Source organism: Trichomycterus rosablanca, chromosome 18 (genome assembly GCF_030014385.1).
Source record: "Trichomycterus rosablanca isolate fTriRos1 chromosome 18, fTriRos1.hap1, whole genome shotgun sequence".
Classification (NCBI taxonomy): Eukaryota; Metazoa; Chordata; class Actinopteri; order Siluriformes; family Trichomycteridae; genus Trichomycterus; species Trichomycterus rosablanca.
In genome coordinates this window covers 27,347,214-27,418,702 of record NC_086005.1, presented here as the reverse complement: position 1 = coordinate 27,418,702, position 71,489 = coordinate 27,347,214, and the positions used below count along the sequence as shown (strand labels likewise).

At 40.9% G+C, this 71,489-nt stretch overlaps 3 protein-coding genes across 8 annotated transcripts in view; all 3 read left to right on the top strand.

Annotated features, from left to right (window-relative positions):
- Window positions 1-19,577, top strand: part of postna (periostin, osteoblast specific factor a) — a 25,313-nt gene extending 5,736 nt beyond the window's left edge. Inside the window, exons 3-25 of one of the 2 annotated variants that reach the window (XM_063013692.1) lie at window positions 865-929; window positions 2,832-2,989; window positions 3,215-3,379; window positions 3,692-3,838; window positions 4,128-4,272; window positions 7,385-7,597; window positions 7,704-7,838; window positions 9,020-9,168; window positions 10,529-10,665; window positions 10,793-10,923; window positions 11,029-11,159; window positions 12,521-12,623; window positions 12,746-12,813; window positions 13,806-13,851; window positions 14,284-14,316; window positions 16,633-16,884; window positions 17,430-17,501; window positions 17,941-18,018; window positions 18,334-18,393; window positions 18,486-18,563; window positions 18,759-18,800; window positions 18,896-18,972; window positions 19,203-19,577. In XM_063013692.1, the coding sequence (XP_062869762.1) occupies window positions 865-929; window positions 2,832-2,989; window positions 3,215-3,379; window positions 3,692-3,838; window positions 4,128-4,272; window positions 7,385-7,597; window positions 7,704-7,838; window positions 9,020-9,168; window positions 10,529-10,665; window positions 10,793-10,923; window positions 11,029-11,159; window positions 12,521-12,623; window positions 12,746-12,813; window positions 13,806-13,851; window positions 14,284-14,316; window positions 16,633-16,884; window positions 17,430-17,501; window positions 17,941-18,018; window positions 18,334-18,393; window positions 18,486-18,563; window positions 18,759-18,800; window positions 18,896-18,963 (2,476 nt within the window). In that variant the 3' untranslated portion in view covers window positions 18,964-18,972; window positions 19,203-19,577. Of the gene's footprint in view, window positions 1-864; window positions 930-2,831; window positions 2,990-3,214; window positions 3,380-3,691; window positions 3,839-4,127; window positions 4,273-7,384; window positions 7,598-7,703; window positions 7,839-9,019; window positions 9,169-10,528; window positions 10,666-10,792; window positions 10,924-11,028; window positions 11,160-12,520; window positions 12,624-12,745; window positions 12,814-13,805; window positions 13,852-14,283; window positions 14,317-16,632; window positions 16,885-17,429; window positions 17,502-17,940; window positions 18,019-18,333; window positions 18,394-18,485; window positions 18,564-18,758; window positions 18,801-18,895 lie in introns of both variants that reach the window. The other variant, XM_063013691.1, reaches the window with a different exon arrangement.
- Window positions 19,578-39,473: 19,896 nt separating this feature from the next.
- scaf4a (SR-related CTD-associated factor 4a) lies at window positions 39,474-54,976 on the top strand. Of its 5 annotated transcripts, none has more exons than XM_063013889.1 (20): window positions 39,474-39,602; window positions 42,884-42,967; window positions 43,160-43,204; window positions 43,287-43,448; window positions 44,244-44,382; window positions 44,500-44,669; window positions 44,754-44,930; window positions 45,011-45,099; window positions 45,783-45,897; window positions 46,751-46,891; window positions 47,303-47,367; window positions 47,472-47,662; window positions 47,772-47,872; window positions 49,394-49,507; window positions 50,168-50,324; window positions 50,510-50,616; window positions 50,865-51,027; window positions 51,976-52,056; window positions 52,168-52,260; window positions 52,703-54,976. In XM_063013889.1, exons 1-20 carry the CDS (start codon window positions 39,573-39,575, stop codon window positions 53,434-53,436), a joined length of 2,958 nt encoding a protein of 985 aa, XP_062869959.1. In that variant the 5' UTR covers window positions 39,474-39,572; the 3' UTR covers window positions 53,437-54,976. The 5 variants fall into 5 exon arrangements, with proteins under 5 accessions (XP_062869959.1, XP_062869957.1, XP_062869958.1 ...); XM_063013887.1 differs by having other exon boundaries at window positions 52,165-52,260; XM_063013888.1 differs by having other exon boundaries at window positions 46,748-46,891.
- A 1,402-nt stretch (window positions 54,977-56,378) lies between these two features.
- Window positions 56,379-61,303, top strand: sod1 (superoxide dismutase 1, soluble). The gene is made up of 5 exons (XM_063013666.1): window positions 56,379-56,506; window positions 58,880-58,976; window positions 59,073-59,142; window positions 60,150-60,267; window positions 60,907-61,303. Exons 1-5 carry the CDS (start codon window positions 56,435-56,437, stop codon window positions 61,012-61,014), a joined length of 465 nt encoding a protein of 154 aa, XP_062869736.1. The 5' UTR covers window positions 56,379-56,434; the 3' UTR covers window positions 61,015-61,303.
- The last annotated feature ends 10,186 nt before the right edge of the window (window positions 61,304-71,489 follow it).

The following is a 71,489-nucleotide window of genomic DNA, read 5'->3' as shown; positions in this document are numbered from 1 at the left end:
AAAATAACCCAAATCCAAACCCCACTAAAAACATGGGTAACACTGTCCACAGTTAAGCAAGCTTTACATTGCCTCGTGTTTAAAGGCTGCACCTTAGCACCTTAAATTTTGGAGCTTCAAATTAAGACTTCTGTCTAGTACAGCAACCTTAAAGATGATGCCTAAATAAAGATGGGATGACTGTGGTCAAGGTTGTCCCACCTTTTTAGTGGTTTGGGGGTTAATATGACCATCACAAGCTTCCTTTCCTTTTGGGTTTTTTAATGGGTGCATTGAAACTAGCCATATTTATATAGACACAGAGAAGTTACCTGTTTTAGTCAATTGTAATTAAACGAGAAAGAAATCATCGAGAACCACAAAGTTAAGACATGACAGGACTTTTTACAGCAATAAATAGAATAAATCATCTGTAAGCGAAAGCACATTAAACTTGAATAAACTCAACATTTCCTGCATGTTTTGGTCAGTCTAAATGTTTGAAGGATTAATTTATGAATTCATTGATTTTGTAAGTACTGTATTGATCCTTATTACATTAAGGTTTGGAAGCATAGTGGTGCAGGTGCTGCATAGTTCCAGGGTCCTGGCTGCCAGGGTTCGAACCCTTATTGTCTTTGCAGAGTTTATCTTGTCTTCATATGTTAGCATCAGCATGGGTTTCCTAAGGGTCCTAAGTTCCTAAGTTTTCACCCACATTCCAAAACATGCCAATAGGTTACCTGGCCACTCTAGTCCTTAGCTGTGAGAAAGGGAGTGAATGGATGGATGACTGACTGTTTAGGGTTTGATTCTGCCTTTATAAAGCAGTTACTGATGGATTAATAAGTAAATGAATGAATGAAGTTGTGTCTCATTTTGCAGGACGGTGTTATACGAGTGCTGTCCCGGGTACAGGGACCTGAAAGGAATGCAGGGTTGCCCCGCAGGTTGGTATCGGTCCATAAGGTCGAGCTCCAGGAATGTTTATGACGGCTTTATTACACTGTGATCCTTCATGCTGTCCCACACAGTCCCCCCTCAGAGCTATTCATTCATTCATCTGTATTTATACATGTCATAGTGATATTTACACTATATAGTAGGGTCTGTCACCTAGTTTACACACCGTTATGCTACAGCGCTCATGAGGAATTGCTTTTATTAAAAAGGAATTCTGTTTTTAAAAATCGGCCTTTTGTTAAAAGTTATATATTACATTAAGGCTGGAATTTGGGAGTTCAGGTTTACACTCAGGCCACACTGATTCATTTTAGAGTCACTCATTAGCTAAACGTGCATTTTACCAGCCTGATAGTAGTTTATATTAAATACATTTACACTGATAAGGCATAACATTATGACCACCTTCCTAATATTGTGTTGGTCCCCATTTTGCTGCCAAAACAGCCCTGAAACTGTGATGCTCTGTGTATTCTGACACCTTTTCAGCAGAACCAGCATGAACTTCTTCAGCAGTTTGAGCTACAGTAGCTCGTCTGTTGGATCGGACCACATGGGCCAGCCTTCAGTGAGCCTTGGCTGCCCATGACCCTGTCGCCGGTTTACCACTGTTCCTTCCTTGGACCACTTTTGACAGATAGTGACCACTGCAGACCGGGAACACCCCACAAGAGCTGCAGTTTTGGAGATGCTCTGACCCAGTCGTCTAGCCATCACAATTTGGCTCTCGTCAAACTCGCTCAGATCCTCTCGCTCGCCCATTTTTCCTGCTTCTAACATCAACTTTGAGGATAAAATGTTCACTTGATGCCTAATATATCCCCCCACTAACAGGTGCCGTGATGAAGAGATAATCAGTGTTATTCACTTCACCTGTCAGTGCTCAAATTGTTATGCCTGCTCGGTGTATATAACAGCAATATGAAATATTAATATTTTTATAATCATAGATTTAATGTGGGCTGATGAGTTCTCCAAAAGTCAAATGTTCTGAATAACGAGTTTTGAAGATTTGAAGTGCTGGTTATACAAATAGCTTGTGTTATAAAATCAAACTTAATTTTGTTTAATAAAGATTTGTTGGTATAAATTATAGCTGTGAGTGTCCTGCAACAATTCCACCAGGAGCACAACATGTACCCTGCAGAAATGTTTAGAAGTTCTAAATGTTAAGCTTAGTTAACGTCCTAAAGCAAAACACTGAACATAAATAGTTCTAAGGCTTTTAAAAACCCGGCATCATTATACTTGTGTAAGTGTTAAATGTGTGTACATGTTTACTACTAGGAGGACTAATGGGAACCAAACGAATAAAGTCAAAGTGCTTTGGGATACCAGGGCGGTCCTGTCTCCACTTAGGAGCCGACACCACATTAAAATCTCCAGATTATTCACTGAACATCACGCTAAAAACAGGATGTTATGTGAGGAAATGCCCTCATACAAAGACATTTGGTGGGACACATCCTCTTCTAGGTTCCAATCTAAGTTCCTAAAAGATCTCTGGTTCACAGAAACTGGCACCAGCACTCTGTTGGTGGAAAAAAAGGTAACAGATAAATTGAAGTTCATGAAACCCAAATAGGAACTTGCTTTAATTGCATCTTGTTTGGAAGACTTTCTAGAACTGTTAATAATTAAGATGTGGTTTCCTATGGTACATTGACATCCAATTTTGGATGTTTTGAATAATTTTTAACTATCTTTAATATCTCTGAAATACAAAGCTGTCTTGTATGACAAAATAAATCAAGTAAGTTGGTTAAGTACCACTGAAACACCAGCGCATTCCACTATAAGGCAGATTTAAGTAAAGCATATAGAATGAAGTAGTGCACAGCAGCACAGCTGGAATATTTCTACTCTAATTCTGCACTATTCTACTTTAGCGATCCCCATCGACACGGTCTATGGAACGCTGGGCCTGCTGAACGCCGATATCACCCAGCAGTATTCGGACCTGGCTGAGATCAGCACGGATCTTCAGGGAGCTGGATCCTACACCATGTTCGCTCCCAGTGATGATGCCTGGGAACAATTAGAGGCTGTATGTATTAAATCTTCTTTCTTTATGGAATGATGGCTTGCATGTGCAGCACTGTACACGCTGTATAAACAGCATATTGTTTACAATAAAATTGTTTACCCTGTTTGCAGTTTATATTTTTGTAGTTTATTGCGTATTGTATTTTGTATTTACTTAACATTTTACATTGGGAGCTATGACTTGAAACCTTTTAGTATTTGTATTAACGTCTCTTTTGTTACACAGACTGCAAGAAACGCACTTGTGAACAACAAGAAGACGGAGCTGCGCGACGCTCTGCACTACCACATGGTCAACAAGCGTCTTCTTACCAAAGACCTGAAGAATGAAATTACCCTGCAGTCCATGTACAACAAACAAGGACTGTACGTCAACCACTACTCCAACGGGGTACGTAACAAACAGCTCAGACCTGTATTCCACCTCCAAATCACAGGTTCACGACCAGAGCAGTTGGTCTGGAACTAGCAAACCTCTACCAAGTGTCCACATCCACATACGTAATCACAGGTTACTAACCTAAAGACCTAAGAGACCCAAAAGAGAAGTAAAAATTAATTTGTCCATTTGCACATTACAGGGTTTAATACGGACACTTGTGATCTCTTGTGACTCCTAAATGAGTAAATCCTGTTTGTACAGGCAGCGCTAAACCTTCCACTGATTCAGGGTTTTTGTTTTCTCTTGCTTTGTTCTCTGCAGGTCGTGACCGTTAACTGCGCCAGGATCATTCATGCCAACCAGGTGGCCACAAACGGGGTGGTTCATGTCATCGACCGGGTCATCAGCGCGGTGGGAAACAGCATCAAAGATGTGATCAAAACGCACGAGGATCTCAGTTCATTCAGTGTATGTAGTGTGACTTTAAACATATGTACCACATAAGCCACATATGTACCTCAAAAGTCAAAATTTACTTTGATTTACTGCAAGCTAGATACATTTATTAGGTTTATTGTTTCTTACAGCCTTGGTGTGTGTTTATGCTTATGTTTATTACAGCTGCTCTGTATGTGACTTCAATACACATCAAAATATTCCTCTTATTCATCAGTTTATGATAAATAATCAAGAAATGTTGGTGCGGAGAGTATGTTCTTTTTAAATATCATCAAATATCATCGTCCTGTCTGTGCAGACTGCAGCCAACATTGAATCAAGCTTGTTAGAAAGACTTGGCGAGCCTGGACACTACACCCTCTTTGCTCCGACCAACAAAGCCTTTGAAAAGGTGGACACAAAAGTCATCGAACGAGTGCTAAGTGACAAGACTGCGCTCCAAGGTAAGCGCTCATCATCCGTATATATCTAAAATGTAAAAAAAAAAGGAATAACTCATGATCACGATGATGAAATGATGATTTTCTCAGGTTGTATACGTAACACAAAGTCTCCTGAAGCCTAAAACAGCACTGTTGATTTTATTCGTCACTCCTGAGGCATGTTTGACAAGCAAAGAAAACAGCGTGGTATCATTCCTAATAGACTTTAACTTTATGGCTGCTTTTAATAGACCCTAAAACTTTATGGCTGCAGTTTCAAAGTAAATAACTCAAAACTCAAAAGAAGCTTTATTGGCATGACAAATAAGGACATTTGTATTGCCAAAGCTCAGTTACAGAGAAAACTAAAATATATATACAAAACAGTTAAAGGTGCAAAAAATAAAATAGAATAAAATAATAATATAAACAGTGCAAATAATAACAAGTTATGAGGTAGTAATAAATGTTTGTTGTGTGTGTATGTGAGACATGGTCACCCACTGTCCCTCACCTGGTGTCAGGTGTGTGATAGAGTGCTGCCAGTCTGCAGCTCTCTCTGTGCTCTGGGAGGGAGTTGAAGTCGGGGATGACGGTGTTAAATTTAGGGAAGAATTGGGAGCGGACGTGGTGGTACCTGGTACACCGGGTGAGGAAGTGCAGCTCTGTCTCTACTGTACTGAGAGTGCAGTGCTGGCACAGCCTCTCCTCCCGGGGCAGCCAGGACCGGGTGTGTCGCCCCGTCTCCACGGCCAGGTCGTGTGCGCTCAGTCTGTACCTCGTCAGGGTGTTTCTTAATTTAGCGTCGGATACTGTGCTCAGGTAATCTGCTGTATTGTAGTGTCTGTTTAGGGCCAAATAACAAATAACTGCATTTTACTCTGGACTTTTGTTTCAGTTTCCCAATAATTCAGATATTTAGTTCTGAGTTTTTGTTTAATTTGGTTTATTCTAATTGGGTTTGCAGAGTCTTTGTGGTGTTAGTGTGTGTTAGTAACGTGTCTGTGTGTGTTAGTGGAGTGTTGGTGCAATGAATGTAAAGCACTGGAAACTGCTGTAGGTTCTCAGGCGGTAGACAAACAAAAGTTAAAACCACAGTCAGCGAGCCATCCAAATTCAAGACATTCTGATTGTATTTGCTGCTCCTTGAACAGTGTTTTTGTGGTTTGGAAACCATGGTATATGTATATAATTATGGTCCAAACGTTCAGATACTTGTGAAGAACAAGTGCAGTACATATTTATCAAAAAATAACCACTGATTTCTTCATTTATCTACAGTATAACATGGTGAATGCAACAAAGATCTGAAGGACTTTAATAACTGTTTTGGCCAGACATTCAGGTTGAAGTGTTTTTGTAACTGCAAGAAGTGCTCACTGGTGATCTAATAAGGGAAAAGCCAGAATCCACCTACAAGTTGTTGGGCGACCAATATTCATTGATGCCTTGGGCATGAAGGCTATGACGTCGGCACATATTTAGGAATAATAACCCATAAAATAAGCATATGAGCCTCAGATTCATGTATCACTGGCTGGAACAGGACACAGATTAGGATTCCTGCCTTAGCTGAGGCTAATTTACTTCATTCAATGCTTCTAGAGTCGCTGCGGTGCAGAGAAAGATATCGGATACACACCCACACATGCTAACACAGACGTACAGACCCTGAGAATTAACAGATCGGACTAAGCTCCTGGGAAAGTGATAAAGCGAATACAGTAGTTTCTGGGAATGTCCAGACAGCCTTTGCACAGGAAGGATGGAGGGGGTGTTTGCAGCCACTTGGTCTGATTTAATATCCGTCCAGGTCAGGGCAGTGATTTAGTGTGTGAAGAATTCAGAATAATTCAGTAATATTTTAAACAAACAGCTGAAGCATCTTACCCTGTATTACCCTGTATTACCATGTATTATTGGAATGTACATTATGACAGTGCCAGGAAAATCCTGATCATAATCTAATTATTGTTTCAACTTAAAGTGCTCTGAGGAAAATCCTTTGTGTGCCCAGAACATTTCACTTTTCAATCTTCAGAATTTACATCACATTTGTTGGCTGGTTTACCCTCAGCAAATAATATTTACATGTATTAACATTCTCAAAAAATGCAGTCTAAGAAACAAAACACTTATTATATTTATTATTATTATTATTATTATTATCATAATATTTTTTATATTTATTATATTATTTTATATTTTATAATTTTATTTAATATAATTTTTTATTATTTAATATTTTATTTTATATGTTATATATTAAACAGGATTATTATTATTATTTTATATTTTTTTATTTTATATTGAAAGGAATTATTATTATTATTTTATATTATTTTATTTCATATTAAAAGGGATTATTATTTATTATTTTGTTTTATATATTTTTTTATTATTTATTATTTTATTTTATATTTTATAAAAAAAATTATATTAAAAGAGATTATTATTATTATTTTATTTTATATTAAAAGGGATTATTATTATTTTATATTATTTTATTTTATATTAAAAGGGATTATTATTTATTGTTTTGTTTTGTTTTGTATATATATATTTTTTATTTTTTTTATTTTATATTTTATAAATTTTTTGTATTAAAAGGGATTATTATTATTATTTTATTTTATTTTATATTAAAAGGGATTCTTATTATTATTTTAAATTATTTTATTTTATATTTAAAGGGATTATTATTATTATTATTTTATATTAAAAGGGATCATTATTATTATTTTATATTATTTTATTTTATATTAAAATATTATTATTATTTCGGTGGTTCACTTTTTTTACCACAAGAGGCAAGTTTCTAGCACCTGAACCTTTATTAGATTAGATTTATTAGATTAAAACATTATTGACTGTATTTACGAGTTCATTTAAACGCACAGTTTTGTGCCTGCATGGCAAAATTTGTTCAAAACACAAGCATTACTGTAGGTATAAATAGTGATATAAATGCTTATGTAGTGCCTAATATGTATTCAGTTTAAGAAGTAAAACACTTATAAGAAAATTGCCATAACATGATGATGTGATGTGGCCCAGAGATGAAGCAGAAGGGTCATTTCTATCAAAATTTAATATATTTCCAATGACTGTATATGTCGTTTTGGTATTTTAGCCTTTTTGAAGTATCACCTCCTGAGCTCGGCTCAGTGCTCAGAGGCCATCATGGCGGGCACCGCGTTCGAGACCCTGGAGAGCAGCTACATCGAGATGGGCTGTAACGGTGACAGTCTGACCGTGAACGGCATTAAAATGGTGCTGAAGAAGGACATCGTCACCAGCAACGGAATCATTCACCTCATCGACCAAGTGCTGATGCCTGACTCAGGTTGGTAATGAGTCATGTGACAGGGATAAAATTTAGTCTTTATAATACTCTTGATAAACAGCAGTATTGATAAGTTTTTAATGCTCTTTTCTCTCTCTGATTAAAGCTAAGCAGGTGACGGAGCTGGTCGGTGACTCTCAGCGTATGTTCGGTGATATGGTAAACGAGATGGGTCTGTCTGCCGCCATGCAAGCTGAAACCGATTACACCCTGCTCGCCCCTCTCAACGGCGTCTTCTCTGGTGCGTTTTTACCACTTTTCACCACTGCAACTGGACTGTAAACAAGAAAACAAGCATTGAGAAGTTCTTGTGCTTTTAAGACATATGTCTACACATGAAACTTTTCCTTCCAAGTAAAATATGTTTGGAAATTTGGAATCAAACTGTTGATCATTATATAAATCACACTACTGCTTGCTATACAATTATAATTCCATTATAATACTGCAGGCTTAATGAATACGAGGCATAAAAAATTTTACAAAAATACCATTTCTTCTTTTTTTGTACAATCTATGTACAGTATATCCAATCTGGGCAATAATAATATAATAAATAATAAAGATATATAATAAAATCAACCTCAGCAGTAAGGACTGCACACAGGTAAATGCCGTAATTTAAAGGGGTCAGAAATCAAACACATTTAAGCTGCTTTAAAAACAAATGACTTTATATTTCTAATGACTGATTTTTGTGTGATGTAGCAGAAGGTGTGTGTACCATACAGCTTAAGGGTCGTATGTTTAATCCTTGTCTGTAATCTCTGTCTAAAACATACCAGTTGGTGCATTGGTTCATGTTAATGACACCAAAAGTTAAATAAGTGAGACAGTAATAAGTGTATGATTCACTAAGACAAACTGTGTCCTGTCCAAGGACGTGCAGTCGGGTTAATCAAAGCTACTAAAATTGCCCTAAGTGTGAATGTGTGTGTTTGTGTTTGCTCTGTGATGGACTGGTGACCTGTCCACTGTGTTTCTTACATTTCACCCTGTGAATTGTACCCACCATGACCCTAAATAGAATTAAGCAGTGGTAAAACAGACAATGAATAAATGAATGAATAACAAGCAATAATTGTGGCAGCAAATTATAATAATAATAATAATAATAATGTGTGTGTGTGTGTGTGTGTGTGTGTGTGTAGAGTGCTGCTGCTAGTGTGCAGCTCTCTCTGTGCTCCCCCAGTAAATGGGCCAGTTTTTTCTGGGTCTGGAAGGGAGTTGAAGTTTGGAATGATGGTGTTGAATTTGGGGAAGAATTGGGACTGAATGTGGTGGGATTTGGTGCATTTTTATTCATTCATGTGCACTTAGTTGTAAGCACTTCACATGAATGAATGAATGAATAACGATGCATGTTTTTGACAATTTAAGATGCTGTTCTTATATTCCGATGATCTTGTTTGATCTGTGTAGATGAGATCATGTCTATGGACCAGCGTCTGCTGAAGATCATCCTGGAAAACCACATCCTGAAGCTCAAGATCACGCTCAGCGATCTGTACAACGGCCAACTGCTGGAGACGCTGGGAGGGAAGATGCTTCGAGTCTTTGTTTATCGCACGGTTAGTGTGTGTGTGTGTGTGTGTGTGTGTGTGTGTGTGTATCACAAGTCACAAGACACGAGTCAGAGTCAAGTCACGAGTCAATATAATCTACACAAAACATACAGTATATTGGAAATGTAGCGTAGAAATAAAGAAATAATCTGTAAATTCAGATAAAAAACAACAACAGATTAGCGAGTGTATTTAGCCGTTTAACTTCGTGCCTTTACTTTCCTCCTCATTGTGTAAATGAATGTAATTTCCGTAACAAGAAGGTTCCAGCTAAAAGCTTCAACTGATACGTTTTGTTTTCATTGCAAAACAAAAGCACTTGATAAATCACGGCACAGCGGCCAAAATCCCAAACACAGCAAAACAATCATAGTCGCTGCTTACCTTAGCTTCTGTTCTTTCAGATGCTATTACATTTATAAGTGTGTGTCCCATTAGGAATAGAATCCGTTATTTTGTAAATGTGCTTATAATTCAAACCCTCCAAACTTTTCCCGGTTGTGAAGTAAAACACGAACTCGTTAGAAAGCCGATCGAGCGTTTCATTACCACGTCATCTGTGTGACGCTGCAAACTAAATACATGCTAACAATTACAATCAGAAGGTCTGATTGGTTCAGAAAGCGGTTCTTAAAATCATTAGCACCAGTTCTGTAGGAGCGTTCCATTCACATTATCTGTTACTGTGAAGTGCACTACGTAGGGTATTCCACCATTTTAAGTAGGGAGCGACACTTCATCACTACGCCGGAAGCTGGCTGGAACATTTACACATTGTGTGTGTTGCGGGTTAAGACGATCGGAGCGTTATTATTATTAGAGAGCAGAAAATGACACGATCAGAATGATGTCGGATCATATATATATATATATATATATATATACAGTATACAGTATATATATGTAATTGTCACACATAACTAATGTTGCTGACTTTTGCTGTCCACAAGTCATTTTTTGTGAGTCACGAGTCGAGTCTGAAGTCGCTGTGTGTGCGACTTACGTGCGACTCGAGTCCCCATCTCTGGTGTGTATTAAATAATACTATTGTCATAAAGGTTGAATGAGTGCATCTAGTAGCTCAGCTGTTAAACACTGTTGATTAAATCCCATCAATCGTTTGCACATTTGTGCAGAATTATTTATTTCTTTTAAGCCTCTCTGGTTAAATCTGGTGCATTAAGCTGCCGTTCCTTCGTTCCGTTTCTCCTTAATCTCTCCAGCCTGCTGTAAACCATCCGTCACGCCTGCCAACATCTCGTCACCTGTTCAATTTCATCGCTCATTTTATTTCAGATTGCCAAAACATGTAATCAGCTCCATGATATGCATGTGTGTGTGTGTGTGTGTGTGTGTGTGCGTGTAGGCCGTGTGTATTGAGAACGCCTGCATGATCCGAGGCAGCAAGGAAGGAAGCAACGGTGCCCTGCATCTGATAAACTCGCTCATCCGACTGCCGCAGACCACCATGTACGAGACGCTGGAGGCAGACGGACACTTCTCGTGAGTTCTATTTCAATTCCCACACACACACACACTGACTGCAAGTCTTTGGACTTGTTGGAGGAAACCGGAGCTCCTGGAGGAAAACCACAGCACACAGACTTTTTTTTTTTTTTTTTTGCTGTAGAATCTTCCTGATGTTGATGAAGGAAGCCGGGCTGACCGAGATGTTAAAGCATGAGGGGGGGTACACCGTGTTCGCACCCACCGATGAAGCCTTCAAGGATCTGACACAGCACGACATCAAACTTCTCACCAGTAAACTATTTTCTATTGTCGTTATGCTCCTTTATTTTTATCTTTATGTTTTAATTAAAAAATAATTATTATTTTAAACAAATGTTGTTTCTCTGTTCTGTTCAGGCGACGTAAACGCTCTGAGGACGATCCTGCTTTATCATTTCAGCAGCGGCGTCTTTATTAATGGAGGTTTGGAGGGTGGAGTGACCAACCTGCTCAGAACCATTCAGGGGAACAACCTTCAAGTGCTTTCTGTATGTGAAATCACACACACACACACACACACACACACACACACACACACACACACACACACACACACACACTCACACACACAAACTCAACCTTAGCTTAACCCCTACTGATCCCCACTGGTGACATCCCATATAAATAAAAATAATGTGTGGCCCTGGCATATTAACACGACTTAGTGAGGCATGGGAACAAGATATGCCAAAATGATATATCCAGGTTGGGGTTAAAGCTTATACAAAGCCGAGCTTACATTTTATTCTGCCTTTACCACACAGCCTAACCTCTATGCATCCCCACTGGTGACATCCTGTATGAATAAAAATAATGCATGGCCACGCCTTATAAACACATAGGAATGAGATCCTAATGTGTGGAGTGGGAATGAGATGTGCAAAATTAAATCCATGTTACAGTAAAGTGTGCAGAAGTGCTCTGAATCCTTCCTGGCAACTCGTGTGTGTGTGTGTGTGTGTGTGTGTGTGTGTGTGTGTGTGTGTGCGTGTTCATGTCGGCACTGATAAAAAATTTGGCTTCCTGGCAAACAGCTCTCATCAGTCTGGCTCCAAAAAGCCCTGTTACCCTTCACATTACTGCCCTCCTCCCAAAAAAAAGGGGAAAAAAAGCAAGAACAATGCCTCTTTTATTTTTGTATGTGTGTGTGTGTGTGGGGGGGGGGGGAGTACCCTGGAATGCCCTGAAAAAAAAACATACAATCTGCATTAGTTCATTTTGTCATTACTGGGGACTCGGAGGGGCTCGAGTTATAAAAAATTAAAGTAATGCTATAGAAAAAAAACACTTTTGGTCCATCAATATATGAGTTATATATACAGTATATAGCCATTTTCGAACTCTGTTGGTTGTTTCATTTTGCTTTGAAATCTGACATCAAAGTAATAATAATAATATTAATATATATAATTTTATACAGTTCAGCTGTGCATAAATTAATAAACTAACTGCTTACAGGGTGGCACGATGGTGCAGTGTATAGCGGTGTCGGTTCACAGTAAGAAGGAACTGAGTTTGATTCCCAGGCTGGACAGCCAGGGTTCTTTCTGTGTGGAGTTTGCACGTTCTCCTCACGTCCATGCCATCAGGTCAAGTGGAGCTACAAAAATTGCCCTGTGTTGGATTGGCTCTCGCTCAATGAATCAGACCCACCGCATCCCTGACCAGGATAAAATGCCTAATCAATATTTTGCCTGTTGTATTTGAGTGGGTCAAAGCTGTGAAGCTTTAGTAGTGACGTTGTATTTAAGCTAAAACCACACTGATTGTTTTGTTTCAAATGGATTAATATAAATACTGTGTACGTATTTAATAAGAATTAATGTCTGATGTATATTTTTATATACAGGTCAACAGGTCCATCAACGTGGACTCGGTGAACGTAAGAGAAAACGACCTCATGGCCTCTAACGGAGTGATTCATGTGGTGAAGAACCTGCTCTACCCTGCAGGTGAGCGAACACACTCCACCACCGCCGTAACAACACGCAGCGTTCATGCGTTCATCCGAATCCACCGAGCATGTACGTGTTTATATAAGCAGTGCATTAAAGCGTTACTGTGTTTTCATCAGATCTACCAGTGGGCAGTGAGGAGCTGCTGATCCTGCTGAGAAAGCTGATCAAGTACATACAGATAAAGGTAAAATAATAATAATAATATTTAACCTATCAGAATACGCTGCTTAGCTATACACACTATATGACCAAAAGTATCCGGACACCTCGCAATGAGCTTAATTAATATAGTGTGTCAAAACACTTGTGAGGACCTTACTCACCCTGCAATCAAGGGTTCAAATCATCCCAGTGGTCTTCAACAGGGTTAAAGGTCAGCACACTGAACCAAGCTTGTTGGTTTATGCACGGTGGATCAGTCATACTGGAGGTAGAGGAAACAACCTTTCCCAAACTGTTGCCACATAGTTGGAGACATATACTGTATATGCACATACAGTGATCAGTCATAACATTATGACCATATATGCACTATGATGACCACCTTCCTTATATTGTGTTGGTCTCCCTTTTGCTGCCAGAACAGCCCAGCAACTGTGATGCTCTGTGTATTCTGACTCCTTTCTATCAGAACCAGCATGAACTTCTTCAGCAGTTTGAGCTACAGTAGCTCGTCTGTTGGATCGGACCACACGGGCCAGCCGTCGCTCCCCACGTGCATAAATGAGCCTTGGCCGCCCATGACCCTGTCGCCGGTTTACCAGTGTTCCTTCCTTGCACCACTTTTGATGGATACTGAGAGCTGCAGTTTTGGAGATGCTCTGACCCAGTCGTCTAGCCATCAAAATTTGGCCCTCGTCAAACTCGCTCAGATCCTCACGCTCGGCATTTTTCCTGCTTCTAACATCAACTTTAAGGATAAAATGTTCACTTGCTGCCTAATATATCCCCCCCACTAACAGGAGCCGAGATGAAGAGATAATCAGTGTTATTCACTTCACCTGTCAGTGGTCATAATGTGTATATTACATGTGAGCTCAGTTATTAGGAGGGTGTCCCAATACTTTTGTTCATATAGTGTGTCATTCCCTTCATATCATAGCATTCTTTGTTTTATATCATATCATGTGTTATTAAACAATTATTTGATTTGTTGTGTTTTGTTTGTTCTCCTAGTTTGTGTACGGATACACCTACAGAGAGATCCCGCTCACCTTCATTAGTGAGTTCTGATTCATGCCAGAATGATGTATCACCATTAGAACAATCACTGCCGCTCAGGTGGCACTGCCCACGTGTTAGAGGGGGCGTGGCTTAGCTTTGTTCTCCGCAATCAGAGCGGGGATCTGCATTGGTGGAGAGGAAGCTTGACAAGCGGGCAATTGGACGTGCCAAAAGAGAGAAAAGGAGAAAAAGTGCATAAACAAAAATACAAAAAAAAAAAGATCACTAATCTCTGCATGTGTGAATCCTATACATATGCATATCAGTTTCTATACTAGTTCTTTTAAGCCATTTTAATTACAAGATGTGTAAAAAAGCCAAATGTAAACATCTTAGAATAATGACTCAACAAAATTTCAGAAATAACAGTATTACTGTGTGTGTGTGTGTGTGTGTGTGTGTGTGTGTGTGTGTGTGTGTGTGTTTGCAGATAGAATTATCACCACACAAGTATATGAAACAGGTAATGCACTACATCACCTTCACATGCATGACATTATTTAATACTTTACTACTTCAAATTTTATTAAGTATTTTAAATCTGTAAATTATGTACAAGCCTTTATTTACAACCAAATTACCCAAAAATGTATAAAAATGAACTTAAAGTTAAAAAGATATTAACATAAATATAGCTGACAAACTAATGTTTAAAGATTTATAGTCCAGATATTATCTGAAATACTTCAGACTGCGCAAACAAAACCATCAACAGAACATCAACATTTTCTGTCAGATATACATTATTAATCCAGTAATTCTGTTTAAGAAATGATGTGTGTATTGATGTATGTGTAAAGTGCATCTTTAATGTCTTTATTCACAACTTTATTGATTCTTTTTTGGAACATTTGGGGTCAAAACATGTAAACTTAACAACTTAAATTAATAACTGGATGTAAAAACCTTGGCTATTCATTTCTTGTTAGTGATTCCAGTCAACTATAGCTGGTGACAACTCGTCGAAATAAACTGGACTTTTTAACTACGTAGAAGTTGATGATCTTGAAGCTGGCACTTTTATTTTCTTGTATGGTAGCTTTTTATCACAGTGACAGTGTCACTCACTGTTCCAGCAGCTTAGATTTATGTCAGATACTGAAATGTTTGACTGTATCTGATTATTTTACCAGGTATTTTTCATGTTAAAGCATTTCTGTATAATGACTTTAGCGCCAGTCGAAATGTAATGAAAGCATGATGAGCTTAGGTCGTAGTGGTCGTCTAGAGATTGATCAGCCACAAACAGTGAAGGATGAATGACGTGAACGATGTGTACAGTAGTTGTATTTGTGGCTGGTGAAAGACTTTTGGCTGCCGTCCTCGTTGGCTCGGGGTCAGGAAGCAGTAATGAGAACAGGGGGGTAATTACTCTTCTACCTGCTGAGGCCTCGTTTCATTAATTCTGCATGGTCCTTTGCCAGATCTGTGAGAGTTAATTAAAGCTAAAGAAAGATCTTGTCAGAAACTTGGATTGTTCTCTAAAAGTCAGTGGGCAGGAGATTAGAGCTCAGAGATTAATAGGATTTACAGGAACATTAGGAACATTAAGAGAGGAGTTATTACACCTTATTAATGCCGTCATTGTAGGGTCCATTTAATCACTAAATTAAGCAAAATAACATCATTCAGTAACAGTTTTCTCTGTAGTCTGAAGACCAGTTATCTAAACACAGGGTTTAAGCCATCGCAGGACACATGCTTACCCATTTACTCACTTATCAGGGTTATTTAGAGAGGCCAATCCAAGTACAGGCATGTCATTGGAAGGTAAAATAAAGATTTTCTAGATACTTTAGGTCAATGTTTTTACTTGTAAGTAGGAAGTACACCCAGTATTCCCATTCAAATATCCTTTATAATAGTTTTTTTGAGTCACGTCTATATTCTAAACACTCGTGAGTGGGGTAGCAGACAAATATGCAGGCAGACGTTCAATTAAGCAATTATATATTCATTCACTGTCTGTTTTTCATGGATTTATCCTGGTCAGGGTCGTCGTAGGTGTGATTTATTGGTACTGGTCGCCAGTCTATTACAGGGCAGACACACACACACCCCTACCCAGTAGTTTTAAAAAGTTTAAATCTAAATAGTTTACAAGAAACAGTTACTCACTTTCTTAACCACTCATGCAATAAGGGTCACAGGGGGGCTGGAGCCTATCCCAGCTTTCCATTGGGCGCAAGGCACACAGTAACACCCTGGATGGGGCGCCAGTCGCAGAAACATATACACACACACACACACACACACATTCACCTATAGGGCAATTCAGTGTCTCCAATTAACCTGACTGCATGTTTTTGGGATGTGGGAGGAAACCGGAGCTCCCGGAGGAAACCCACGCAGACACGGGGATCCAACTCAGGACTTTCTTCACTACAAACAGCATGGGAATTTAAAATAAATGGGCAATTATTTCTTTGCAACCATTAAATGGGTGCTTTGTAAATAAATAATGAATTGTTAGGCTGAATATTTTCTCATGCTTTGTTTGAACTATCTGAAATTATTCTGTGTTGAAAAATATCCTTTTGTGCCTAAAAATTACCAAAAGGAAGTCTGTAAACATCTATAGGGAGGGCAAACTTTGTGTTATTGATCAGTATATGCCAGCAGCAATGGCTTATGGATGAATATGTAGGGAGTTCCTCCCACAGAAAGAAAATACATTGCAAATACATTTCGGTTCTGGCCAGCAAATAAGACAGGAAAAGAACATCCAAAAACAAAGACAATCAGAAGAAATAATAAAAATCTTGTGTTTATCCTCTAGTCCCAGAGATTAAGGTGATAGAATCAGAGCCTGTGATCACCGAAATCACCAAGGTTTTCGAGACCGAGCCGACCTTCACCAAGGTCATGCGTGTCGTCGGGGTGGAACCGTCGGTCACCAAGATCACCAAGGTGATCGAGACGAAGCCGACCGTGAGAGAGGTGGTGATCAAGGGCGAGCCGAGAATCACCAAAGTTACACGGGTCATCGAAGGAGAGCCATCGATTACCAAGCTCACGACGGTCATTGGAGGTACGTTCCTGATAAAAAACGTTTTATTGAGTATGTAGTAAATGTTTCACATATTTACACTTTATTACTCATAATGATGAACACAAAAATATTCAGACACTGTTTGTGGCTTCCAAAGTGCAGTTAGGTGGTAGCCTATTGGGTAGAGCTAAGAACTATTAACTGAAACAATAATAAAAAAAAAGCCTGTTTAGACCCTTTGTGGCTTCCAAGTTGTAATTCAGGGCATCCAGGTTGCTTTAATTACTAATGAATTGCTTTAATTACTTTAATTGAGATGTGGCTAGAATCTGAGCTGTTAGAATTGATTGGGCATCGATTGGAAAGGCACACACTTGGGAATATAAGGGCCCACGAAGCGCTACCCAACATATCGGTCCCTGTGTTTTTTAATGTCCACACTCATAATGACATTCACTGACCGTTTGGTTTTGTTTCTGCTTCTTTATAAAATTTATGAAATGAAAATAGCTTAAAAATATTGAATGTGCCCAAGATTTAACGCCCTTCATTCATTTATTTATTTATTTACTTTCTTTTTTCAGGCCAAACTCACCACACCACCACCTCGACAGGCAAAGAGATTGAGAGTGAACTTCAGAAGTTTCTGGATGAGGGTGAGTTTCATTTCATGATTTCCATCATTTAGTGTGATTTAGCTAGTATGCCAGCCCACTACTCCAGAGATCTGGGGGTGTTGCAAGCTGCATTGCCATGATTGGCTAACGTCTGTGGGGTTGGCCGAAACAGCCAAGCCATTGGGAAGTGCACTTGTCAGTGCGCTCTTAGTACTGATCCCAAGCCCTTATAGAAATTAGGGTTGTGTAATAAAGCCATCTGGTGTAAAAAACAGTGCCAAGCCGGCATGAGTAATAGATGTAAATGGAAACAGATACTTTGGTTATTGTCCTGCTAGACCCGGTTAGCACCATGTGTGATTAGAAGTCATGTCCATTGTGCAACTAACCATGTGGTGCTTGGCTTTAATAGAAGAAATAACAAGTTGTTTGTTGTTTCTGTGCATTATATCTTATTTTATCTTATTATATGTTACAGACCTGTCCAAGGTGAAGAAGGTTCTGGAAAGTGAGCTACACATGCAGGAGAAGGAGATCCAAAAAATCATCGAGGGGGGTCTGTAAAAATGTTAACAAATCTCAACTTCCTTTCCAATGCAAGTTCAGCATGATGTGACTGTGGATTTGCACTCAAACTGGGCCCAAGAGCTGGGATTCAAACTCTCAACTTTTTAATTGATAGCCCACAGCTCTACCCACTAGGCTTCCACTGTCCCAGTAATAAATCTACTAATAAACCAAACCTCTTTTGCCTTGATAACCTCTAATAAACGAACCAGCAACCTTCTGATCACTAGACCAGTATCTTCAGCACTGACTTTTCCATAAATCAGTAAATGAATGTATTTCTGTTGACGTTGCTGTTGTTTAGGTGGTGGAGGACACACCACCATCACCAAAGTGATCAGACCAGAGCCTCAGATCATCGAAGGTGAAATGAAACTTTAATTAGTTATGAATGGAAAAGTATGAATGGAAATAATGATGAATGTTGCTGTTGATTCATTCGTTTTTAAATTGTAGGATCAGTGATCATGTCTTTCAAAAATAATCCTGATCTCATTGTGGAGGAATCGGAGAGGATCGCCAAAATAATCAAAGGTCAGACACCAATTCCAGCGTAATTTACAAGCATCTACAGTTAGTGTAAGGTTTTATTCCCCAAATAAATAATGGGATCTTGTAGATTCAGTAGATTCAGTTGCAGAAATCATTAAAATACCAAGACTGCTATTACGTAAACATCATTTTGTTGTCTACTGAGTTGCATGAAACTCTAAGTTATGTATATTTTAGGAGGTGGGGCTCTGAAGAGAGATGCGTCCAAGAGATCACCAGGTAAGAAATATGAAAAAAGTATTTGTGTTTCGTTCTTCACTAAAACAAATGGATTACATACAGATTATTAATGTTATTGTGTTTTTTCTGTGCAGCAGGTATGAGGAGGAGACCCAAACATTTCTCCAGAGTGCGTCAGCCATCCCAAAAACAGACGGCATAGCTTACGTGTGTACGTCCAGATAACTGATCTGGGATCAGAGTTTGTCTTTCCATCAGATTCACACATTCATGTAAACAGCAGTGAGGGGATTGTTCAGGGGCTTGATTTGGAACCACTGAGCCTCAGTTTGCTCTGTTTTAAATGCTCTGTGTTAAATTGACTGTATGAGTGGACTAGCTGCTGGTCAGATGCAGGTTTAACCCATGATTCTTTTATTATGATTAAAATGTCTTCCACAGCCTGGTGTGAGAGTATCTAATAAGCACGGGCTGCTCCACATCATTTCCAAGCATAACATGAAGACCAACAATGTTAATCCTTGATGATGATCCATTCATAAATATATACGCATAAAAAGAGCAATTTATGCCTCCTGTATAAGGTTGGTCGAGCTGGTGGTGGTGATGGACGGGGGGCGACGACAAGATTATTATTTTTATATACTGTGTAAATCAGTGTGTAAAGCTGTTGTACAAGCTGCACATCTCTGTTACACTGTGGTGCTGCAATCATGCCAACTTAAAGCATATTTTAACCACATTAGAATGTGGTTTGTACATTATATTCATTCGTATGCGATCGTAACTGTATTTTCTATTCCGTGTGACGTCTTTTTCTGCTTGTTTTTGCTTAAAATCGAATAAACTGAGTCGTTTTGTTTGCTGTTTATTCTGAGTAGCATTTTATTCCTCCCGAATATGTATGTATCACATAAATCTCTCTATGTGCCTATTACTTCTGTTAAATAAAATTGTTAACTAGATAAAACATTGTTCATTTTTACTGTACATTATATTTACATTCATATATTGCACATAAAAAAGTATTTGCCCCTCTTACTCTTCCATGTTTTTGCATATTTGACACACTGATTGGTTACAGATCATCATACGATACGTAATATAAGACAACAAGAACCCTAGAGAACACAAACTACAGTTTTTAAATGATCCAGTCAGTTCTGGTACTTCACCGGACCAAAAAGCAACAACAACCACCACCATGTTTCACAGTTGACAAGACGTCCTTATTGTAGAATTGCTTTGCCAGCTTTACATCACATACTGTATAACAGGACCCATATATTTAAAAATGTTGAACTTTTAACCCATCAGTCCACAAATGACACTTTTCTACATCGTCACCTTCCGATGGCCACTGATGCGCCGATGCTTTCACATCATCATCACATGAAAATCTTCTTCCTCTTAAAGCTTCTTTGAGCGTCCAAAAAGGTGGAGATGGAGCTAAATCTGGACTATAAGCGTCTCTCAGACACAATCCATTACTCCTCCCTCCCACCCTCACCGCTTAGGCATTATTTTAGTTTAATCAAGGTGGATGCACAGGAATTTACGTCCCTCTAGTTATAATTGTCGTGGATATTGTTTGTTTGGAGCTTTTAGAGACCCAGCAGTCCTTTGGGGTTTAGGTAAACAGTGCCGTTCATGGAGGTCCGTGCATCTTTTTTTGGCCACGATTACATTCGTCCTGATATTCTTGCCGGCAGTAACTATGTCATAATAAAGTCATTTTACTTTTACTGCAGAGCCGTGTGTGCACGGTTTTAATAATTTAACTTTTAATGGTTTTAATTTAACCGCTTATAACCAAAATATAAAAGTGAGGAAACTTTTTGAAGATCCCTCGTACATCTGCCCCGTTTTACGTCGATGAGTTTCACCTGTGCCTCGCTTCGTTCTCGTATTTAAGACCAGCGTGAGGTATCAGCACCATTCGTAGCCTGTACTGAGCGGTTCTTCGAATCGTTCTTGACCACAGCTTTGTATCTTTGACCCTTCGTATTAGCCTTGTCCAATACAGCCTGTCCTGTTCTCTGCACTCGTATCCTAACCCATCTGCGAGTCCTCGTTACTTGCTCTGATTTTTTATTTATTTTTTATTTCTTATGATCTGTGTTATTAAACACCCAACAATATTAATAACGAATCACATCATGTTTGTCATCTATTCACAGAGGAAAGCAAATCTTAACATCTCATTTAAAGTTTTGCCTCGTATATTCTGACCGTTTGCTTTTCTTTAGCCGCAGGAGTATTTATTAGATTAGGTTCAGATGTTTTTAGCAAGGAAATCTGGCTCACAGAGATCCAATTCGCTCCGATGGATATTGGATGTGTTTGAGGTCAGCGCTCTGTTTGAGCCAGGATTGTTCCTCTGGAACGAGTTGCTTCATACACAGGAGCTGTTGCCACACAGTTGCTTTACATTTGCCGCAGCATTAAGATCTTATTTACTAAAACAAAAGAAACCAGGACTGATTTAAACCACAATCAGAATAGATTAATCTGTCAAACACAAACACCGGGTCTGTCTAAAAACCTACTGCTCTCTCTCTACACAGACGCATTGTACGTCATTCTACACTCCGGAGAAGAGGGCATGTCTAAATTCTTAGATTCCTTAAAATGCTCCTACTGAGACGCCTTAATTCTGAGTGATGATCTGACTGAATAGAAGAAGAAGAACCTTTATTGTCATTATACTTGCGTACAATGAAATTTAGTTTGACACTCTCCGAGAGATAAAAAAGAAGAAGCAAAAGTATTTACATAAGCATATACTGTAGATATTTACACAATAACCAGTACAATTTAAAGTATGGATTTTAAGATAAATAATAAAATAAATTATGGATGAATATATAAAGTGACTGTGCTATGTGGAAATACCAGTTCAGTTTCCGAAGTGATGATTTTATGCTTGAGTGAAAGAATGGTTGTATGAAGATGTGCAAATACGCAATGTTCAAGTTCACAGTCTATGAGGTGTTGGGAGCGGTGATGGAGGCAACAGCTCTTGGGAAGAAGCTGTTCCTCAGTCTGTTCGTGTGTGCACGAATAGCTCTGTACCGCCTCCCAGATGGTAACAGGGAAAACAGATAGTTCCCAGGGTGTGTTGCATCCTTACTGATGCTGTCGGCCTTGTTCTGTAAGTAATATGGAGTTCTTTTCAAATGTAAATAAATTCTCATTGATTTTAAAAATAAAAAAATAAGATTGGACAACTATTATTCATTCATTCGTTGTCTGTTTTACCACCGCTTTATCCTATTCAGGTCACGGTGGGTCTGATTTACTGGACAAAAGGTAAGAAAAACACCCCTGACAGGTCGCCAGTCCAGGGCGACTTTAGTATCTCCAGTTAACCTGAATGCATCTCTTTGTACCATGGGAGGAAACCCACTCAGACATGGGGAGAACATGCAAACTCCACACAGAAAGGGAATTGAACCCAGGACCTACTTGTTGTGAGGCAACAGTGCTACCATTAAGCCACTGTGTCGCTGATAACTGAATAGAATAAAGCAATTACTAGTCCAGAACCTTAGCCTAGAGGTTAAGGTTCTGAACTAGGAATCAAAAGGTCGCTGGTTTAAGCCCCACCACTACCAGGTTGTCATTGTTGGGCCCTTCAGCAAGGCCCTTAACCCTCAATTCCTTAGACAGTATACTGTAAGTTGCTTTGAATAAAAGCATCTGCTAAATGCCGACAATGTAAATGTAAGTGAATGAATGAATGAATAAAAGAAGTTAGGGGGTCAGAATACTTTCTGTATCCACTGTAGAAATAAAGCAGATTCATATTATTTGTTCACCCTTATTGTGCGTTTAAAATGTTTGTGGCACATTCCTACTAGTCCTATAGCAATCAGGCTTGTTAATAAGCAACACACATCATTTTGCTAATACGCCCTGGTCCCAATAAATCTGATATGTAAAGATACTGGTTTACATTGTTCCAGAAGCGTCTCTGTACTGGATATATGTTATTAAATCACCAGCAGCCCCGCGGGCAGAATCTATTCCATCAGTGTCACTACTGTCAGTCGTATCCTCGGGGGATTGTAAAGGTTCTTTTGTTTGTTTTAGGGTTTTTTTTACTTGACAAGGAACCAGAGACTCTTCGACGCCTCAAGCCTTAAGCAGTGACACATTCTCACTTTCCCGATCAGCATCGACTCTGAGAATCTCTGACATCCCTGAATACAGTTGAAATATGTTCAAGATTGCAGTTTTGTAAGGAAACTCGACCCCCTTTATGTCTTATTTCAGTTTAATCAAAGTGGATGTGCAGGAATTTACGTCCCTCTGGTTATTATTGTCATTCTTATAGCTGGATATTGTTTGGAGCTTTTCGAGACCCAGCGGTCCTTTGAGGTTTCGGTAAACAGTGCAGTTCATGGGGGTCCGTGCATCTTTTTTTGGCCACACTTGATATTTAGTCTTGCGGGCGGTAACTACGTCGTAATAAAGTCATTTTACTTTTACTGCAGGGCCGTGTGTGCACGGTTTTAATAATTTATCGTTTAATGGTTTCAATTTGATTCAGTTAGAAATCTGGAGATGCTTCATATCCAACAAAGTGCTTAAAGAATCAAAAGCAGGATCATAGAGCTCTACTAAAAAAGCAAAAGAACCTTTTACAGTAGTTTTAATGTGATATATATTATAAGATCAAACAAATAGCAAACCCTAATAATGAGCAGTGTGTTAATTAAACAAGACACATTGAGTAAAAGAGTTTTATTATCATTTAATATGATTAAAAAAATTAAGAGCGGCACGGTGGCTCACAGCACGAGGGTCCTGGGTTCGATCCAGACGGGGCGGTCCGGGTCCTTTCTGAGTGGAGTTTGCATGTTCTCCCCGTGTCTGCGTGGGTTTCCTCCGGGGCCTCCGGTTTCCTCCCACAGTCCAAAAACATGCAGTCAGGTTAATTGGAGACACTGAATTGCTCTGTAGGTGTATGAGTGTGTGTGCGTGTGTGTGTTTGTGTGTGTGAGTGTCTGCCCTGCGATGGAATGGTGCCCCATCCAGGGTGTTACTGTGTGCCTTGCGCCCATTGAAAAGCTTGGATAGGCTCCAGCACCTAAGAAAGTGAGTGAGTGAGTGAGTGAGTAAAAAAATAAAGGTGATACAATTCACCTGTAGTAACACCTGAAATCTAATTACATGTACATTACAGTGTATTGTCTAAGAAATTGAGGGTTTAGGGCCCTGCTCAAGGGCCCAACAGTGGCAACCTGGAAGAGGAGGGGATTGAACCAGCTACCTTTCGATAACTAGCCCAGTATCTTAACCACTAGGCTACTGTCCAATTACTAACCGATTTTTGTGCACTTGCTTTTATAATCAGATCAGATTTCTACAGATGCACGGTGGCTCGGTGGGTAGCACTGTCACCTTACAGCTAGAAGGTCCTGGGTTCGATATCCAGGTGGAGTTTGCATGTTCTCCCCGTGTCTGTGTGGGTTTCCTCTGACAGTCCAAAGACATGCAGTCAGGTTAATTGGAGATACTAAACACCGTCTCTAGTTAGGTGTGTGTGTGTGTATGCCCTGTGATAGACTGGCGACCAGTCCGAGGTGTTTCCTACCCATTCGTCCAGTGAATTGTACCCACCGTGACCTAGAAAAAGGTAAAGCAGACAGTAAATGAATGGATTAATGTATTTTCTAACTCTTGTGGTGGCTTCACATCACCAGGAACCTGCGGACCTGCAGGCTGAAAATTCGCCCTCATGTCCTGACTCTTTCATGACCGGGGAGTCCAGTTTCCTCTTACTTTCCTGTGGATGACAAGCGTGAGATCCGTATAGCGATAATCCTGTGCAACATATCAGCTTTAGGGTCACACAGAATTCACATCTGAGCCAACATGTGTGTGTGTGTGTGTGTGTTTGTGTGTGTGTGTGTGTGTGTGTGTGTTTAAAGCTCAGCTTCACTCACATACCTGTACGATTACCTGTGTGTGTGTGTGTTGATTGTTTTGATGGTCTGCATGTACGTTCACATCCACCTTAAAACATATACCATACCGATTCTAGTCTGGACTGGTCCTGTTCTATATACAGTATATGTCAGAGAGATGATAAGAGGAAGCACTTGTGTGTCATCTTAACTAGCGCTGTCACTGCAGTGATGACCTGATGAAAGCGTGAGGGGAATGAAAAGGAAATGGAACCTTGGTCATATTTACATTCACGCCTGAGGGAATCACACTCATGTAACCCACAAGATGTAAAAATAATAAATCAGTCAGGATTAGAAATAGAACAATCCCAATCATGATTCCCTCAGCTTGTACAAATTCACCTGCTGACTGAGGATTGTTTCAGAGCTTTGGGTGTAACCTGAATACTCATACAATTGAGTTACAGGGAACAAATTCAAGTTTCTTTGTTCTTTTATGAGTTACCTAAAGCTTTGAGCGGATTAATCACATCCATCACAGATTCTTGTTTTTATTGCATTTGTAAAATGTCCCATCTTTATTTTCCAGAAGTATCTAAACCATCTTCTGCATGTTTTTGGTGAAGTGGTCCGGGTCCTTTCTGTGTGGAGTTTGCATGTTCTCCCCGTGTTCATGTGGGTTTTCTCCCACAGTACAAAGCCAATGACAGTCAGCCCCCCCAGGTATAAGTTTGTGTGTGTGTGTATGTGTGTGTGTGTGTGTGTGTGTGTGACCTGCCCGGGGGGGGGGGTTCCTACATTTCACCCAGTGAATTGTACCCACCGTGACCCTGAATAGGATAACTTCGAGTACCAATAGTGGTGTGGTGGATGGTGAAAACCAAATCCTTGATCTTCACCTGGTTCCTAATTCCTCTCCTCGTGTCTGCACGGATTGTCTTCAGGTTTTCTGCTTTCCACCATATTTCCAAAACCCTGCAGAAGATGGATTAGATACTTCTGGGAAAGATGGGACATTTTAAAATGTAATAAAAACAAGAACCTGTGATGGATGTGATTAATCCTCTCAAAAAATTAGGTAACTCATAAAAGAACAAAGAAACGACTTTGGAACAGGGAACAACGCTTGAATTTGTTCCCTGTAACTCAATTGTAAAAAAAAAATGAGCAAAGAAGTAAAAATAAGAGTAAAGGTTTATAGAATATTCAGGTTACACCCAAAGTTTTGAAACAGTCCTGAGTTAAGCAGGTGAATTTGTACAAGCTGAGGGAATCATGACTGGGATTGTAGACACACATGCTGATATTTAGTGAACCAGACTTGTTGAGCAGCTGAAGTATCAAACAGTTTATAAACGAAAGGCTCAGTCTTTGCTCCTATTCTTCACAACCCAGGTCCCATCTTTTCCAAAAATGTCTATTCCAGAAGTATCTAATCTATCTTCTGCATGGTTTTGGAAGGTCAGTGGAAACCAGAATACCTGGACAAAATCCATGCAGACACGAGGAGAACATGCAAAACATAACAAACACAGTAAATAAGGAACCAGGTGAGGATCAAAATTCTGGTTTCCACCATCCTTCCAAAACCACACAGAAGATGGATTAGATACTTCTGGAAAATAAACTAATTTCTGGAAAAGATGGGACATTTTTAAAAATGCAATAAAAACAAGAACCTGTGATAGATGTGATTAATCCTCTCAAACCTTTAGTTAACTCTTCAAAGAACAAAGAAACGACTTTATGAGAAATAAGAGTAAAAAGTTTATAGAATATTCAGGTTACACCCAAAGCTCTGATACAGTCCTGAGTTTGTGAAAGCTGAGGGAATCATGATTGGAAATAAAAAGACGATCAATCAAAGTTGTTCCTATTCTTCACAACTCAAGTATCTAATCCATCTTCTGCATGTTGTTGGAAGGTCGGTCGAAAGCAGAATACCTGAAGAAAATCTGTGCAGACACCAGGAGAACATGCAAAATGTTTCAAAGACGGTAAATAAGGAACCAGGTGAAGATCAAGCTGAAGATCTTGTCTTTAGCACTAAATCAATCCTGGAACAAAAAAACTGCACAGCGGTCATTCATGGCAGCGTCATCAGACCATTACTAATCCCAGAAACCTTCCCTGAGATGGATCGTGTTCTGGAGGGAAAGACGAACCTCTTCTCCGCGTCGCTTCTCCACGTGAGCAGAAGGAAAAAGACGAATCATTTATCTTCATAAATCTGTCGTGCCCGGATTAGTTATGTGTGTTACAGCGGCTGCTTTAACGTTTTTAATCCTGGCAACTTTATTAGGACCCCTGAGCACCTTTCCATCAATAAAACAACCCAATTAACCAGCATGATGTAGAAAAACTGAACAGAAACATCACTGAGCAGCAGTTCTGTGGGCAGAAAAGCCTTGTTGATGAGTGTTGATGAGTGTTGATGAGTGTTGATAAGATCTGGGTTTCATTCCTTGTATCAGTCGTCACTCGTCGGCCTGGAAGAATCATTTCAGTCCACTTCATCTCCTGATACGAATAATTCCTCACATAACACGTCGTAACAAGTCACGTCGTAATTCCTCACGTAACACGTCGTGTAGAAAATAACGTTCATGACTACGAGCTCTGATCCATTCAGACTAAATCAGCTCTAACTGATTCAGTAACAATCAGAAACAATTAAGGAATAATTTGACTACAAATAATCTGAATTATTTCAATTTTTTTAGTTATAACAAACAGAACAGCTTTTTAATATGAGAATAAATACAGCACTGTACAGTTCAAACCACAAAATATCAATATTTATATTACATTTACATTTTTGGCATTTAGCGGACGCTTTTATCCAAAGTGACTTACAGTACTGTGACAGTATACAATCTAAGCAATTGAGATTCATCAGTTCAAGTTTAATATCTCTAGTTCACCTTACTTGCGTGTCTTTGGACTGTTGGAGGAAGCCGGAGCTCCTGGAAGAAAACCCACACAGAAACGGGGAGAACATGCAAACTCCACACAGAAAGGACTTGGACCTTCTCCACCTGGGAATCAAACCCAGGACCTACTTGCTGTGAGTCGAGCCACCGTGCCGCCCTGTAAGATGAGGTGTTTGCTACGACCCAAAATGAATAACACACCATGTTAGGAGTCTTTTCTGTATTCAAATTAAGGCACGTCGAGCAGATTCGGTGGTTCTTGGGGCTCTGTGAGTGCGTAACGAAATATTTAGTCATTTTTGATTTTCTCTGAACTGTGACTGTTGTTAAACTAATCCAGCTGTTCACACAGGGACTCCAAAATGAAGGAAAAACACGAATAAATGATGATTAGCTGCAATATATATTGACGCTATTTAATCTATTTATTCTGTGAGTGAATTATAGTTTATAGAACAGATACCAGTAGAACCAGATAAACCAGAATGCTTGAACGCTCCACTGAGGAAGCCTGACTGCTTTGTCGTGTCGTTAAATAAATAAATAATTAATAATAATAATACATTTTATTTATATAGCGCTTTTCAAGATACTCAAAGACGCTTTACATAAGACAAATAATCAAAACAAATACGTACATACACCATACAAATCATAGTACAAAATCAAAATAGTACATCAACATCAAGAATAATTAAGATAAAAACAAAGAGAGCAGCATAAGACAGTTCATTAAAAATTAGCTAAATTATGAGAGAGAACAACAAATATAGAACAATTTCTTAAAATTAGACAGAAACAGGACAGATTTACATGCAATCAGGAAACTGAAAACTTTACAAGTTTTAGGATCTAGGACTTCACATTTCTGTCGTGATCTAAGTATAAAAACTATTAAAAAGAATAGCAAAAATAAAAGCATTTATTTCGTGTTGTTACAAGTTAAATGCCATATTGAATAGATGAGTTTTGAGAAGTGACTTGAATTTGGACAGGTCAGGACAATCTCGTAGGTGTTTGGGGAGAGCATTCCATAAAGATGGAGCAGCTATGGAAAAGGCCCTGTCACCCCAGGTCCGGTGCTTGGTCCTAGAGGGTATGGACAGTAGGTTAGCCTCAGAAGAGCGAAGGCTACGGGAGGGAATGTGCTGATGGAGCAGGTCGGTGAGGTAGGATGGGGCCTGATTATGGAGAGCTTTGTGAGTGAATAGAAGAATTTTGAATTGAATGCGTTGAGCAACGGGAAGCCAATGAAGTTTTTGTAGAACAGGTGTAATATGATCACGGGAGCGAGTATGAGTAAGGAGGCGAGCAGCTGAATTCTGGATATACTGAAGTTTTTTTAGGATTTTGTTAGATGTACCATAAAGGATGCTATTGCAATAATCAATTCTGGATGTAATAAAAGCATGAATCAAGGTTTCGGCGGCAGAAAAGGAGAGTGATGGACGTAGACGTGCTATGTTTTTTAGATGAAAGAAAGCAGTTTTGGTGATGTGATTTACATGGCGGTCAAAAGAGAGGTTGCTATCAAAAATTACACCAAGATTTCGGATGTTAGAAGACGGAGACAAAGTGTCATTATCAATGGTAATTTGAAAATTTTTTGTGGTTTTTGCCAGGGTTGTAGGACCTACGATGATCATATCTGATTTTTCACAGTTTAATTTGAGGAAATTAGCTTTCATCCACAATTTCATTTCAGTGATGCAATTTGTCAGAGTGGAGTGAAGTTCAGTATTAATGGATTTGGAGGAGATGTAAAGCTGAATATCATCAGCATAGCAGTGGAAATGTAAACCATGCCGACGTATGATGTCACCAAGGGGGAGCATATAAAGAATAAACAAAAGGGGACCTAACACTGAGCCTTGGGGAACGCCTTGGGACAGTGGAGCAATGGCAGAACTACAATTGTTGATATTAACAAACTGTTGTCTGTTTACGAGATATGACCTTAACCACAAAAGGGCAGTACCAGTGATGTTGACAGAGGATTCAAGGCGGGACAGAAGAATGGAGTGATTAATGGTGTCAAAAGCTGCAGTAAGATCAAGGAGGACGAGAATATTAATTTGTCCAGAGTCTGAGGAAAGAAGAAGGTCATTTGTGACTTTGAGGAGGGCTGACTCAGTGCTGTGCTGGGGGCGGAAACCAGACTGAAATGATTCAAATAGATTATTGGAATTTAGGTGATCTTTGAGCTGTGAGGCAACAACACGTTCCAGTATTTTCGACAGAAATGGAAGATTGGAAATGGGCCGAAAGTTACTCATAATGTTAGAGTCAAGTCCAGGTTTTTTAAGTATGGGAGTAACAGCAGCCAATTTGAGTGATTGAGGGACTGAGCCAGAACTAAGAGAGGAATTGATTATCTCTGTGATAAGTGATGAGATAACTGGAAAACAACCCTTAACAAGTTTTGATGGAGCAGGATCCAAAACACAAGTGGAGCTTCGCATCCCTGTTAAGATCTCAGATAGGTCCAAATGAGACACAGGTGAGAACTGAGACAGAGGCTGGGTAATAAATTGAGATGAGATAGGCGGAGAAACAGAGATGACAGGGGAAACTGTCAGAAAATTGTGGATATTCTCAACTTTTGTTTGAAAAAATGAGAGGTAAGAGTTACACTTGTCAACTGTAAAGGAATTGGTAGTATTGTCAACTGGTTTGAGAAGTTTATTTATTGTGGAAAAGAGAGTCTTAGGATTTGTTGATCCAGCATGTATGAGTTCGGAATAGTAAGTGGATCGGGCTGCCGTAAGAGCGTCTTTGTAATGTTGAAGATAATCAGAATAAATCTGATAATGTACTGTTAGACCGGTTTTCTTATAAAGTCTTTCAAGCTGGCGTTTACGGGATTTCATTTGGTGAAGCTCAATTGTGTACCATGGTGCGGAATGACTAAATGAAACAAATTTGGTTCTCAAAGGAGCCAGCTCATCAAGACATGAGGCGAGTATGTCATTATAGTAATCGACAAGGTCAGATGAATTACTAGACAGTACAGGACAGACAGACATCTTTTTAACAAGAGAATCTGAGAAAGCAGAGGGAGAGATATATTGAAGATTCCTGAAGGATATTTTACGTTTAGCTCTAGTGATGGGCCTAGTGACCTCAATGTCCATGATGATTGTCAAATGATCAGAGACAGTAAGGTCATGGCTGGACGGCTGATGAACTAGGACACCAGTAGAGCAGACAAGGTCAAGAGTATGACCTTTTTTATGAGTTGGAAAATGTATATGTTGTGTGAAATTAAAACACTGTAACAATTCCAAAAATTCCCTGGCAAATTTACAGTTGTTGTCATCAATATGGATGTTAAAATCACCCATAAGCAGTACAGAGGATGAGAGGGCACTAAGCTGGGTTAAAAAATCTGAAAAATCAGAGAGAAAGGAAGCGTTTGGCTTTGGCGGACGATAAACTACAGCAGTGACCAGAGGAGTAGGCCCTGACAACTTGAAAGCCAGGTGTTCAAAAGAAAGAGCAGCAGGAAAAGACAAAGTGGTTATTTTAATATCATCCCTATAGACTGCAGCAACACCACCACCTCGCCCTTCCATACGAGGTTCATCAATATACGAGTATCCCATTGGCGTGGTCTGATTTAACATAAAATAATCCAAGGGTTTATGCCAAGTTTCAGTGAGACAGAAAAAGTCTAGTTCACTGTCAGATATAAATTCACTGAGTACAGTACTTTTTGTGTTGAGTGAACGAACATTAAGCAATGCCATTTTCAAGTGGTATTGTTGTGTAGTTGGCTGTGAGGAACGAGGAAGAGAACGGAGATTTGCTAAGTCCACTCCGCGTTTCCCATCCCACTCCGTGGACAGCGTTGTCATGGAGACTACACCGCTACTGGTGTGCAAGGCAGCAGCGCTCTGATGACGTGTTTGCGGAGCGACAGTGCGCACGGCTGACCAGAAGGATGGAATAGCGTTACCGTTTCGAAGATAAACAAGCTTTCTCCGGGAGCCCCTGTGAATATAACGAGGCCGGCGAAGGAGTCCAAGCTGTTTGATGACTGAAATACACGATGGAGTAGTGCAGTTGTTGAACTTCCTCAGCTGGTCAACGGAATAGTTCAACATCGTGCCGATCCCAGGAAAACTCATCCACCGTTCACCACCGGCCGCAGACGCGATGTACAGTAGAAAGAACAAAAAGTATCAAAAGCACAAATAAAAGTATCAAAAGTAACATAAAAGAAATAGATCCACAAGGTGTGTAAAAAGATGAAAACGAAAAACGATAAAAATACAATAAAATACGGTAAAATACGGTAACGGTAGCGGCAGCCAAATGCGCCAGCGTCCACCATCACCATGGCAACTAAATACGTTTCGCTTGTATGTTGATGTATCTTGATTGGAAGGGTCTTTTCCAACATGACTGCCCCCATTCCTCAGACAAAAACAAACTCTCATGGCTTAACACAGAGGTTCACAAGCTTTTACTTTTATTTCTAGACCCCACTGTATTCGAAAGCTGTTAAACCAGATAAAACAGGGTCTCTGCAGGATCTGTCTGTGGCTGTAGGTAGGCCAGATCAGACAGGTTAATAGGTATGGAAAATATTTCTGTATATTTTCGCCTCTGTCCCGCTCAGATATTAGCTCAGTGAGATGAAGACTGGCTGAACATCGTGTGGTTTGGATGAAATCATGACTTAAAAGGTTGTTCCATTATCCGGCGTATGATTTTGCTCTTTGTAAGTGTGCCGTGTGGTCCCGAGTTTTTTCCTTTCCTATAAATAATATGACTTAATATGACTGTAAATAACATCAAATTAAGGGTCGGTGACATTTTAGTGTGTGATTTGTGAGATTTTTATGAACTGTGTTGGATTAGTTTCTTTAAAAAGGTCTTTATTTAAATCTAAGAGATTTTTTTTTACCGCATTACGTTTTTGTTAAATTCATAACAGGGTTTTGATTTGTTATCGTGCATTGTTGTCATTAAAATTATCATTCAGATTTGTCCAATAAATAAAATGCAGAGCATTTACAAAGCAGTCATACCTCAGTGGTTAAGGTACTGGATTATTTATCATTAGGTTGCCAGTCTAAGCTCCACCACTGCTAGGATGTCACTCTTGGGCTCCTGAGTAAGGCCCTTAACCATTGATTGCCTTTTTTGGATAAAAGCATCCCCTAAACGGTGTAAACGTAATAAACTATTTATAGTTTTCTCTGTAATTGTGTAAATATATCCATTGCAACAATATTCCATAAATCTTTACTTGTCCATAAATAGATGGATGGATGGGTGGGTGGGTGGATGGATGGATGGATGGATGGATAGATAGATAGATAGATAGATAGATAGATAGATAGATAGATAGATAGATAGATAGATAGATAGATAGATAGATAGATAGATAGATAGATAGACACAGACAGACAGACAGACAGACAGACAGACAGATAGATAGATAGATAGATAGGTAGGTAGGTAGATGGTAGAAGATAGTAGTACTGTACAGTAAAGTTAAGACTTAAACCCCAGGACTGTGGAGTTCCCACGCTACCTGCCGTGCCACCATGCTACAGGTCAGTAATGCTGCAGCTAAACATCTTCTAATAATTAATTAATTATGGTTAATGCCTGTTAAAAACAAGGACAGAACATTTTGTCTACCATAGTTAAATCCACCATGTCCTTTTTAAAAATCTCAAGAATAAAAACAACATGTTCAGAGAACAGAAATCCTGGAGAGTAAATGAAGTGTAATCAGGCTGGCATGTCACTCTCACCCGTGACCTCAACATGAATGTTCTAGTGGAGTGTTTTTCTAGCAGTGGCACCGGTACATGAGTACATGAGTACATGAATGAGGTTCACATCTGTATACACACTGCTGAACGGGAACAGCGGGCTACCTTCATATCTATATAGTGATGTCATAACTTCCTCCAGATGTTCTGAGTGTTATAAGTCCATGAAATACACAATATGGAGACCTTTCCTGCCCCCCACTTAAACAAACATCAGAGCACATCACAACTGCACAACCTTAAAAAACTACAGCACTGATTTACTCCACATGCTCACCACGGGACAGAATGAGCAATTATACGTTTTACTAGACGTACCCAGAAGTAACTACGGCGGTGGATTAGGAAATATTTTTAAGTTTCTATTTTGAGAAAAAAGTTGAAATATTATGGCCAAAGAGTGTGCAGCCGTCAAAGGACCCCCACAGGACCACCACAGAGCAGGTATTATTTAGGTGGTGGATCATTCTCAGCACTGCAGTGACACTGACATGGTGGTGGTGTGTTAGTGTGTGTTGTGCTGGTATGAGTGGATCAGACACAGCAGCGCTGCTGGAGTTTTTAAATACCGTGTCCACTCACTGTCCACTCTATTAGACACTCCTACCTAGTTGGTCCACCTTGTAGATGTAAAGTCAGAGACGATCGCTCATCTATTGCTGCTGTTTGAGTCGGTCATCTTCTAGACCTTCATCAGTGGTCACAGGGCGCTGCCGGCTATTCTCAGTCCAGCAGTGACAGTGAAGTGTTTATAAACTCCAGCAGCGCTGCTGTGTCTGATCCACTCATACCAGCACAACACACACTAACACACCACCACCATGTCAGTGTCACTGCAGTGCTGAGAATGATCCACCACCTAAATAATACCTGCTCTGTGGTGGTCCTGTGGGGGTCCTGACCATTGAAGAACAGCATGAAAGAGGGCTAACAAAGCATGCAGAGAAACAGAAGGACTACAGTCAGTAATTGTAGAACTACAAAGTGCTTCTATATGGTAAGTGGAGTTGATCAAATGGACAGTGAGTGTAGAAACAAGGAGGTGGTTTTAATGTTATGGCTGATCGGTGTACGCTTCCATCCACATGACATGACGACTAAACCGGTCAATGCAACCATTTATAGCGATGCCGTACGACTTTAGTTTATCGTACGAGTCTATATGCCATAAGGCGTTGGGGCCTCGGTTGAGGTACTGGCGATGACGCAGACGCCGAGCGCACCGGTGGCGCACGTCCTTCTAAATAAACACAGTTTATAGCAGTGTCCTTATTCTAATAACAAACTGGTGCTGATGTGCAGATCGAGGATACGCCCTAATACACCATCGTACCATCGTAGTATTTAGTACAATCATTATTTGAATTACGGAGAGGATGGGGGGGCCTGTATGGGGCTCCTAATTAATACTTGGACCCCCCAAAAAAAGAGGTAAAAAAACCTTTTAGGGGGCTGATCTGTAACTTCAGGTAAAACTTTGGCTGATGTTTGCATTGATCTATACACAGTCAACACAATCTAATTCAGAAACTCATATAAACAATAAAGTGCTTTAAAAAAGCTAGATAACAGCTACCCAAACCCACCCCCCCCCCGCCCACACACACACTGTAACTGTATAATTCACACTCTGACTACAGTACTGAACATAAACAAGCAGCACAATGTAAAATAATATTAATAATAATCCTCTTCCTTTAGCCTGATGGAGCTGGCGTTTATGAGGACGCGTTTGTACTGGCTCAGGATTCCTCAGACTTGGCAGTGTGTTCTGCAGAAAGGTCCCCGGGTTCGAACATGACGTCCTGATATAGTTCAGTGTTTTCATACACTCGTGAGAAATCGCATGATAGCCTGTCATGGCAGTTTGATGTTCCTCTTATTTATTTTAGTACGTTTTTGGAGGGGATTGTAACTGAATGATTGGATCATGTAGTTTTATAAATCGGAGCTCTTTTATACGTTTACTGTATGTAAACTCCTGGGTGGCACCGTGGCCTGGTGGGTAGCACTGACGCCTCACAGCCTCACAGCAAGAAGGCTCTGATATTAAAAACTCTTAAAACATGATTTGTCTTTATTAGTAATTAATGTAGATTAAAGTGTAACAATGGGAATAAGATATATTTTTAAATTAACATAGGAAAAGTAGTTTTATTCTTATTATTATTATTTGTAGTAGTAGTAATAGTCCTATTATTATTATTATTATTATTATTATTATTATTATTATTATTATCATTATTATCATTAATTTGCATTCAGAGCAAATTCAGGGACCCAACTGTGGCAACCTGGTGGTGGTGGGACTTAAACTGGAAACGTTCTGATTACTAGTCCATTACCTTAACTACTGCAAGGGCGACACTTACAGCCTCAAAGCAAGAAGGTCCAGGTGACGCCGACTGGGGTCCTTTCTGTGTGGAGTTTGCATGTTCTCCCTGTGTCCGTGTGGGTTTCCTCCAGGAGATACTAAATTGTTCATGACTGTGTTTGATATTAACTTGACCTGGTGAACCTTGTGTAACTACCAGTAAACCATTGTTCTCAAGTCGGTTTCCAAACAGCAGCTCACAGACTCGAATTAATTCACCGAACCAAATAATAAAAGCACCAGGCCGCCACGGCTGGACTAACATTCCTGAACATTATACATCACGTCTGTGCTCTTGAGTTACGGGAGGTTGGCTGTGATTTACACGAGCTGTAGCTCTTTCACAGACCGTGTGCATGACGAGTTTGCAGGCTGGAGGACACGTAGCTACATTTGGTTATGGTAACACGTCCTGACCTTTTTAATCCACAATAAAAGCCACCGTGTGCTACTGCAGTTCCAGTGAAACGTCTCAGACTTGATGGATGATCTGCACACTTTTCCTGTCTTCTAAGATTTATTAGCTGAATTTCCCAGCAGTTTTCTACAGTCCAGGACTAATACAGGACTTGTTGTTTATCGCTTTCATTTCCACTGACCAGTGAGCCATGGCCATGTAATAATTGATGCTACTTTGCTCACTTTATGTTGATGTTTCACACCCGTTTGAAACCCATGCGGACACAGGGAGAACATGCAAACTCCACACAGAGCAAACAAGTTTCCAAACCCTGGCTTTAGTCCCAGATATGTCGACATTTTCCTTTTTATTCCCTCTGTTTGTTTTGATGCTTAACATATGCATGTGGCTGAAAAAAGAAAACAATGCTCTCTGTGCAACATGTGCTTTCCATATATATCTGGCAACCCAACAGACGCACCAACACACATACTGCAGCACTGCACAGAGACCCATCCTGATAAACAGGGACAGATTTAACTTCAGATGCACTCAATACTAATCACAAACGCAACTGCTTCTCATTTACAGCCACTTTTAATACACTTTAAAGCCAAAACTATGTGACCGTGAGCTTGATGGACATCTTGTTCCAAAACCATGAACATTAGTACTGAGTTGGACCATGCTTTGCGGCTCTAACAGACTCCACTCGTTTAAGACTGTGGTGTGTGTCTGTGGGACTTCAGGCAATGATGTTTGAAGAAAAGTTCTCGATTTGTTAATAGTAGTAATAGTAGTTGAGGTGGTGGTATTAGTTGTAGTGGTAGTAGTAGTATTTGTTAATAGTAGTAATTGTATTAGTAGTAGTAGTATTAATAGTAGTGGTGGTGGTGATAGTATTAGTAGTAGTAGCTTCAGTAGCAGCAGTAGGAGTAGTATTTGTTAATAGTAGTAATTGTATTAGTAGTAGTAGTAGAGGTGGTGGTGGTGGTATTAGTAGCAGTGGTAGTAGTAATAGTAATCATAGTAGTAGTAATATAGTAGTAGTAACTTTAGTAGCAGCAGTAGTAGTAATAGTAGTGGTGTTGGTATTAGTAGTAGTAGCTTTAGTAGCAGCAGTAGTAGTAGTATTTGTTAGCAGTAGTAGTAGTAGTAGTGATATTAGTAGTTGTATTAGTAATAGTAGCAGCAGTAGCAGTAGTAGTAGTAGTAGTATTTGTTAATAGTAGTAGTAGTGGCGGTATTAGTGGTAGCAGTAGTGGTATTAGTAGTTGTAATAGTAATAGTAGTAGTAATAGTAGTGGTATTAGTAGTTGTAGTAATAGTTGTAGCAGTAGTGTTAGTGGTATTAGTAGTTGTATTAGTAATAGTAGTAGTAGTGGTAGTGGTATTAGTGGTAGTAGTATTAGTAGTTGTATTAGTAATAGTAGTAGTAGTGGTAGTTGTATTAGTGGTAGTAGTAGTGGTATTAGTAGTTATAGTAGTAGTAGTAGTGGTGGTATTAGTGGTAGTGGTATTAGTAGTTGTATTAGTAATAGTAGTAGTAGTGGTGGTATTAGTGGTAGTGGTATTAGTAGTTGTAGTAATAGTAGTAGTAGTAGTGGTGGTATTAGTGGTAGTGGTATTAGTAGTTGTAATAATAGTAGTAGTAGTAGTGGTGGTATTAGTGGTAGTGGTATTAGTAGTTGTATTAGTAATAGTAGTAGTAGTGGTGGTATTAGTGGTATTAGTAGTTGTATTAGTAATAGTAGTAGTGGTGGTATTAGTGGTAGTAGTAGTAGTATTAGTAATAGTAGTAGTAGTATTAGTAGTTGCATTAGTAATAGTAGTAGTGGTAGTATTAGTAGTTGTATTAGTAATAGTAGTAGTGGTATTAGTGGTAGTGGTATTAGTAGTTGTATTAGTAATAGTAGTAGTGGTATTAGTGGTAGTAGTTGTATTAGTAATAGTAGTAGTGGTGGTATTAGTGGTAGCAGTAGTGGTATTAGTAGTTGTAATAGTAATAGTAGTGGTATTAGTAGTTGTAGTAATAGTTGTAGCAGTAGTGGTAGTGGTATTAGTAGTTGTATTAGTAATAGTAGTAGTAGTGGTAGTGGTATTAGTGGTAGTAGTATTAGTAGTTGTATTAGTAATAGCAGTAGTAGTGGTAGTTGTATTAGTGGTAGTAGTAGTGGTATTAGTAGTTGTAGTAATAGTAGTAGTAGTAGTAGTGGTGGTATTAGTGGTAGTGGTATTAGTAGTTGTAATAGTAATAGTAGTAGTAGTGGTGGTATTAGTGGTAGTGGTATTAGTAGTTGTAGTAATAGTAGTAGTAGTAGTGGTGGTATTAGTGGTAGTGGTATTAGTAGTTGTAGTAATAGTAGTAGTAGTAGTGGTGGTATTAGTGGTAGTGGTATTAGTAGTTGTAGTAATAGTAGTAGTAGTGGTGGTATTAGTGGTAGTGGTATTAGTAGTTGTATTAGTAATAGTAGTAGTAGTGGTGGTATTAGTGGTATTAGTAGTTGTATTAGTAATAGTAGTAGTGGTGGTATTAGTGGTAGTAGTAGTAGTATTAGTAATAGTAGTAGTAGTATTAGTAGTTGCATTAGTAATAGTAGTAGTTGTAGTATTAGTAGTTGTATTAGTAATAGTAGTAGTGGTATTAGTGGTAGTGGTATTAGTAGTTGTATTAGGAATAGTAGTAGTGGTATTAGTGGTAGTAGTTGTATTAGTAATAGTAGTCGTAGTGGTATTAGTAGATGTATTAGTAATAGTCGTAGTATTAGTGTTTGTGATTAGTAGAATAACTTATTATATGTATTAAAAATAATTCCTCACAGTTCGAAGCTTCCCTTCAGGTGTCCCTTTAATTTCTGAAACAATAGCGCCATCTATAGAGGAGGGTGGGAAGGTCCTGGATTTGATTCCAAGGTAAAGCGGTCCGATCCGGGTCCTTTCTGTGTGAAATTTGCATGTTCTCCCCGTGTCTGTGTGGGTCTCTGTAGAGACATGCAGTCAGGTTAAGGTACTGGACTAGTAATCGAAAGGTCGCTGGTTCAAGACCCACCGCTGCCAGGTTGCTGCTGTTGGGCCCTTGAGTAAGGCCCTAAAGACTCTCTCTCTCTTTCTCTTGACAGTGTACCCGACCCACCGCGACCCTGAGTAGGTGGTAAAACAATGACTGAATGAATCCTGCAAACACTCATAATAAACAAACTGTTCACATCGCCACCTAGTGGAGGGCACCGGGACTACACCGAATCATTCCCGACATGCCGTGCGCGCCGCACTGACTCCGCTCCTGTAGTGAGGGTGAAGGAGAGGCGGACATGTTGGCATGGCCCGTTAAGGCTCAATTCTTCATTTATTTGGAAATTTAACCGCAAAACGAGAGTCAACCCGGACAGACACGATGGATGCAGTCAACGCGTTTAACAACGAGGTCAGTCCGAGCTTAGCACGAGCGCATTACGATGCTAACGTGTGTCAATAACTGTGCTGCTAGCGAGTTAGCATTAGCTTAGCGTAATCACCCTAATAATAGGCCGTGTTGTTGAAAACACACCTTTTAATTGTATTAATTCGTGCCATTGTGGATTGTTATGAAATGGTGTATATTTGCGTTAACATTAGTAAAACCCAATCAGCTGATAAGTGTAATTATTGTAATATGGATTTGTTGTTTTTGTCTGCAGATAGGTGGGTGGCTATCGGCTAATGCTAATGCTAACACTAGGTAGCGGTTCTGCTGCTCAGACCACACCATCACCTATCATAATATTCCATGCTTTGGTTTTTATTTGCTATTAAAACAAGCACAAAACTGCAAACATGATGGATATAAATGCGTATTTTAGTCTCCTGATGTGCAGTGTTTGTTGTGTTGTCTGTTAGCAGTGCGCTAGTGTTGCTATGTCGGAGTGGTTGGATTAAATCCACCTCGTGTGTGCTTATGGTCCAAGCGTGGCTTTATTTACATCCATATAAAGCATCATAAATAAAGATGTATATCTTATTCATCTAAGAAACACCTTAGAAGTTATAAGTGAGCTCTTGGAGCTGCGTGCTAACCGGTTTAGTGGTTTGTTTTGGTCAGCCAGTCTGACAGGTTGGTGATCGAGGTGTGAATCAGGGATCAGAACCGAACCGTGCGGCACTACTGCGTTTACAGATGTGCAGGCTGATGTGGAGGAACCCTAAGATATGAAATATACCAGATCATCACACTTACAACCTGATGGCTTTATTGTTGTTTAGTCTGGATTCTGGAAATGTGACGTCACGCCCTGGCTGGCCATAATCTGACCAGGGTCACTGTGGGTCATTTACATTTTTGGCATTTAGCAGACGCTTTTTATCCACAAAGTGTAATATCTAAACAGTTGAAGGTTCAGGGCCTTGCTTAAGGGCCCAACAGTGGCAACCTGGCAGTGGTGGGGCTTGAACCAGTGACCTTTCGATTACTAGTCCAGTACCTTAACCGCTAGGCCACAACTGTCCCAAAGCAATTGTCTAAGCAATTAAGGGTTAAGGGCCTTACTCAAGGGCCCAGCAGTGACAACCTGGCAGTGGTGGGGCTTGAACCAGCGACCTTCTAAATTCAAGCCCAGTATCTTAACCACTAGGCTACAACTGTCCTACTGACCTTTTGTTTGTGTAAATAGGGTTAATAAGAGTTGTTTTGATTTTAGGTTGTTGGGCAGTTGTAGCCTAGTGGTTAAGGTACTGGACTAGTAATCGAAAGGTCACTGGTTCAAGCCCCACCACTGCCAGGTTGCCACTGTTGGGCCCTTCATTAAGGCCCTTAACCCTCAATTGCTCAGACAGTACAGTGTCACAGTACTGTAAGTCGCTTTGGAATTAGATTAGATGCTTTTCACAGTAAACACGGTCAGATGTAAACAAACTGATCAGCTGATTTGACCATTTTTGCTCTTCGGAGGGATGCAAAATTTGCCAATTTCCCTCAACTGATAATTGACTGTCACTGTCGAATGTTACTAGTTCAATAACTAGTCAAATCGACAGTCTGAATGAATCAAACGACCATTTCTTTGTCGGTTATCGGTAAGCCAGGTAATCATTACATTCCCTGTAGGGATTTGGACTCTTTAGGCTAGAGTCCGAGTCGAATCACGAGTCTTTAGGTTAGAGTCCGAGTCGAATCACGAGTCTTTAGACTAGAGTCCGAGTCGAATCACGAGTCTTTAGGTTAGAGTCCGAGTCGAATCACGAGTCTTTAGGTTAGAGTCCGAGTCGAATCACGAGTCTTTAGGTTAGAGTCCGAGTCGAATCACGAGTCTTTAGACTAGAGTCCGAGTCGAATCACGAGTCTTTAGGTTAGAGTCCGAGTCGAATCACGAGTCTTTAGGTTAGAGTCCGAGTCGAATCATGAGTCTTTAGGTTAGAGTCCGAGTCGAATCACGAGTCTTTAGGTTAGAGTCCGAGTCGAATCACGAGTATTTAGACTAGAGTCCGAGTCGAATCACGAGTCTTTAGACTAGAGTCCGAGTCGAATCACGAGTCTTTAGACTAGAGTCCGAGTCGAATCACGAGTCTTTAGGTTAGAGTCCGAGTCGAATCACGAGTCTTTAGGTTAGAGTCCGAGTCGAATCACGAGTCTTTAGGTTAGAGTCCGAGTCGAATCACGAGTCTTTAGGTTAGAGTCCGAGTCGAATCACGAGTCTTTAGACTAGAGTCCGAGTCGAATCACGAGTCTTTAGGTTAGAGTCCGAGTCGAATCACGAGTCTTTAGGCTAGAGTCCGAGTCGAATCACGAGTCTTTAGACTAGAGTCCGAGTCGAATCACGAGTCTTTAGGTTAGAGTCCGAGTCGAATCACGAGTCTTTAGGCTAGAGTCCGAGTCGAATCACGAGTCTTTAGGTTAGAGTCCGAGTCGAATCACGAGTCTTTAGACTAGAGTCCGAGTCGAGTCACGAGTCTTTAGACTAGAGTCCGAGTCACGAGTCTTTAGTCTAGAGTCACGAGTCTTTAGGCTAGAGTCCGAGTCGAATCACGAGTCTTTAGGCTAGAGTCCGAGTCACAAGTCTTTAGTCTAGAGTCACGAGTCTTTAGGCTAGAGTCAGAGTCGAATCACGAGTCTTTAGGCTAGAGTCCGAGTCGAATCACGAGTCTTTAGGTTAGAGTCAGAGTCGAATCACGAGTCTTTAGGCTAGAGTCCGAGTCGAATCACGAGTCTTTAGGTTAGAGTCCGAGTCGAATCACGAGTCTTTAGGTTAGAGTCCGAGTCGAATCACGAGTCTTTAGGTTAGAGTCCGAGTGGAATCACGAGTCTTTAGACTAGAGTCCGAGTCAAGTCACGAGTCTTTAGTCGAGAGTCCAAGTCGAGTCACGAGTCTGAGGTTGCTGTGTGTGTCGCAGACTCAAGTCCCCATCTCTGTTATGTACATACCTGGTATTTGCATTTATTGATACCACTTAAACATCATCTGGAATCTGGACTGTCGAGGCCTATGGGGTCTGTTTCGATTAATAAATGGGCTATGTGGGGTGACTAAGTGTACAGAATGACAAACAGGCTACAGACAGTAATTGTATACCCACAACGTTATTCTAGTCTGTATTGGTGTAGCTTTCCATCGTTAGACGGTTGCCATTTTTCTGCTTATAATTATTATAATAAGGAATTTTAATCCAACGTGAGTGATGTTGCAGGATCTCCCGGATATTTTATCCTCAAACCCGACTGTGTTTCAATTCCAGCTGTTCTCGTTGATGGACACAAAACCTCCCATCTCCAGGGCTAAGATGATCTCCATCACAAAGTCTGCCATAAAAGCTATTAAAGTAAGTGCACCCTGTTACGGTGTCATTCAGCTGATGATGATTGTCAAACTTCTACCTTATAAGCTGTCATTTATTATGTAGTATTTATATTGATATAATAGGTTTGTACCAAATCCATCTTTTTCTATTGTGGCTTTAATTAAGCTTCAAATTAACAGCTTTGTTTTGTCCCCCCCCCCCCCCCCCCCCCAGTTATACAAACACGTTGTCCAGATTGTTGAAAAGTTTATTAAGAAGGTACGTTTGCTTTCATGCTATTTATTCCTGGATTGTTTTTCCTGGTGTGACTGTTTCTAAATGCATTAATCTGTGTTCACAGTGTAAACCTGAGTATAAAGTACCAGGACTGTACGTCGTGGACTCTATAGTTCGTCAGTCACGGCATCAGTTCGGTGCCGACAAGGACGTGTTCGGTCCACGGTTCACTAAGAACATTACAGGGACTTTTGAGAACCTCTGTCTCTGTCCCACTGAGGATCGGGTATGCTCTCACACACACACACACACACACACACATATACGCACACACACACACATGACAACCTACGTTCTGCTGTATAAAAAGCCTTAATGTGCTGATATGGCGTTAAACATAAATAAATAAATAAATAACACACTTCTACTGTACAGCATTGGAGGGTATCAAGGTCAATACTTGACTACACAAACCTGCTGTACGTCAATAAAACATGCATATTCCCACATTACATACACAGGTGACCATCCGGTTCATCCCTGAGGTGTTAGTGTTGAGTAGGGTTGAGGTTTAAGGGTTCAGGGCTCCGTGCAGGCCGCTGACGTTCCTCCACACTGTGTCTTTATGAAGCTTGTTTTGTGCACAGGGCAGAATCTTGCTAAAACAGTAAAGCCCTAGACAGCTAGACAGACAGGGAGTGACTCAATATGGTCCTGGTAGGTTGTCACAGGTATCCCGACTGCCGTGCATCCCACAGCTGCTGGAGGGGGCGTGGTGGAGGATCCATAGAGCGAACATGACAATCAAGGTGGTCCCACAGATGCTCAATTGGGTTCAAGTCTGAGGAATTAGAGGGCCAGGGTAGTACCTGGAAGTCTCGGTCATGATCTTCCAACCAGTGTCGGGACATTTCTAGCCATGTGACTCGTCGCATCGTCTTGCTGGAGGATCTCGTCCACCCCAGTGAAGACGATTTTACCCATGACGCACTTTATATACCAACCAAGCCAGCTCAAGAAACATGACTTCGACTGTGTGTTATTTATTTGATGTAACTGACTTGTGTGTCCGTTCCTGCAGAGTAAAATCGTGCGCGTCCTGAACCTGTGGCAGAAGAACGGCGTCTTTAAGATCGAGGTCATTCAGCCCCTTCTGGACATGGCTGCGGGCACCAGCAGCTCGGCCACATTTTCAGCCATGGATAATGGCCCAGACGGGGGTAAGACGTCTCCTCTCTGTCCTTTCTGAGTGTATTAAAACACACACACACACACACACGGTATTTTAAATAGCCCTAAAATCAGAACTGGAAGGGTTTTATTTCTTTACTTCGCAGCAGCGTCTCCTCCGTCCCCGGCGAGGGAACCTGAGAGCCACCCGGCGGCGCAGGTTAACTCTGTACCCGTACAGGTACCCTTACCGACACCCATGTCCATCCCTCAGCTGCAGAACTCTGATGCTTTTGCTGCGGTAGCCCAACTCTTCCAGTCCTCGCAAGGCCAGCAGGTACCGTTATGTTATGCATGTGATATGTCATGTTATGTTACGAATCCTTCGTGTGCGTCTTCTTAACCGTTATTGTATTTGCAGCTTCAGCAGATGCTACAGAACTTCCAGCAGCCGCTCAAGCCGCAGTCTCCGACGCTGGAGAACAACCTGATCGCCCACGTCCCGGTGCAGACCTCGGCGATTCAGCCGTCCGCCGGTTTAGCTCAGGGCATCGCGCACGCCATGCAGCCCATGGAGAAGAAAGCGACCTTCGACAAAGTACGACAGTTAAGCTTGTTTACACTCGCGATTCTTAGTTTGAAGGGTGTCTCATACTGCTGCTCGTTCTTCTTTTTCAGAAACTTCTGGATCGTTTCGATTACGACGACGAGCCTGATGGTGGAGACGAAGCCAAGAAGGACGACGCCCTGTCTGTCCAGCAGACTTTGTACGACTTAATTCTGTTACTTATAAGGTTTTATTTACATCCGAGTCTAGGCTTTTGCACCGGTTGTTCCGGTGTGTCTTATGGAGTGTGTAGGTCTTTTCAAAGCTCCTCCAATGAGACGAACTGTTTGATATGATGCGGTAAAAGCGACTCAGGCTGTACAAACAGTGACTTATTGTAGTAAAACAGCGAGTGAGGAATGTGATTAGTGGAGGAACTTATGAGCAGTAATAATGAAGAGAAGTTTAGTGCTCCTGTCTCCTTCTTTTACCACATTAAACCACGTTAAGCTTTATTTTCAACCAGAAGCATTTTAGACTCTGGGAGAAGCTGATTTTGAGCTGTAACACAAGTTTAAAAGTGAAACAGGGAGGAAAATCCAGATAAACGCAGATACACGTGGAGCTGTAACCCTGGATCTGATGCTTATTCCACACTAATGCAGATTCGTCTCATATTCGCACTTTGATGACGTTTTACAGCACAGCCTTAAAGGTTGTGTCCAAGTCTTATTAGAATCCTCTGTACTGAGGCAGCTGCCGTGTAGGCAGCGAGGCAGCTCACTATGGACTGTAATAGTCCAAACACCAGTAGATGTAGGCGAACAGAGATTTGTAATATTGTGGTCATGAACGATATATTGAACAGACCTATTGGAACTTCTGACTGATCTGTGTCCACAGTGGCTACACGGAAGGCGTCCAGCATCCTCAGCAGGCATCAGCAGCTTTTCCACAGGCTGCTGGTCAGATGCAGCATTTCCGGCCACACATGATGGGAATGGGTCAGGACCAACAGGTATGTGTTGCTTCATTTCATGTATTTTCCGACTATGCATTATTATTAATTAATTGTTAATAATTAGGACACACATGTTTACCACTGAGTTAAATTACATTTCCTAATAATTATACTTTTTAAAAATATATATAAAATAGCCCAAATTATAAGGAGACAAGATAAAACAAGCACATAATAAGAACATAATACCTGTTTTGCCATTAAATGACACATATGTGTTAAACATGGCATTAAAATCCAAATAAATAAATAAATTAACCCCTTAATGCCAAGCGTATCTTATTTGATACATGAGTTTTAGAGACCTCTACATGACCCACACTTTATTTAAATTTTTAGTGCCGATCCAATGGTTGTGGGTTAAAAAATATGTTCTGTACATTTTTGTTTGCTAAAAATGTACAGTAAACAATAAATGTTTTAAAAGATTAATGCCTTAATTCCTGATGTATCACATATGATACAGAACTCAAATATGCAAACTCTTATTAAATTTTTTTTGGTATTTCACAGAAGGTCAAATAAGCACTCCAGTTTTAATACAAAGGTTTAAGCTTTAAATGGTTAATTATTTAATTAATTATACTTTTTAATCATTTGGGAATTGAAGTGACTAATTGTTGCAGTGATGCAAATAAAGTTCTTGCTCATTCTTGCTTGATTTTCTATAATACCTGAGCTGCTCATCACTGTTGTTGCCGCTCTCCGATTCCCCTCTACATGATGCGCCGTACGTTTTTAATAGACCATCGGTATGAACTGCAGGCAGGCCGGACAAGCACACGCACTCTGTGTTGGCTTCTCAGCTGATGTCTCTCTAAAATGCCTTCATTTCTACGTCATTTAGCAGCTTCTCCCACCGAACGGCCAGCACCAGGCTTTCAACCAGATGCCCCGTCAGCCTTACCCAGGGATGGTGCCACCTAACGCAGGGTCTGCTGGATACCCGGGAGCCTTTCCTTCTCAGATCATGCCTGCACATCAGCATCAGGCAAGACTCCCAGCATTCAGTATTATAGATGTTAGTAATTCTCTATGAAGTTAGAATAGTGCAATAAGCAAAAAACATCCAGTGAGATGCAATTCTGGTGCTCGAATTGGCTTGTTAATGTGAGAGATCAAAGGATAATAGTCATACTGGTTCAATCTTGACTGGAAATTAACATAGTGAGCAGCAAAACATCTCAAACTGCACAGTAGGGCATAGTTTAAGGTGGATTTAAATAAAAGATTGGTTATACAATTGTGTATATGGAAGAAACAAACATTATGAGGACTATATGTGGTCAAATTCTGAAATTTCTTGCTCGTAAACAACACAGCCTTTTGTTAACCCTCATTTTAGCCCCAAATATGTTTAAATTTCTGTCTTATATGGTTTATTATTGCATTTTTAACACAGGAGGCCTCGGCACAGTTTGACGCAAGACAAGACGGCAGTAGGACGCGGTCACGGTCTGGTTCAAGGTAAAATATAAGATTATAAATATGCAGTTAGTCATTATAGCAACACGTTCCTGCTAAACCTCAGATATCTCTGCACTTATATAATGCTGTATTTTTCCCCTCAGATCTCCGAAGAGGAGGCGGTCGCGCTCAGGTTCCCGCTCCAGACGCTCCCGGCACCGGCGCTCCCGCTCCCGATCCAGAGAGAGGCGGCGCCACTCGCCCCGATCTCGATCCCAGGAGAGGAGGGAACGAGAACGGGAGCGAGAGCGCAGACATCAAGGCCTGCCGCCCATCAAACCCGACACGCTGAGCGGTGAGTCTCAAGCTTAGTGCGGTGTGTATGTTGGAAATAAAGTGTTGAATTTCACTGTGATGCCCAAGGGGTTTTTTTGCTCTCTCACACGGTCTGTGTTTTCCCGCAGTGTGCAGCACGACTCTTTGGATTGGCCAGCTGGATAAGAGGACCCAACAACAGGACGTGGCGTGCTTGTTAGAGGAGTTTGGCCCTATAGAGTCGATAAATGTAAGTATGGTCAAACACTTGGTAGCACTGAAAAGATACTTACATAAATGAAGATTCATTTTTGCTATTGACTTATAGACATCATTCAGCTCTATTGTATGCCATACAAACTGCAATAACAGTACAGCATGTGATAGTTGCGTAGATACACTAATTTTATCTATAAAACACAATAACATTCCTCTTCGTGAAGTAAACTGAGCTGATAGAAACGTTCTTATTGCATCAGTGCAAAAAGTAGAAGCTCAAAAACAGGCAATGTGACTTAAACCAGCGGTCCTCAACCTTCTCTGCATCACGGACCGGTTTCATATAAGAGATAATTTCATATCTCACAAGTGATGCTCACCAAGTGATGTAAAATGAGCGCTGCTCCCACCTAGGGGTGATATGAGACAATAACACCTGAAATAGAAGCAGTGAAATCTGCTTTTCTAGCAACCTCAAATCATTCATTCTTTCTGTGTGGCCCGGTATTAAATGACCCATGGACTGGTACTGGTCCGTGGCCTGGTGGTTAGAGACCACGGACCTAAACAACCTAAATTAAACTATATTAAAGTAAACTTTCTAAATATTATGATATGACCAGTGTAAACATGGGCGGCACAGTGCCTCGGTGGGTAGCACTGTCGCCTCACAGCAAGAAGAGTTCGATTCCTGGGTTCGATCCGCAGATGGGGACGGTCCGGGTCCTTTCTGTGTGAAGTTAGCATGTTCTTCCCGTGTCTGTGGGGGTTTCCTTCAGGAGCTCCGGTTTCCTCCCACAGTACAAAGACGTACAAGTAAGGTGAACTGATGAATCTTGTGTAATGAGTATCTACCTGTCCTGTCATGAATGCAACCAAGGTGTAAAACTTGATGTTAAAATCCTAATAAATGCATAAAAAACAGTGTAAATGTGGCTTTACGTGCAACTTTTAGTTGCTTTTTATTGTATACTGTATTTATTTTGTGGCTTTGTATTATGATAATAAAAATGCAGTTGATTTTGCAGCCCTACTTGCTGTTTAGCTGCAGTTGTAGCCCGACGGTTAGGGTACTGTTCTAGTAAACAGAAGGTTGCCACTGTTGGGCCCTTGAGCAAAGCCCTTAACCCTCATTTGCTTAGACTGTATATTGTAAGTCGCTTTGGGTCAAAGCGTCTGTTAAATGCTAAAAATGTAAATCAGAAAGCTTAACTTACACCGTTCTTACTGTGTGACTTGTTTCTATCTAGTAGAGGGTGCGTTCGCATTAATTTCTGCTTTATTACGAAGCATTTATGCTGCTCTGAGGATGATTGTCTTAAAAACATGAGATTCAAACCCAGATACGTGCATATCAAGCATCTATCAGAGGTTTCACATGTGTTTACATATGACGAGCACACAGAACTAATCACAAGCACAAACTAATGTATTTACAGCCTGGCAATTAGTGGCATTTTCTTATTATTATTAAAACCTACATGTGGGTTATTTTAGTGATGTTTATACAGTATATTCTGATTTGTGTTCTTTGTGTGTGTCTGTTCGGTAGATGATTCCTCCTCGAGGCTGCGCCTACATCGTCATGAGTCATCGGCAGGATGCCAACCGAGCCCTGCAGAAGCTCAGCAGGGGCACTTTCAAAGTCAACCAAAAAGCCATTAAGGTACTGGACTCTAAATAAGTGTAAATATACAGTATATACAGTATATCAGGGGTGGACCAGTCATTTAAAAGCCTGTCATAAGCCCTTATGTTTGGCTCTTTGCCTGGTTGAGCCCAGCTTTATACCACAGACTATTTATGGTAGGCCCATAAGTCAGCGATGTCGGCCAGTTTAAGATATCTGAGCTGCGACGGTCTGTAAGCGCGTTTTCTTGCTTGATCACATGAGCTCCGCATCCTCGATATTCCTCCGTGGCTCCCGTTAGAGCCTGGATTGGACAGCAAGAGTCGCTGTTGCAGTAGCTGTTCCCGTAGCTCTAACATGGTTAATTAGGAGCTTCTTTCAGAATCTGCTAGCGTAGCATTAAGCAAAAGCAAGTCCATGAAACATGTCTAAATTAAGTCAGGATCTTGTAAACAGCATGTTAGTAATGAGGCAAAACAATGACCCGAAGCATACTCCCAAAACGACACTAGTGTGGTTCAAAACTGAGATACGGACTTGTTCTATTTTATTTACTTTATTAGACAGTGTCCTCATAGACCGGGTTAGCATTAAAAGCTTTTGATCTCATGTTTTGTTCATCTCTGGTATCAACTGTGTACATATTATTCATCATTCATAATCACATGAGCACTAAACCTTCACCTCTTGCCGCAGATCGCCTGGGCTCTGAACAAAGGCATCAAGTCAGATCTGAAGCAGTTCTGGGACGTAGAGCTCGGCGTCACCTATGTCCCCTGGTCCAAAATTAAAGGCGAGGAGCTGGATGACTTTAAAGAGGGGGGCATGCTGGACGCAGAGACGCTGTCCCCGGGTAATGAGATTGACCTTAGTATTCCACTATGCTATAATGCGTGTGTACATACATACAATTTAAATCATGTGACTGTTTTGTAGTCATTCTAGCTGTAATAATTATGTGTGTTGACACAGACTTGTCACACCGAAACACAGTTTAATGTTAATACGGGTCTTTTCTTTCGAATCTGTTCCTTTCAGAGTGGAAGGTGGTTCAAAACGAGCCGGAAAAGAAAGACGAGGCGTCCCAAAACGGCCGAGCCGACGTGGGTCAGGCAGACAAGAGCCCGGCCGTACAGCCTGTTCAGGTAACTACAATTTAGTGGTCAGTATCCTGCTGGGGTCTGTTTTACTCCTACAGCTGTTTTGGACAGGCGCGCGCACACAGCAGAACACAGGCCTTGAAATGACCAATCAGAATCCATTTATTTGTTCTGTTTTCATTAACCGCTTTATCCTGGACAGGGTTGAGGCGGGTTCAGGCTCAGTATGGAGTTTTAGACAATCAAGTAATCAAGATACGATGTACTTAAATATCTTGTACTCTTTCTTTCAGGCTACTCCAGTTCAGCCAGTAGGGACTCCTGGGCCTGTGGGTGTTCCACCACCAGGTTTCCCTGCTCCTATGAACATCCCACCACCATCATTTCCACCTGGCGTCCCTCCTCCTCCTGGACCTTTTATAAGGCCTGGGTTTAACCCCATGCAGATGCCTCCTGGTACTGTTATCACGTCAATATTACAACCTAAATATCGCTGTTAGCTGTGTGTTTATGATTAATTAAACATGGCTGTATTTATGTGCCCAGCCTAGGCTTTAAATCCTGGGAATTCAGGCACTAACCTCATAACAGTGTGGCTCTTACAGTTATGTCACGCAAGCTCACTGAATTCCAAAGTCATACTAATAAAAGAGTTTCAGAACGTTGCACTGAATTAATATATTTGTCTCCTGATGAGCCACAACATTAGGACCGCCCTGCAGAAAAGTGCAAGGCAACCCCTTTTTTTTAACAGTTGTCCCAGTCACGTCATGCGATGGAACCGTGATGCAATGTCCGGCGATCCACCAGCAACATACAGATGCTGAATGACCTGCACATGGACTGCATTAAATGCCCAGTAGAGTCCATGTCTCTGCAGCATGTTAAGACGCTTGGTCCTAATGTTTTGGCACATCTTTGTATTAACTAAATTCCTTCACATAGCAATAAGAAAAATATTGTTTTCCAAATGAAACACAGCCTGTACAAAAAATCTGCTTGTTCCAGGTGCCCAGGCTAGTCATTTGTCCACTCTTGTTGAGCTGTATTTTTCACCACAGCAGGGTTTTTCAGACTATTTTTCAAGCCACCCACATTTTGTTCAGGATTTTTAACACAAGCAATGCATCAAAACACATCAAATTAATCAAAGCATCAAATGCAACAAAACGAAACACAAAACTACATATACTTAATTAATAAAACAGTTCCAATCTGGTCCCATTGTGGTTTACAGTGTGTAACGTAAAGCCTCCACAAGGGGGCGTTCGTGTACAAGTTCACTTTTCTATGTGCCTGTTAAAATTTGTTTATTTAATGATTATTTTTGGTTTGAACTCTGCACTACAGTATGTTTTTTTCTTTGTATGCATATTTACACGTTTGTCCCTGACTACGTTTTAGGATTTCTGCCTCCGGGTGCGATGCCACCTATTGGCGCTGTCGGACCTCATCCACCCGCACCAGGCATGGGCATCCCACCAGGTCAGACCTGCACACATTCTCCTGTCATTATGATCGTTCTCTGATGGTGTAAAGCTGTTAGTATAAGTGGGCGTAACACGTGTGTTTGGTTTATGATGTTTGCCACAGCAGCTGCTGTACCGGGTGAGGAAATGCCTGGAGATCCGGCCGCCATGGGCTCCAGGATGAACAGAGAAGGTGCAGACGGATTCAGCGCAGTTCCTGGTGCGTATTAGTAGGAGCTAGGCTAATATGCAGAGCTATTTTTTTAAGTTTTGAAGAGCTCATCAAGGTTTGACTTTATTTATATGTGGTATCTGGATAGCATAGTTTAATTATGTAGTTCATTTATTATTCAACTATCAACTATGGTTCCCGTTCCTTCTGTATAACTTGGGACTGGGAAGTGAGGGCTGCATTGCAAGTTGGTATCACAGATTAATATTAAATTAATATGAATATTATTGATCATTATTGGGGTGCTTGGTTGGTGTAGCAGTAAAGGGTTCCAGGGTCTGAATCTCAGCTGCGCTATCGGCCGGTCTGGCTCCTGCAAAGACATGATAGGCTATTTTCCAAGGGTGGGTGGGGTTACCAAAACAGCCTAGCCTTTGGGAGGTGCGCTTTTAGTGCTAATAAATCATAACAGCCTTTTTTATCTCACCAGGTAACCAGATTCCACCAGGACCGATGCCCGGGATGAACATGCCAAATCCTCCAGGGCTTTTAGGCACGAGACCAGGAGCGATACCCCTCCAGCGCCCTCCGATGCCCCCTCCCCCTCACATGCAGCGCTTCGGAATGCCACCACTGCGCCCCGGCATGCCCCCTATGCACCCGCAGATGATGCCCCCCAGAGGCCCGCATCAGATGATGCACCGGGAGCCTCCACCCGGAGCTTTCGGCATGGGTCCTCCACCTTCACACCCCATGCGGGGCCCTTTTCCACCTCCGGGTCCTCCGTTCAGAGGCGACCGGAACATGGAGCAGGAGCGTTTCGGGGGGCGCAGGCCGTTCGGAGGCGAGAGGCCGGAAGGACGCGAACGCTTCGGGGGCTGGCACGAGGAGTCGGATCAGAGGGGCGGCTGGGACAGGGGGCGGGATCGCAGAGACTGGAGGCGGAGTCCTGAAAGGGAGAGGGATCGAGAGCCGGGACGGGAGGAAGAACGGGGCAAGCGAAGAGAGAGAAGCACCCGCTGGGACAAGGACGACAGACTTGATAAACTAGAGCCCAACGGGCACGAGACAGTCAGAGACTCGAGCAGCCTCGAGCGCGGCGCCGAATCCACTAACGAACTCTCTGATGCCAGGGAGGAAGCTGCTGCCACTTCCAAAGAAGAGAGCGCAGAGGCGGAAAAGAAGAGTGAACCTGTAGAGGAAAAGAAAGCAGATGAATCTTAGGCTAGGCTGTGAACTCCAACTTTCATTTGTCCTTTTGATTTTTTTTTTTTTTTAAGAAAAACTAATCAGACTCGTGTGTTTGTGTGATTGCTTACTAAAATGTGTAGGAATACACTTCCAAGGCCTGTTCACATGAGCAAGAAATTATTTCTCCTACAGTCACGGTCCTTTACACTGAATTAAAGCGCGCAGAATGAAAAGCTGAATGAGAAAGAGCTTCGAATGTACCGTGAGCAGTTCCAGTGGCAGCATCTCCGAATATTACTCTGATAACCAACTGATCAGAGCACTGCAAGTGAAGTTTGACCATATGTTTTACTGTGTTTTTAATTAGTAGCCTGGAATGATGGGTATTCATAGCCTGCATTGGGTTCGGTCCTCTGAAAATGACTAATATCCGCACAAGCAGTCTCTTCTCCATTCTCAAATTAAATCAACTGACTGCTGTTGGAAATTAAATTGAATTATTATTATTTGTAAGCCAGCTGCTTTGATTGAAGGATTATTTAACATACGTGGTATGCACTGCTGGTCCGTTTAGCTTACCTGTAAATGTTAATCATCGGTTAATTAGGGTGTCTGTGAATATCGTAAATACTGATACTATAAAGCGCTTGAGAAATAAACATATTCCAATACATGTTCTGGTCTTTAAAGAAAAGACGTATGCAAATGTCCCCCTCAGCTATTTTCTGCTCTGTGAATAGGCCTTAAACGCGGTCCGTTTCACCACATTGAACTGTTTTAGACATGAAGTGTAAGATCATGTACGTGGACACGAAGCAAACCAACAAAAAAAATCCTAATTAATGCTGATCTTGGGCACTACGCTCCTGAAATTAACCAAACTGGTCCAGAACTGGTTTTACTCGAAGGTTCGTGGTTCCGTAGGACTGAATTAAATTAATTTCAATGCCAGGGCCTTGTGTTTATGATTTGAGTTACACTGTGTCTGGCTTGACGTGGAACACTGTGCTGAATGCTGTTCTGAACCAGTGATACACAGCCAGTGCCGTCCCTACTTTAACATCCCCGTGTATACAGTCCAGTGCTAAATCGGCTGGAGCTAGTAAGGACAACGGTCCTTATCCAAACCAAAACGTAAAAAAATACTGAAAATAGCTCTGCTGTAAATATGCTAACGTTACTCTTAATATTTTTAGATTTGCAGGGTTGCTTTTTGAAGTAATCTCCCCTGAGCATCAAAGACAAAAAGAAGCTAAACAGACAGATAAAGCCCCTTTTGCTGTAACATTTGAACTTACAGTGTTTACATTGTACCGGAAATAAGATGTTTGTATAATTTTTAAGTTTGTGGAGATGTGAAGCTCGTTTAATATTCCAGCGATGGGGATTCGGTTTTAATAAACTATTTTCATACCAAAAACGAACAAACTGATTTCACATTTAGTACTGATTTGTGTTGCCTTTTCCGACAGGATCTGTGCCATCAAATGCTTTCCTTTTTTTAAAGAAAAAGAAAAACAGTCAGGTTTAGGTTATTAATTTGACAATAAATAAATAACATGACATTTCTGAATTGTGTTTGTGAATAAATTTTCTGTTTACTGTGTTTTCTAATTTGTTGAACAAGAGTTTGCTTGTGTTCTGTTGGTGGGAGGAGGAGGAGTAATCGGTCGTACCTGAGAGATGCTTATAGTCCGGATTTAGCTCCATCTAATTTCTACCATTTTGGACGCTCAAAGAAGCTTTAAGGGGAAGAAGATTTTCATGTGATGATGTGAAAGCAGTTCTGCATCAGTGGCCATGCGCTCAACAAAAAATTTTTTTGCTGACGACATTTAAAAGTTGGTACGACGCTGGAAGAATGCCTCCGGTGACGATGTAGAAAAGTGATGATTTGTTTTTGAAATTCTTAATAAATAGAGCTTATCTTATATCTTATAAACTCCACTGATGACCACAGATAGATTCCAATTCATGGCTATTGTGATCTTGTATTATTTTTACAGATTTTATCAAATGGTATACACTATATTACTATATGTAGGCCAAATTTATCTCTTCTAATTAATACATTTACAGCACCGGGGTCCTGGTAACCTGGGTATGAGTCTCTTCTTTGTAAGGGTTATTCAAAACTGCCCCTAGGTGTCAATGAGTAGGATTGAGTAGGTGTGTGATGCTTTGCCATGGATTGGCGGTCAGCCTGTTTTGCATCCAGGGGGTCACAAAAGTACCCGAATTGATAGCCTGGTTAGACTGCAATGGATTAGCGCCCTGTTTAGGGTACTCCTACTTTACGTTTAGTGAGTTCCAGCGGCAAGAAGGTCCTGGGTTCGATCCCCAGGTGGGGCGGTACTGGTCCTTTCTGTGTTTGTTTGCATGTTCTTTCCGTGCCTGCGTGGGTTTCCTCCGGGGGCTCTGGTTTCCTCACACAGTCCAAAGACGTGCAGGTGAGGTGAATTAGATTTACGTTTACATTTTTGGCATTTAGTAGACGCTTTTATCCGAAGCGACTTACAGTTATGATTGAACACAATTTTGGGTTAAGGGCCTTGCTCAGGGGCCCAACAGTGGCAACCTGGTAGTGGTGAGGCTTGAACCGGCAACCTTCAGATTACTAGTCCAGTACCTTAACCACTGAGCTACCACTGTCCAATTAGAGATACAAAATGGTCCGTGACTGTGTTGTGAACTGATGAATCGTGTGTAACGAGTAACAACCCTTTCTGCCATGAATGTGACCAAAGAATCCTGATAAATAAAAATACTAAAGTTCCAGTGGATCCGGACCCTCTGTGACATTGACCAGGAAACGGAAGGCGGCTGGTGAAGCTCTATTTGATAGACAGGCGCTACTCCTGCATCTGGCCAATCAGAGCCTGTCTACGCCTGTTCTCTGAGCCAATCAGCGTCGGTTCTGTGGTTGAACGTGTTGATTGGTTGCTACCGCGTCGTCAGGCGGGGCTGTTATTTAATATCACTGCGCGACAGCTTCACAGATCTCGGTTCGAGTCTAGTCCTTCTCTCCAGCATGGCACACAAGGCTGTATGTGTTCTTAAAGGCACCGAAGAGGTGACCGGCACTGTTTACTTTGCGCAGGAGGTAAAATTGTATTTAAATATTCTGTTGCAGTTTTTTTTAGCATGGTGCTAACGCGAGATAGCAAACGCACAGCATGCATTTTAAATATAGCGAGTTTCCTGCACGTTTAGAGGGTGTTTTATAGCCCGATAAATATTTAAAATTGCATTTGAATTCTGTATAATATTAAAAAGTAAACAGTAGTAAGATTAGTATGGTAGTTTGTTGAATTTCTTGCACTTCTCCCGGCCTGTTAACTAGTCTTCGTGTTCATCCATACTACATACTTCCATACTTAGTAGTATGCATTATTAGTGCAGTACCTGTACTGTTTGCGCGTACTTCGTAGTACGCTAGTATGGATTTAATCTGATAGCAAGTAGCTGACGTTAACCGTACTGCAGAATGACCTTTGCCCAGTTTGTAATTCAGGTTGAATCTGTAGTTTGTTCTGAACAAACAAATAAATACAAAGATACTAATCGCATCCGCATATTTCTGCAGTTTATTACCTGTTAAAATGTATAATGTGTGTTGGTTTAGCTTACTAATTGAGAAACTTGTATAACCTGTATTACGCATGCGCAGTTTATTTTCCGCTGAGTCATGCATCATTTATTGACTTTTACCACCGTTTTATCCTGGTCAGGGTCACGGTGGGTGTAATTGATTGGGTGAAACAGGTCACACACCTAGGGGAACTTCAGTATCTCCAGTTAACCTGACTGCATGTCTTTGGACTGTGCGAGGAAAACAGAGTACCTAGAGGAAAACCACACAGACATGGATAGAACATAAAAACTCCACACAGAAAGGACCCAGATCGCCCCACCTGGGAATCGAACCCAGGACCTTCCTTCTGTAAAGCGACAATGCTTAACACGGAGTTGTCATGTCACCCTGTCTTGTCACTCGATCAATAATCAAATATATTTTCGTCTAATAATGTATATAAAAAGTGATTCTGCTTTCTGTGAAGGATCTCTAGTATTTTAACAGCATAAATAAGCCTTGTTCACTGTCTGCAGCCTGTGTTTGGTAAAAGTTCATGTATTCAATAAACAATCATTGCCAATACAAGATATTTAAAATTCCAGAAAATTGGCTTTATTGTTTTTTTGTTTGTATGTTGTTTAAAAATATCAGCCACACAATCCCAAAAACATTACATCCACTTTCCTTTTAACATTTCATAATCATTTTGGGAAATGTGTATGTCTGTTGTTATAGTTTTCCATCTTATTGCTTGATATAAAACTTCAGCTGATCAATAGTCCAGTCAGGCAGGCAAGTCTAGCACCTGCACTAGTGTAGTGGAAACACTGAGTTCGAGCAGAAATTAAAGTAGTGTCCTAAGGTGAGGATCTGAATTCAGAATTTTGTACTATGTTTATTATTTTTTAGGGCCATGGTTTACACTTTAAACATGCATGTAAACACTATCGTTTTCTTACGCTCACACTTAGATTCAGTATAGATATAAATGAGTGAAAACTGCAACTACTCTGGTTTTCCCCCACCTCTCGAAACGTGCCAGCGGGTGGATCTGAGTGAGTAAATCTCTTTGTGACTTCATGATTGGCTCCCAGTGTTTCAGAGTGGCACCTTAACCAGGACGTGAATAACATTACAAAATTAGTAAATTACCGGAATCGATAATTAAATGTTGTAATTAAATTCAGTGTGTTTTTGACGGGTGTCAACTTCTAAGAACTCTGTTGAGCTTCAGTGCTTTCTGAAAGCTCTGCCCTGTTTAGAACACAATCACGGCTCAGTGTTGGAGCAACACTTTTTATCTGTTATTCTAAACCTTTTAATATTTGTGGAAAATATGGTGCAGCTTGTTTATATAGGAAAATAGTGGTGTTTCTTGGAACTTATTGATGAGGCTTAGTAGTTAGGTGTGTGTGTCTGCTGGCAAGAGTAGCAGGGTCATTTATGCTGGTGTAATAGGATAGATCCCAGATCCTCACTGTTTTGGTGCTGTTTACCTGGAAAGAAGTGCTAATGATGTGCATTATCCATACCCACTGCACAAAATTTCAGTTTGGAGTACCGATGCTAATTTTTGACTAACAGACTCTGCATGGCATTTTAAATTGTGCACTAATAGAACCGAATGTTTTTATTGATGACACAGTCTTGACAGATAAAGCCTTCACCTGTTGTCCTTATCCAAGGCTATTTTCTCTGCAGTCTGGTTTAGGATGAGGTTCAGGTCAGGGTCATGCACGTAAAACCAACATCCCGGGACTCCAGCCGTATCCAGTACTCTGTAAAGAGAACCCTGATTCTGAGCAGTGAATTAGTCTGACGGTAGTGATGCTCTCTGTATTTTCCACACTTGGCTTGTGAAGGTTTTATTTTTTTAACAGATGTGTCATTATTTTACAGAATGACGGCGCGTCAGTAAAGGTTACAGGAAAAATCACCGGCCTGACCCCCGGCCTGCATGGCTTTCACGTCCATGCCTTTGGAGACAACACGAACGGTATGTGTTCCTTGTCTCTTCATCTCCTCTGTAAATGAGGTTTGTTGTTTTTTTTTCATAATTAACTCATTGCTCTTTTTGCTCCTTTATAATTAGGGTGCATCAGTGCAGGACCGCACTATAACCCCCACAACAAGAACCATGGTGCCCCCACTGATGAGCACAGGTTTGTTTTCCACATAATTACACTCATCTGTGAATAACCTGTGCAGAGGAAACGGCTTTATTATTGAACGTCATAGACCAGTGAAGTCGTGTCGACATTTTGTAGGCCACGCCATGTTGTTATGCCCATATTTGGTAACCCGGGTCTAAGAGAGATTTTGAATGGGAAAAATGAACGGAGATTTCGAAAATTGCCTCTCTCGCATCCTGTAGTCATAAAAAATGTTCCAGAGCTGTTAGGTTTTGTTTTATGGAGATTCTTCTGTCTATTATCACTGGATCCTCTGAATTATGAAGTCGTTAAAGAGTCAAAATATGAATACTGCTACATGTAAGCTAATGCTACTGCGCACTGAATTGACGTCACTAGACTGGAAGCCTCTTGAATATATCCGCACGAAGCAGCGCGATTCACCGGTGTAACAGTGCAGTGATATTCACAAGTTTTACTTTATATTTTTAGTAGCTAGTGGTTTTCACCTCTTAATACTTTTGTAATCATCCTTGAAAAAGGAGGACAAACCACAAAGTGATACGACCACCATAGTACGCCTTGCTTTGGTGTAGTTCAGTGACGTCTAATTAATGCGCAGTAGCATTAGCTTTTATGTAGCATTATTAGTATTACGACCCTTTAACAACCTCGTAATTCAGAGGATCCAGTGATGTACAGGAGTAAAATGTACACAGAACAAAACGTACAGGGTTCTGAACATGTTTCTTTAGCACAGGGTGCGTTAGAGCCGATTTTTTTGAAAACCCCGTTCATTTTTGCCATAGGAAATCAGGCTTAGACCCGGGTCTCCAAATATGGGCATAACGAGGACTACAGAATGACGCACGACTTCAGTGCTCTATTGCAGTTCACATTATTTTATACCACAGCTCATTTCACAGCATGCTTCTGATCTAGGATCGGCCAGTCTTGGTCCATATAATGACCTTAATAAGGGTTATACGGCTCTCTGCCTCCATCAGCTCTCTAATTGTGTTGTGTTTTTTTTACAGACACGTTGGAGATCTGGGTAACGTGACCGCTGGTGCTGATGGGGTCGCTAATATCAACATCGAGGACAAACACTTGACACTGAAAGGACCGCACTCAATCGTAGGAAGGACCATGGTGGTAGGTTAAAAAAAAACTGCTTGCAGTATTTGGACACATGACCTTGTTGGACATCCATTGCAAATAACAGAGTGACACCTGTGATCTTTTCGGCTAGAACAACAGTCACATCTCTAAGACGGCTTCTCACAGGACTTGGTGATGATTATATGTTAGTAATAGACAGTAAAATTGTCCTTGGAATGAATTCAAACTCCTGTAATGTGACCTGGTGTGTTGCATACACAATAGACTGACACACTATGCAAAAATTTAATCAGTTTAACTTTTAAGGACAATTAAATACGATATATCTAGACTGACAACAAAAATGCATGATGGCAGAGAAAGTCCTGGCATTTCTGCAGCCTGTTTTTAAGTTAAGGGGGCAATTAATTATTTGCACAAGTTGTCTGGTTGCTAAATAGCTATGCTTCCTAAATAAAATTATTGTACAGAACATGTCCTCATGGTTCCTGCTCTGTAATATGTTTCGTTTATAATCTATAATTATTTACTTTGACATGTATGGACAAACAGGAGGATTTGCGTCATCACAGCACTGTTACTGTATAAGTTACAGAAGGTGGAAAATCCCTCAGACGTGTATTTATTTGCATAAAACCAGGCCTAATGATGTCGTGTATTTTTACATTTCAGATTCACGAGAAGGAGGACGACTTGGGTAAAGGAGGAAACGACGAAAGTCTGAAAACTGGCAACGCAGGCAGTCGTCTGGCATGCGGCGTTATAGGCATCACTCAGTAAAACGAGCCTCAATACCTTCACTTCAGACCTGGAACCAACGCAAGTGCCCCAACAAGCGCTTAAAGTTTATTTTTAGAAAAAAAAAAACCTGGAAAATAATCGAGCACCCGAGCCGTAGAGAAGTTCCTGTTCTGCAGATTCTCTCTTAAAAATCTGTTCTGTTCTTTTTTTTATTATTATTATTGGCTTGATTTGTGTCATGGTGAGACATCTGTGGACGTGTTCATGTGCTTGATGTTTGTATTATTGAATTCCTGTTTGATCAATAAACAATCACTGGGTACCACTACATCAGAATGAGAATTTTGTTGCTTTAGGGTTAATCATCATGTGTGCCAATGTTTCTTTGCAATTTAGTATTAGTCTAAGATCTACTGCAGACAATCTAAGTCTATTTTCTGTCTTATATCTATTACTATCTGATTTCTGTTCATTATTGTTCCATGCACATAAAGGAAAAATGATAAACCTGCTGTCTTGGGTCCTTTGTGTTTTACTTGCATTGTAATTTAATGTATATACAGGGGTTGGACAAAATAACTGAAACACCTGTCATTTTAGTGTGGGAGGTTTCATGGCTAAATTGGACCAGTCTGGTGGCCAATCTTCATTAATTGCACATTGCACCAGTAAGCGCAGAGTGTGAAGGTTCAATTAGCAGGGTAAGAGCACAGTTTTGCTCAAAATATTGCAATGCACACAACATTATGGGTGACATACCAGAGTTCAAAAGAGGACAAATTGTTGGTGCACGTCTTGCTGGCGCATCTGTGACCAAGACAGCAAGTCTTTGTGATGTATCAAGAGCCACGGTATCCAGGGTAATGTCAGCATACCACCAAGAAGGACAAACCACATCCAACAGGATTAACTGTGGACGCAAGAGGAAGCTGTCTGAAAGGGATGTTCGGGTGCTAACCCGGATCGTATCCAAAAAACATAAAACCACGGCTGCCCAAATCACGGCAGAATTAAATGTGCACCTCGACTCTCCTGTTTCCACCAGAACTGTCCGTCGGGAGCTCCACAGGGTCAATATACACGGCCGGGCTGCTATAGCCACACCTTTGGTCACTCGTGCCAATGCCAAACGTCGGTTTCAACGGTGCAAGGAGCGCAAATCTTGGGCTGTGGACAATGTGAAACATGTATTGTTCTCTGAAGAGTCCACCTTTACTGTTTTCCCCACATCCAGGAGAGTTACGGTGTGGAGAAGCCCCAAAGAAGCGTACCACCCAGACTGTTGCATGCCCAGAGTGAAGCATGGGGGTGGATCAGTGATGGTTTGGGCTGCCATATCATGGCATTCCCTTGGCCCAATACTTGTGCTAGATGGGCGCGTCACTGCCAAGGACTACCGAACCATTCTGGAGGACCATGTGCATCCAATGGCGGTGCCGTGTATCAGGATGACAATGCACCAATACACACAGCAAGACTGGTGAAAGATTGGTTTGATGAACATGAAAGTGAAGTTGAACATCTCCCATGGCTTGCACAGTCACCAGATCTAAATATTATTGAGCCACTTTGGGGTGTTTTGGAGAAGCGATTCAGGAAACGTTTTCCTCCACCAGCATCACGTAGTGACCTGGCCACTATCCTGCAAGAAGAATGGCTTAAAATCCCTCTGACCACTGTGCAGGACTTGTATATGTCATTTCCAAGACGAATTGACGCTGTATTGGCCGCAAAAGGAGGCCCTACACCATACTAATAAATTATTGTGGTCTAAAACCAGGTGTTTCAGTTATTTTGTCCAACCCCTGTATGTTTTTTTAAGCAACTGTTTTTGTAACCTTTGTGTTGATTTGATTTTGAATGGATATAAATGCCTTTATAAGTCATTTAAACCCACCAATTTGCTCTTAATCATGTGAAATAACAAAGTGAAACCCTGTGTTCTGCAAGTCTTAATGGATGCATCTGTACAAGCTTTGCGTGCCTGGATTTAGGCAGTTTATCCCATTCGTCATAGCAGATCTCGAGCTCTGTCATATGAACTGTCATTTTTAGGTCTCTGTAGATGTTTGTTAGGGTTTAAGACTGGGCATTTTGGCTAACATTCGTGTTACATGACTTACCTCGAAGCCATTCTTTGGGTCACTGTTCTATGAAAGGTGAACCATCACCCCTGAGTCTGAGCTTGGAGGTTTACTTAAAGGGTGTCCTGGGTGGCTAAGTGGGTAGCACTGTCGCCTCACAGCAAGAAGGTCCTGGGTTCGATCCCCCGGTGGGGCGGTCTGCGTCCTTTCTGTGTGGAGTTTGCATGTTCTCCCCGTGTTCGCGTGAGTTTCCTCCGTGTGCTCTGGTTTCCTCCCAAAGTCCAAAGACGTGCAAGTGAGGTGGTTGGAGACACTAAATTGTCCATGGCTGTGTTCGATGTAACCTTGTGAACTGATGAACCTTGTCCTGTCATGAATGAAACCAAAAGTGTAAAACACGACGTTAAAATCCTAATTTTCTTTAGTCTTCCTTTCCCTGCTGCTTGGAAGCACCCACTAGCATGGTTCTGCCACCATCAAAGTTCACCCTAGGGATGTGCAGTGCCTGTTCACCGATTTGGCAGGCTCCATGTGGTATATCATGCCGTTTACTCAACAGTGAGTATAAAGACCTGATTTATGGAGTGCCACAGGGGCTGTCTGTAACAGGCACACCCATCTCTGCACAGGAAGGGACTTGTGGTGTTCTTTCTCACCTTATTAACCACGTGTGCCCAATTTGGCTAAAAAGGTCCATGATTGTGGCAGATTTGTTCCAGAAATTCGAGCAGAGACTTGGATCATCATCAGCTTTCTACTTTAATGTGTATGTATACATTAAGGCGATCCCTGTAATGACTTGGTTAGACCACTAGGTGGTGAGCTTCTCACATTATTAGCATTAAGATAACTCTTACCATAAAGATAACTGCGGTGTTTGTTAGCGATTTTAAAATGTATAAATTTGCTATTTGACAGGTAGATAAAGTCAGTTTCCCAGCGCCTTAAAAAAGTACTAAATACTACCCTTTTTGCCCTCTTTTCTCTTCTTTGTATTGCTTACACATTGTGCCCATGAGTGTTCTCGTTTTTCTGGTTTTACTTTTCATGGAAGTCGTTTTTTTCCCCTCCACTACGAACGTGTCTGCTTTGCCATCTGAAAGAAATCATAAATTTAGTCCTTTATTATGAAAATAACTTGACAATAAATGTTCCTGACGTTTGACTTTATGTTCAATCATGCTGTTAGCAGCACTAGCCAGCTTGCACACATGGTTAGCGCATTCATGCTAGAATTACACGCTCCAAAAACATTTTCTCTTGTAGCAGGGAAAGACTTCATGTTCATAACTCTGCTGCTTTCAGGAAATGAGTCTTTTGTCATTTTCAGAAACCTATTTACCGAGTACGAAAACCTGGAAACCTTGTCTGAATCGTTACTCAAAACAGAGCCGTAGCTGGAACATGCTGGATCAGTTCAAATCTAAGAAAAAGCAGACCGAATTAAGAAAGCATACATTAATGTGAAGGTTTTTAAGCTTGTATTATGTATTTTAAGACGTAAAGATTTACTATTTGCTCCCCTGACGTTCTGGTTGAAAGCTAAGCAGTCACAATGAAGGTCTTCAAGTGGTCAGATTCTCACAGTTAGACGCGGTCAGTGAAGCATGATGATTCAAAAAGCTGGTAAAAATAGCCTCGGTAAGGCGGCCCATGAATAATGAAAACGTACAATAGATGCGGGAGGGCACAAGCTCTGAAGCTGCAGAAAATGTGCCACCTGAGAGCCAAACTGGTCCAGATCTCTGAATACACACATAAGCCACCACGTCCAGCATTCGGCTCCATGTTAATTCCCAAGGTTTAAAATGGAATGTCCAATGATCTTATCACTAAGTGTCCATATACTTTTGACCATATAATGTAGCACACAGTATGTAATTCAATAATTTAATTACTGCATGTCATGGTTTAATTTACGCCAACAGGGTGGTAGTTAGTGGCTAGTTAGCCTTGCAGATATTAATTACTACATGCGGCTAACAGATTGGTTTGCTAGAAAGTGTAGGACACAATCAGTCTTCTCTCCACTGCGTCCACCATTCAGCTCCATATTAATTCCCGAGATTTTAAAATGGAATGTTCAATGATCTTATCACTTAGAGTCCAAATACTTTTGGTCATATAATGTAGAACACAGTATGTAATTCAAGACTTTAAGTGGCAACTAACTCACTTAGCTAAAAGTCACAAGTCACAAGTGATTTCATTACTGGATGCCATGGTTTAATTTATGCAAACAGGCTGGTAGTTAGTGGCTAGTTAGTCTAGCAAATATTAAATACTAGCACACATGCAACTAACAGATTGGTTTGCTAGGACACAATCAGTCTTCTCTCCACTGCGTCCAGCATTCGGCTCCATACTGTATAATGTAGCACACAGTATGTAATTTGAGACTTAAAGTGGCAACTAACTCACTTAGCTAAAAGTCACAAGTGATTTCATTACTGGATGTCATGGAATTCCCAGCGAGTGGTTTAATGTACACAAACAGGCTGGTAGTTAGTGACTAGTTATTCTAGCAGATATTAAATACTAGCACACATGCAACTAACAGATTGGTTTGCTGGAAAGTGTGGGACACAATCCCACAATCCCAGTCTTCATTCCAATGCCTAAAAAGCTGACTGCTCTCACATGCTACAAGAAATATACTTAAAATTGTGGAGCTAAGTCTCATTGTCCTCATGATGAAAGCAATGATGGCTGTGATAACTGGTACACCAATAAAAACACGGCACACTTTGCTTTTTTTTGTTTGTTGTTTTGTTTATGTGCAGTAGCTGTTGTGCATAGAAAGCCAGTTTTTCAGTGTTTTCATGTAAACAAAGGCATTGTTGTGCCTACAGCGTCTTCATATCTATTAACTGCTTTTGTACCTACTGTAACTACTTCGCTATGTGGACACCCCAACACATGTGCTGGTTGAATATCTCACTTTATTAGCTTTGTGCACAGGGACATTGTCACATTCAAATTGGAAAGTGTCTTCCCCAAAGCGTTGACACAAACATTTCTATTTATTTTCATTCAGCAGTGAGGTTGTGTTGCTTACAGAGGTGCATCTCACACACACACGTTACTCCTGAACCGCTCCACGCCCGTCCAGGCCGTTATTATTGCACCCAGACCTCCCTGTGTAGTCCGTGGATATTTCTAAACTTATGTGAGATGTCTAGGTCACAGAGGTTAGATGCCACGCCAGGCCACCAGGCGAGGTGTCTGAGGTTGATTAGTGCTTTCCTACAAATAACAGCACCCTCATGATCTGAACTTTCACCTGTGGCATGCATGCATATCATTTCACTCCGGATCTCTGAATGCGTGGCGCGGTACGGGTATGTCTGGAGGGAACCTGCTAAAAAGCTCCAGACTGGACACAATTAACACGGCGCAGTGACTGTCTGAGAATTGTTGTTTCTTTTTCCTTTCACTGAATTTTATAGCACATAGAGTGTGTGTAAAAAAAGCTTTTATCAGAGCTGTAAAAATTCCATACGTTTGCCAAAAACAGGATTCTGACTTGGTTCCTTCTTTTTATGAACAATTCTGTTGTTGTTACCTTAGTTTTGGGTCTTGTCACATTATCCAGTCTGGTTATAGCTTTATGGGATTGATTGCATGGCAATGGTTTTGCCGTTCTGCTGTCCTTATCATTTTAAACTCATTAAGTCTCTTTTAATGACTGCAAGCTTATCAGATTTCCCTAAACGATTGTGCTCCCACCAGCACACTTCACAGCTAGAGCACATTATGATTAGGGCCTTACTATGTGCTTAATTCCACAGACTTTTAAAGAAAAGTGCCACAACATCAAATAACACAATACAACACATACAATAAATTAAATGATAGAATAAATGGAAGCTACAATACACAGCATAGCTACTTTAATGGTTGAATGTAAAGGCCCCGTGTCAAATGCAAAAATACTCGTCTGTGTTTTGACATTTCACAGTCTGTGGCGCTATTTTCACTGCCGTGAATGAGGTAGGGCATTGGTTATCATGTATACTGTGTCGGTGTGGAGTGCCTTTTCGCAGACACGGGTGGGGGGCCCGGAGAGATTCCTAATCACTTCTACAATTACGACCTCTGCTGGCTGGTCGATGCGCCTGCACAGTGAGACGGGGGATAATGGGGATCAGTGCGTGACTCTCCACGTGCTGTACTGATCCATTTGTGTGAACATGAACCCGCCTTGTGCTGGAGGGGGCGTGTGTTAGGTACGACCCTCCTTTATCAGGGTAGGGATATGCAGCAGTGGAACTAGGATAATTGAATACAAGTAGATTGGGTAAAAAGGGAAATTTATCCTTATTATAAATGATTCCTTTTGATGCCACAATAGATTATTCATCCGTATATTTGATTTGGCACAATGTTTATGCCCGATGCTCAACCTCCGGGCTTGGGACCTGCACTAGGGGTGCACTGATGTGTCCCTCTGATGATCAGGTTCATATAACACTATGTACTGTCTGTATTTGTTAGCCCAGCCCGGGATTCAAACCCCCGGAACTCCAGCAGTGTGACTTTTACCATGATGCCACACCAGCTCACGGTTATTATTTTTTTATATGGGGATATAATCCATTTTGTAAAAGGATCTGAAACCAAATTTCTACAAAAAATAAAACAGAAAAGGGAGAAGTTACTCAGTTCTGACGCTCCTGAGAACAAACCCGAATATTTTCGTCCTCATGGTGTGAACTCTCTGTTTGGACGACGCCACTTTACACTCGGCCGTAAACACAGATTCCAGGTGCACTCGCCAAATGTGCACGAGTCGGAAACTTCGCGGACATTCCGCTCATCCTAAAAACAGGAAGAGAGGTTTGAAGAAAGGCTCTTTCAGACTAAATTCAGCCTCCCGATTTATGAATGTGCTCCTCAGTCCTGCTGGTCTATTTGTGTCCAGAGAGACCGTCAGACCAGCCGAGCTCCAAGCGGCTCATCTGAATAGCAGTTATTTAAATCTCCTGGTCAGAGACCAGAGTCCATGCAAATCTCCGGCTTTCCATTGGAGGGAACCTGACAAAAAAAAGGAAAAAATAATACAAATGTCGTATTCAGGTCGTCCAGCGTTTAGCACAGATGAACACGGAGATTTATGGTCTTAAAGTCTCCTTGCATTTTTGACATTAACATGCTCATAAATTGCAGCATATTTTCTGTATGTAGAAAATAATAAAAGTATTTCTTATAGTCCTTACTTATAGAAGACAAAGATCGGTTGTTGGTTTAATTTCTCTTGGACTTCTGTTGATGTTTGAGTAATTTTTGAGACTTTAAGAAGGTGGAAATCTCATTTTAATTCTTCACTTCAAAACTTCCTCTAAAGCTACAATAATTAATACAAAAACATAGATTATTTTAAATGTTATTGGTGATGCCATAAAAGGTGCTTTTAAATCATCAATCTATCTTTTTTATGCATTCTCCTCCCAATCTAGTCATATCCAGTCACCTGATTGTATTTCCCTTTTACTGCTGGACTGCTTCTTTTCACCTGCTCCTGGTGAGTTCATGTGGGGAGCCGTACCGCACACAGAGAGTCACGCACTGATCTCCATTATCCCTAGTCTTTGTACAGGTGCTATTGGTCATAAATGCAGCAGTTTTGAGGAATCCCTACCATAGACAAGCTAGTTATTGTCCGTATAAGCGCCTGACTGGTCGATAATAAACAAAGATTTAAACATTATTACTTAATAACATCATTAAGTAATGGTTTTAGATGAGCTTTCATAGCATTCAAACAGTGTCCAGCAAATGACTGGCCAGATCATCATGGACCGCCTGCCATCCACGTTGTTAACGGCACATTTAGTCGCTGTAAAGGCATCATTTGACTTGCTGCAAACATCTATCAGTCCTCATGTATGGAAATATGGACACTGTAAGGTTTGAACCCAGGTATCCAAGTCCCTACCAGCCTTTTCTTCTGCACTGCGTCTTTGCACTTGTGTTTAATTGAAGCTCCGAGTTGTTACACCAGTCACAGTGGAAACCCTTTTACAGATCGGTGCCCTGTCTACGGTCTTCCCATTGTCGCCAGTGTTTCCCAGCAAACCAAGACTCGTCAAGACCATGACCAGGTGGAAAATGAAGGAAAATTATAAGATGTGCACCGTGATCAACCAAAATCAACCATAATAGCTGTCAAGACTATACTTATATACGTGAACATATGAGGTTCAGTTCTTGCACATAGATAAATAGATTTCACTGCCGGTCGTAATGTGTATGACCACGTATGTGACAAAAAAAACTTGTTTTGATTTGATTTGGTGTCTGGGTTATAAATAATGTAAAACATTTGACTGATTAAGTTTGGAATAAATAAGTTTTCCATCCTAGCACAGTACGGTAAAGATATTTTATCTCTAATGCTGTAGATTAGGGGAGAGTATTTGTTTATGCATCATTAGCAGCTTTTTATTGTATGTGTGTGTAGAACTGGGGTTGTTCTGGGTTTGTTCTGGGTTTTGGGATGCTCTTGTGTGTGTCTCTCACATTAATCTGATCTGTCTGAGCGAGATCCATTCATACAGTATGTGAATTTATTTTAGTAAGCAGACAGGCTTTGTGTTATGCCACTGGGCATGGGCTCTGTGCTCCCCTGCCCCCTCTTATACGCCAGACTGCTTCCTGATCCCGGTCCGTCCCTCGCCGTCTTTACCTCTTTATCTTTCAGTTCTTGATCCTCTTACTCTTCTGCGTAGATCCTTGTGAGACCCGGTTTTTTACCCCGAGAACATGAGGATTTAGATAGTAGACCCTTTGTTTTCGTAGGAAGGCATCACATGTTTTACAAGAGACTAGAGTAATGAGCCAAAACATTAGGACCACCTCCTAAAAATGTGCATCTTTTAACTATTATCTATATATTGATTGGGATATAATGTAGTACACATGATGAATGTATATAAATGCAGATATGGGCAGCATAAAGACCTAAATGACTCCGATGTCTGAGTTGAAGACAGCGGTATGAGGAAGGAGACAAGAACCGCCGACTGATTGTTGGGCGGCCAAGACTCAGTGATTCCAGAAAATCTACTGTGGCACAAATTAGACATAATTCTAATACTGGCGATGTAGTAAATGTGCCTCAATGCATGTATTGATCCATTCTGTGTATGGTACTGTGTATTCGCCGGCCAGTAAAGGCACCCATGCTAACTCCTGTCCACCGTCAAATGCATGAGAACTGGACATCAAATGATCCAGCAAATCCTGAAGTCCTGATTGACACAGACATAAAAATCTCCTTTAGAAATAAGCCAGGCTTTGTGTTATGCCTATTGTCTGTAGGGCAGTTATAGCCTAGTGGTTAAGGTACTAGACTACAGATCAAAAGGTCGCTGGTTCAAGCTCCACCACTGCCAGGTTGTCACTGTTGGGCCCTTGAGCAAGGCCCTTAGCCCTCAATTGCTTAGACAATATAATGTGAAAATGTAAATAATAGAACTGAAATGAGAATGAGGGTAAAATAGGCGTATCAACCTCAAGGGTCTACATATTCAAAATGTACATGCATGCGTAAGTATAGTAACATGAAATGCCACGACTCTGACCTGGAAATAAATCTGTTCCCCTCTTGGACGAGTGATTAAATAAAAAAGAAAGGAAAATGGACCAGTAGGCAGGAGAGAGAGGAAAACAGCATGACCGTCCAACTCCAGTGTTGGCATGTCACCCTCATTTGCATGCTCTATATCTCCTTGCACTACCATCCGCACCACACAAAGGAGGCGACGCAGTATTTCATTAATAATGAAATACACAAGCTTTCAGAGAGTGACCTCTTATAAACCGTCCCATCATTTAGTGAACGTTCCTCGATGAGATTTTATCTCTTACAAACCATTTCCAAGGTAGAAAGCAGATTTTAGTGGAACTTGTTATCAGAAATAGACAAAAATCCAGCGCTGGCTTGTTTTGCATACTTCATGCCTACAGCTGACTGTATCACTTCTGAATCATCTAATCAAACGGGTGATCTGGGCATCACTCACACGCTAGAACTGCCTAAAAAAGACATAGAAATATAATATTAAATCAATCCAGCAGTTTCCTCTGGTTACTCCAGCTTCCCACTAGCTTTAAAATGCATGTAGCAGGTGGATTGGTTTGTCTAATCCATGTTTGAGTCACTAAATGCATCTTACTTAACTATAAAACATACGGAAACATACAGATATCAGCTAGCTGAGCTGGAACTTCAGGAAACTTGGATTGTGCCGGTCTGGTTTAAACCTCGTAATTAAATCCTCGGCCTGGTTATTATTGTGATGTTTAGTGCTGAATGTCTCATGTTGCCCCGGGACCGCTCTGACACCGGAGTGGAAGAAAAAGCCCAAGGGTCGAGAGAGACGACGAGCAAAGATTATCAGACGTGACATTCTACATGATCAGGAC

Bases quoted from the DNA above. Each gene is read 5' to 3' on its own strand.
- scaf4a (XM_063013885.1), top strand. From the start codon at position 39,573: ATGGATGCAGTCAACGCGTTTAACAACGAG. The intron at 44,670-44,753 runs GTACCGTTATGT...TTGTATTTGCAG, and splicing joins AGTCCTCGCAAGGCCAGCAG to CTTCAGCAGATGCTACAGAA. The intron at 45,898-46,747 runs GTATGTGTTGCT...TACGTCATTTAG, and splicing joins GAATGGGTCAGGACCAACAG to CAGCTTCTCCCACCGAACGG.
- sod1 (XM_063013666.1), top strand. From the start codon at position 56,435: ATGGCACACAAGGCTGTATGTGTTCTTAAAGGCACCGAAGAGGTGACC. The intron at 59,143-60,149 runs GTTTGTTTTCCA...TTTTTTTTACAG, and splicing joins GCCCCCACTGATGAGCACAG to ACACGTTGGAGATCTGGGTA. The intron at 60,268-60,906 runs GTAGGTTAAAAA...TTTACATTTCAG, and splicing joins TCGTAGGAAGGACCATGGTG to ATTCACGAGAAGGAGGACGA.